Below are 71096 nucleotides of genomic sequence, written 5' to 3'. Positions count from 1 at the left end.
AGACTTGTATTAATGCCCCAAGTGTCTGCCAAGTGAAAATCTGCTGAGTCTCCAAGAGTGCAAACTGGGTGCTCTAATTTCTGCCTCCCTCAGCCTCCTTGCCAGAAAGGACACACTGCTCAGAGTCCCTCTTTTGTGGTGTTAGAGCTGAGACCCTCTGAGGGAGCATCCATAGATGTATAATTTCTGTTCTTCCCACATGTTTTAAAATCCACACTCCGAACCCTCGTGCGTTGTCCATTTCTGTCCGTCATTCACAACCAAGCGAAACGAAGGACTATGAATAATGGTAATGTAAAAATGTAACCTACAGCAATGCTGGGTGGGGAGCAGTATCTCTGACTGCACTTGGCTTGTGTTTATATGGGCTGCTATTAATAATAAACAAGAGTCTCTATTCCTTTGCCATATGATAAGCATCACGTTCGGTATATGGTTCCAAGATTTGGATCTGTCGTTGAAACCTCCGAAGCAATATATACGTGACTGGATCCAAACCATCTGAACTCTCAGAAATACAACTGCTCTGCAAAGTCCACTGCGGAGCCAGGTGCTGCTGCCGTGAGAGCAGCATTTACAGGCTCTCCAGAGGAAAGGGGTCGCACTGGGCCAGGGTGCTTTTCAGTACTCAGCTTTCCTTTGGTGATACTGTTAGACATGCAGAATATTTAAACGGGGTTTATGGCAACTGGCAAATCAACTGCCTTGAAATGATATGTATAACAAGGGAACTAAGGAAAGACTAAAAATATAATCCCTAATCTAAAGCATCTGACATGTTTTCTGGACAGTAGTTTGGTATTACCCAGATGTATGCTCTCAGAGCTGTCTATGCAAATCAAAACCATCCATCATACAGAAACAAGTTTTATTATTAAAGTTTTGCTTTTCTAGTCAAGCTTTAATTTCAGTTATTCCTGATTTCACACTCCTTAGCCTCTCCTTTTAAATTACATTCTGCTGCACGTCCATCACACTAAAGCTGTTGGAATCATGAACGCAAAAGAACACAAAGCTGATTCCTAAAGATGGAGATGAAAATCTTCAAACCCCTATGTTTCTAACAGAATGCATTCCTTAACCATTGCAACTTTTTAAATGTGTGACTTTATTAAAACAACGAGAATTAATGAGTATGAGTAGGGTGGTGCATATGTTGTCAGATCCCCAGGATGCTTGAGACCTACCACCACCTCAGCCCACAGCGCAGCTTGGACAGACTGCTTCTATAAGCCTTAGCGTCTCTGGTAATGCCAAAATACTGACCTTCCTGAGGTGAGCACTGGGATTTAGTAACCCGTGCACAAAAGCCCACCAACCTGGAAGAAGCCAATGTCAAGATTATCTTTACACAATAATTTCTTGTTTGTGCTAACATGTTGCCCTGGCTGGGGTCTCAGCCGGCCATGCCTGTGCTGCTAAGAGGTTTGGGGTCAAACTCCTGCCCCACAGGAGCACGGTGCACACCAGCTTGGGTCCCCACGGGTCAGCGCTGCTCTTCCACGGCCGGGCTGCCTGGGCAAACACCATCTGGAGCCCCCAGACAGCCAGAGAAAAGCCAGCAGTGAGGTAGTGCAGGCAAGCCAGGAGCAGGGCTGAGCTCAGTCCCCAGCCCCTTTCCCCGAGCAATGCAGGCACCCTCAGATGTGCCCTCGCCACGCAGGGCACGGGGCGGAGGGCAAGGCTGTCCTTCCCCAGCCACCCTGTTGCTTTGCTCCTGTGCGGGGAGACATCTGCATGCGTTAGAAAGCTCCACTGCAGCCTGAAATAGTCCCCAAAGGCTACCCATGGTTTAAAACTTGGAAGCAGCGTCTTGCTGGCTTTCTATGCCATGCGAGTAGTAAAAGTAGATGCTTCCAGGCTGTTTACTTAAAATTTTTCAGTTGCGCAGTTAACATTGATTCAACATATATTCAGCTGTGGCCCTGCTCATCTGATACCTTTAAAAGATTAGATTCATCTCAGAAAACCTTAAAGACTGTTGCGCTTGGCTGAAATCTGTATTTCTGTGATAGAAAACTGCCTCAATAGTACCTTCATCCTTTAAACAAATGATAATTACAACACCAACATTCTCTTTTAAAATAGCTATATCACTTCCATATCCACTTGTTTTGAATTCAAGATGCTGCTGAAGACTCCCTCTGGAAATTCTAGGTTAAAAAACCCCTTGCCATAAAGTCAAGAATATGATAAAAGCAGCTTTAAGCAGGTGTGTTGTGCGTGCAAGTACTTATTTGCAGTGCTGGTTTGGTGAGGGATGTTAGTGCCCAGGATCCTGACCCGACTGGCACTGGGGTGCCCATCCCTACCCCAACTGCAGAGAGCAGCGCATCCGCTGCGAGGGAGGACAGCCCCCGCATGGAGGTGACAGTGGCCACGGTGCCCTGTAAAGAGAAGAGTGAAATACCATTTGCTTGCTCCCCTCCCAAGTCCGGCAGGTCTTACTTGAGATTACCAAGCTTTGGCACAGAACTCATCGAAGGCCATTTTTTTAATATGAACAAATTGTGTAAGGAGAGAGAATAATTTTTATATATATATATATACACACACACCAGATAATACTATTATTAGAAAAAACATGCAGGTTTTCAGATTCAGATTCTCTTCAGAATTATGTTGTGGATGAGCTTTTCTAAATTTTTTTGCACGTGTGACTTATTAGGAGCACACCTCTTTTCAGGTAACCCTCATCATTACTGTCTGCCAGGAGCTTGCTATCTTTAGTGCTGTGGAGGAAATAGGAAGCAGCTGTAATTAACAGATCTGAATTTATACACCCACTGCAGAGTCCTCAAGGAGCTGGGATTTACTAGTGGTTAAAGGTGAGTGGTTGCTCCCTGGTTAATTAGTGTAAGTATTTGCAGCAATGCCTGATTTCTCACTTTTCTGACCTTGAGGAACTGAGCTGTTGACAGTAAGAGTTTATATAAATTAATTTTTTTTGCTTCTTAAATTTCATAATAATGAAGGGTCTATAATTATAACTAGTACTTTTAGAAAAGTATAGCCTTATGCAAGCTGAAGATGCTTCTGAACCTTTGTGGGTACCTTTGACTCTATTGGTGGTCCTCATCTGCAGTTAAGAAGTTAAGAAATATGGAGGGGTAAAGGATTAAGCAATGAAGTTATGTGAAGTTCTCTTAATAACTGATGACCTTGCAGTTCAGTATAGGACATTTCTTATAAGAGTAAGCGGGTACATATGGACTGATGACCACACCAGTGACCACGTGGTACATATGGACTGATGACCACATCAGACCACAGAATCTCATAAATACACACAACTTTCTTTTTGAGTACCTGGGGGAATGTATTTACTGGGTGCTGATACAGGAAGCGCTGGATAGTCCACCATATAGAGTAGAAATGGTTCTATCTTAATTTTTCAGTCAGTCCTAAAAATTCAAACTCAGCTTATTATTTCTAAGTCTTGCTCTGACAGTAACCATTCTGCCTGTGAGGTTTCATATTTGCTAAGGCATCTTCCCCCCCCCCCCCCGCCCCATTTTTATTTAATATTTAAGGAAGCTTATTAGCTTATTTTATGAGTGCATTTTATTTTTCATTTTGTGAAAATGTAACTAAAGTATGATGGACACAGATTTCTATTCTCAAAAGCCACTCAGAGCATTTCTTTCACACAGCACGGCAATTTGAGGCAAAATCTTGTTTTTGTAATGAAAATACAGTTACTACCCCAAGCAGGGTTGAATGGTGCAGCTATCCTGATAGGCTTCAGGGTAAGTGGATTCTTAACATTCACTCCAATCAATTCCTATGAATAGTTAAACAGAACTCAAGGTAGCTTTAAAATAGTGTGAAGTGTCATTTTTGCTGTGAAACCTTCTTCTGAATGAGAACCTGTTTCCTTCAGGACAGTAAGGGCAAGACTTCAGCCTGCTTTCCCCTCAGACTCCTTATTTGTAACATAACTATTTTAATTAACTTTTAATTTTATTTTCTCCTTTTGTTTAGAGCTAGCCACTGTAACTTAATATAGTATGGTTTTATTACTACCGCTAAATTTCCTCTGCCCAGTAATAAGTGGACAGGTGGTTAGCTACCATTTTATGAACAGTTAAACCATTTAGCACATCACCGCTAGTTTTGCATTAGCACCAACCCTGGGATTCATTACATGGTTCAGCAGTACAGAAACCTAATGCATTATGCCCCAGCAGGGTTCACCTCAGGCTGAATTCTGTCTGATTTTTGCTCTTGGTACGGACGCAAAAAGTCAACAGTCTCGAAAGAGGCACGGTTACACTAGACAGCTCGTCTCTGGACCATCTCTGTACACTTGCAATGAATCCAGTTGGTGAAAAGTGCTGAACTGACACCAAACCAGAGTCCTCCATCCACCCCACGAAGGTGCAGATGCAGCCTGGGTGTCTGATGCGCAGCCCTTGCTGGGAGGGTGTTTCCCATCCCAGACTGCTTTAGGGCAGGAGGGAAAAAAAAAGGAAGAAAAAAAGACAAGAAAACATTCATGTTCTCTTAATCATTCGCCCCACACACGCCAGTGAAGCTTCCAGCAGTTACTGCTAACCTCTGAGATGGTGTTTGTCATGTAGATACGCAGCCATTAGAAATATGAGAACCATCTGGTTCCTTTCTCCTTGGAGAGCAGACAGCTATCTGCCAAGGTGGGCTGAAGTCAGATGCATTATTTCAAGATAAAGGGCTTGTTTTCTTTCTGTAGTTTCTCTCAGCCACCCGAAATAACTGCATCTATTTATTTTTTCCCCTGCCGTTACTAAGTATAGCTATATGAGGGTCCCCCTTTTAGCCCTCTTTTCTATCTGTTTGCCCTTTGCGCCCCCTCCCTTCTCTTTCACCATTTCCATTTAATTCCAGCTCAGTTCAGTATTTTCCTCTGAGTAAGGCAGTGATATAGCTGCGTAGACAAATCTGTAGTAAAGATTAATCTTATCTGTGAACTGAATTTTAAAGGATATTTCATATATGTCTTTAAGAATGGCTGGGATTTTCAAAGAGAGTGCTGTATCTCAAAGGGGAAAAAAAGGCATAATTTTGAAAGACTGCTGTTTTCTCATAGAATTCTACCCCAAATAAAGAGGAGTTTTCTAAGAAACAAGACAACTGTTCAGGACAGTCCAGTTTTTAAAGAAGATGACTACATGGATAATCATATATGCAAATGTTGTCTGACAAACCAGTTTGACTTAACTTTTTCCAATGGGAGGTTTTGAAACTCCAGAATCCCCTTCGGGGCTGGGGCTGAAGCTGCCTCTCCCAAGGCTCCTTCGGCCCCCGCTGCTGTGCTCCTCTTTTCCCTGGCAGCCTGATTTTGGGAGATGCTCGGCCAAGGGTGCAGGGAGGGCTGTGAGACAGCAGCAACGTCCCCCGGCAGCCCGCTCTTTGGGGAAACTGCAAACTGCGCGATGCCAAACTTCCAAGAAATTTGTAAAAAAGAGAATTCTTTCTGGCAAGCAGAGAAACAACACTTTACAAGTTGGAAATATATGTATGGACGTTTGATTTCTTGCTGCTCAAACATACTTCGGGGCTTCATTTAGCCTGAGCTCAACTGCTGGTTGTTTATATAGGCTACTGGCTGTTTACATTAGGTCAATACACAGGATGGGCTGTTTATACCAGACCAGCAACAAATTCCACAGCACAGTCTGTGTCTACCACTGCTGCTCTTTTATATCTGCAGAGCTGGAAAGAAATAAAAAATCGGCTCTGGAAATAAACAAGCAACAAACCCTCCTATGTACGGAGTATTCCCTTGTGCCTGAGAAGCGACCAGCACCATAACTTTTTAATGGTCTGTTCAAAAATATACAGCACAGGGAATTAGCCCAGCTCAACATGAATGGCAAATGATGGGGAAGAGTTGAGAAGAAAGCGAACGGTCCGAGTTGATGTTTGTCTCCATCTACAGGGGACACAGAAGACCCGTTTGTAAGCACTTCTCGGTCTCTATTTCAGCTGCCAACAGGGGTTTGCAGCGCACTTAGCTCATGGTGTAGCTGGTTCCAGCTCCACAAATGCGAAGACTCCGATGCTTAATTTAATTCAAGTGTTTCTCTTCTAAATGACTTCAAGGGTTGCTCCGACAGAGCTATGTACCGAGCTCGGACCTCCCACCCTGGATGAGCAATGCTGTTCGCATCCTTCACGACACTGATAAACATTTGCAATGCTACTAAAAAGCTTCTTGGCCACAGATCAGTGGGTTCCTGTAAGGCTGTGGGAGAAGGGGGGTTTCTGTCCTGCTGCTCTCAGCAACCCCCTGCTGATCTGAGCTGCCAGGGTCCATCCCTATGGGATTAATCCCAAAACGAAGGATGTCTTGGGCCCCAACTCCCCACTGACCACCATGGTGTTCCTCCTCTGCTCCCGCACTGTCCCAGGAAGGGTGCTGCCAGTTGGAGGGAAGACAAAGGAGAAAGCCTGTTTTTAACTTGCTTATCTTGCTGGTCCCAGCAAACCCATCAAGAAAGGTGCTGACTGTCCTGATGCTGCTGGGGACCTTAGCCCTGTGCTGGGTGAGTGTGGATCCCGGGAGATCAGAAATATCTCATCATTTCTGGAAAATGCAAGCTTGATGCCTAAGCCTTCAGATCTATACATTTTTTGCGCACCTCAGCAGTTTTGTTTGCATTTGACATTTAACTCCAAATGCATTTTTACTTTCTTTCAATTCTGGGCCTGCAGCTGCCTGTGTGCTTTCCCAGCTGTGACCCTAGGGAGGAGTGCAATGAGAAAGGGCATAAGGTTGAGCAACACTCATCCAAAGGGGATTATTTCACCTACTGCTAGTCAGCTAAGCGAGCTGAAGCTAGTCAGCTCTGTGCCCTTAACAGCTGGTGAAGAGAAGAGGCATCTCCTGAGGGTGATTCTTGCAACTAGACACAGAAAAGGGCAAAAGCATCTGAGCAGTGTCTCATCCCACCTCATCTATGGACTATTGATTACAGAGAAAGCCTAGATGAGTAGCTTGCATTAGATATCTGACTTCAGTGACTAAGGTGAAGGCAGAGGAATCCCATCCCACCTCTCCCAGTCCTTTGCGAGTGCCCGTGTGCCTGCATGCACCAGCCTTACTGGGGCTACCAAGTAAGGTAGTAGCAAATGAGTCTTATGAGGACGCATGCAGAATTTGCAAGTCTTTCTTACTAATAAGCCCCATCAACCACTTCATGTGCCCGATCCTGCCACCATGGGAGGGTCATCTGGAAACTCCCCAGCCAAGCTCCCGTGTCTGACAGATCTAATTCCCCCGTGTCTCCCGCCTTGTTTTTTTTTACACTTTCAGATGTGCATTTCTATACCTGTGTCATGCAGGATCAAACATGAGGTATAATGTTAATGGTAGATTTTATTAATACATAAATTGTTCCAGGAGGGTGCAACTGGTTTAGCATAGCTTACTATTTCCGTCAGGAACTGGAAGCCTACTCGGGCTCCCCATGCTTGCCCTCAAGCCGAGAGGTGATTTAATGAACTGCCTCCTCTAAGGGTTGGCTTACACTTAATTCTGAACAAGAAATGACTGCCATGCTAGTTTTTCTGTTTTCCCTGCAATAATATCATCGGGGTGAATTTAATACAGTATCAAGGTTTTGACTGGGTTTTATGTTTCAAGTGAGCCTTTCTCCAACACCCCGTCGTTACAGTGCTGGGTCACAAGGCACCTCATTTGCCAGGTCTCTCCAAGTGCGGTATTTTTTTCTTTGCCTGTTCTTCTTGTGGCCATTGCTAATAGCCTGAAAACTCACCATCTTGTGTCTTTGAAATCTGCCAGTTAAATGATAAAAGAAAGTTGTTCATGAAATAGGCAATGTTGGACACATTCCTGACAGTTGCACAAGGAGGAACTGAAGCTCGCAAAGAAACAGAAGCTCTTAAATTTTGGCAGCATTCAGTAAACTGTCTCCCATTAATAAAGAACTGACATAATTTTCAACTTTTTACTCCTTTACCGATGCCTCTCACTTGGCAGTTGGCCTCATCCCAGCCAAGTCAGGAGTAAAAACTCCCAATGATTTCAGCTGGCCGAAGGGTCAGGAGGCTGAGGCTGGCTAGCTGGATGGCTGCGGTGCTCTCGGGGGAACAGCGGCCACCGAGAGAAGCCTCCGTGAGTAAAAAGGTTCAGTCTGATCTTCTTTAAAAAGCTTTTCTCTGCTTTTTAATCTCGGGAATGGATGCGATCCACGGGAATTTGCTTCCAGTGCTGCTTCGCAGACTCCCTTTGCTCATACTTCATGCTAAGGAAAACAACCCGCGTGGTACGTGGCAGCTCTATGGGTCAGGTTTGGGGAGGTGAAGAGCGTGCATACAGGCAAATCAATACTTGCCGGAGGGGATAAGGTAGCTGTACCTTTCTTTCCCTCTCCCCTAAATCGGCCCCCCTCAGCCCAGACACAGGCAGGCTCATGCATTGGGAAGCATTCACACCGGGGCCGCACCCATTTCTGAGCCCCCGCTGACTTAGAGAAGAAGAAATGAGCCCCTTGCAGCTTATATACCTATAGCCGGTGTAGAGCAGCACAGGCACACCTAAAAAAAAGGAAGAATAAAAATCCAGTGTTTAAGCCTCAAGCTGCAGCCCTGGTGACTTGCTGTTCGTGGTATTTTTTGTTCCAGTGGCTGAAGGCAGGTAGGAGCAGCACGCAGGCTCCAGGAGGGTGCCTGCTTTTCCTGAAACTCGGTGCCCGTCCCAGCAGCGTGGCACTTACTGGTACCAACCTCAGGGCATCTCTTCTGCGCTGTGCAGGTTGGGGCCTGCAGCTCGCACGCCGGCCTGTTGGTTCAGTGTAAATTTGGAGCAATTCAGGATTTGGAGCACTATAAGCTGAAGCAGAAATTTGCCCTTGGCAAACGCGCTACTGTTTGGTGGGGGTCTGCGCCTGCTTGTTTAATGTAACAACTGCACCGGTTTTCTAACAACAACTTTAAATGCCATTCATCAATAAATCCATTGGGCTGCTCGGCTTGTATTACATGCCACTGATTAACTACCATTAAATTAGCAGTTAGTGTAATCAGATATAAACATTCCTTTGTGGCTAAGCTGTTAAACTTTTTTCCCTTTTTACAATTGCGTGCAACACATGTCGGCTCGAGACAGGCTCAGTAATTTCACATTACTACAGCTAAATTATGTTTGTGGGCTCCAGAAACGCTTCTGGTGCTACCAGGCTCGTAAACACCTACCTGGCAGGGAAAAGCTACAACTTCTGCCCCAGAGCGTTCAGGGTTTAACAGGATTCGGCGTAGTACCGCGAGTGAATTTATTACATAAATGTGTGCGCGGGCTATGGACGAGCGATTGATAGGAGGAGTTCAGAATTTGATTTGCTGCCATTCGCTGCCGATTTTCACCCTGGGTCACGTTATTAATTGGTGTAAGTCAGCACCCAACTCGTTACAAGGGGACGTGAAAGAAAAGTAGGCATTTGCAGTTTAAAAGGAGAGGGATGTGACTCTGTGTGGCTTTCAGCTCCGGGAACTCCAGACTGTCGTAGTCAAAAGTGGATTTTGTTTTTTCAAAAGGAGACATTTCATAGGTATTGATTTGTAGAGCAGAACTAACTATATTTATTTTATACGTGGGTCTGCATCCTCTCCGCTGCTAGGCATTTTTGTAACTCTTTTAAAGACAGAAATGAGATACACAGCTGCAGTAATACTCATAAGCCATTTTCCTATATGCCTGTGCAATACAGCACACAATGAAATTGTAACTTGAAGTTGCTATCTCAGTGCCAATGTTAAATTGCAAAAAAGATAAAAACCAGCAAAAATGTTCCCATCACAGCCTTCCATTCCCTCACAACACAAGAAAATAACCAGAACTTGCAGCATACCCAGAAGGCAGATAAACTTATCTTTAGGCAAAAAAAGGCTATGGAACAGAATTTTTTTAATGTTGGGGTGATGTTTTGGGTTTTTTTGTCTGTATTAAATCTGATGATGTTTTTTATCATGTAGATGTCATTGTCTGGGCTTTTAGATGCTTATATGCTTTAGATTATGCTTGTACATAATTACAGGTGAAAATTTGCACCAACAGATATTGGTGTAAATAACTTGGGGGCTGGAAGTTGGACTACTAGATTCGCTGTTTTAAAAATTCAGTTTTGCCTCTTTAAAAGACCATAACATCCAAAACATGTAATTCAGGTTGCTGGGTTTTGCTGCGTGTTTTTTCATTTTAGTTGTACTGTTTGGAAATACTATATGGATGGTTACACTTTGATAATATGTTGTCACTTGCTCTCGTGGAAGCCTGTAGTTTCTCCAGCTACGTTCAGATGGCTTTCCTGAGCTGTCAGCCTTGAAGCGAGAGGGAAAGCGAGAGAATTCAGCTTAGTTGCATGTGTTGTCTTACATTATATTTGACGATTTGAGAAACATATGATACAAATGATTGGGTTTCCAAAACCTAATACTGGGCCACTCTCCAGATGTATTCTCCCTCACTCTGACTATGAGAAAGGGGAATTTATAGGGCTGCTCTTAACGTTTTCTTCAGGGGTGTAAACCTGTAGAAACTGGATTAGTGTGTTGACTCCCTCAATTAACTTTAATCTAATATCCTGCCTATTTAAATTAGTGTAAACATTGGTGTATAGGGTTAAGGGAAAGAGTTGAACTGAAAAAGATTTATTTAAGGATTAGCGTAGTAGCTAAATTAGAATTAAATCCAGGAAGTAAACATCCCAGCAATGCAAGTTGTGGGAAACAAGAGACCACAGCAAAGACCGGCGGTTTGAAACAATAATGTGCCACCATGGGAAGAGAAAGGAAGAAGGGGAGAAACAAGTAAATCAAGCATTACTGTACAAATAAGACTCTAAGCCTATTACCGCCACACAGGTTGTGGGGAAACTCCCAATTAAACGCAATGGAAAGAAACTTTTATCCTTTTCATCTTTCTTCTTGATTTGCTCGGTTGAATTGCATTGTGAAGCGAAATACCCACAGCAATTAGAATAAAAGGATAAATTTGTAGAAGAATCCCTCAAGGTATGGAAATTATCAAATTTGCTGGCATCAGATTTGCTACAACATCTAGCGAGGGTTTGTTAGAGCCTTTGGATGAGAAAACGAGCAAAAAAAAGCAGCTTGACTCTCTGTCAGGCAGCACTAGGAACCAAATTCACCTGGGACACAAATGCACGAAAGTTTTCTCAGACTTAGCAGAGATTTTATCTCTGTTCTGTCCAGCAATGCCACCGCACGTCATACGGGCTGTGGCAGTGCTACCTGCAAGCCAGCGCACAGCAAGCCAGGGCTTGCTCAGCAATACCACGCTGCCACAGAAACGCTGGTGCGGAGCCCAGCTCCAGGCGAGGCTTGCCCTGTCCCCACGCTCGCTGACAGCTTTAGGGCAACTGCAGGCTCGCTCCCCAGGCCTGAGAACCAGGCAGAGGTTGCTCCACCTCTATCTTTCTCCTGTACGAATAGGAAGGGTTAAGATCTGAGCATAATCCCAAATGAAGCACCTCGGACTCCAGGAGTCCTCTGTGTGCCGAAAGGAGATGACTGCACTCTCAGACTATGGAAAGCTGCCTTCCAGATTTCAACTAAAAGTACTAAGCCTGGCTCTCGGTATTTACTTAGTAATACCTTGGATAGAAACATGCCATCTACTGAATTATCACTTTTGGACCTGAATTTTTGTTGGCAATTTGCCTTCGAGGTATTAATCTGATCAAATCCTACTGAATCGGTGAAAAAAACCGACAAAAATTCACCCTGGGGTAATATGGCTGAAGGCTGCTCTGTGTGACTGATTTACGAATTAGATAAGGGCTTGTTCATTCAATAAATGCAGTTTTAACAGGTTTTCCTCCTATATACCCAACAGCCTCAGCAAATGTCAGATGTCCTCTTTTACTGTCAATCCTTATCGGCAGAAAAATTAGCCCCTCGCTACCGTGCTGCCAAAGAGAGCGGGGGTCCTGTGTTAAACTAGGCTTTACCCACCACGAGCCCACACAGCGCATCAGCGACAGGCCCCTGAGAAGCCCGACGAGGAGGAAGACCTGGAGCTGCGGGCGCCTGGCTGGCAGGGCAGCGCTGGCAGCACGTGTCGGGTAATCGCTTCCAGCAGAACGCACAGATTGCTTCCCAGCCACGTATATAACTCAATTTTTAAAATCATTTTGGCAGTTTCTTTGCGCTTTATACACCCAAAAGACTGAAATGATCCAGCCAGGTTATTCCAAAGGAAAATGTCTGAATTTCAGCTCCTGTGAGCTATTGTCTTGTAAAGGCAGGCAGCTTACCATTTCATCTTTCTGACTAAAGCAGCTTTTAACAAGCTCTTTCTTGGCAGAAGGTTTTGGACTTCACCATGGCTGAAATACATCATGTGTCTTAACAGCATGCTTTGCGTGAACTGCCACCTTGCTTGGCAGGGGATGCAAAGAAATACTGGTCCAGGGGTGACTTAACCCCTCGTAGTGTGTCTTCTGAGGGGTCGGCGGGGAGCGGGGAAGAGTCCAGCGTCACTCTTCATGCGATGTCTCCTTGCTGGACAAGGGAGATAGTTTACGAGGCTGTTACTTCACAGGACCAAAAAAAAAAAAAATCACTCCACAAATTAATTACTCTTGTTCTAATCCTCTTCTGTTCCCGTGCGCTGAGCATCCTGTCAGGCAAACCTTCTGCAGTCTGTTCTGGGTGGATGGGGATGGTAAATACGAATGCGACAGCTTAGTGTTCCTCATTCACCTTAAAAAAGCACAGCCACATCAGCAGTATTAAACATGCAGCAACAAGATCTCTGGGTTAAAGCTCAACCAAAGAGTTTGCTAATAAACCTCCCCTGTCCGTGTAATTCAAGTTTTCCCCCTGCCTGACACCTGTTCCGGCCGAGCTGCTTGGGTTTAGAGCTTCATGATATTTTTAATAATGTTGCTTGACTGGGCTCTGAGACGAGGGGTGCCCCGCCGCAGCTCAGGTGATGGCAGTGCTGTGTTGGGGCCAGGGGGCCGAGCACCCGCCCTCGGGGCTGGGAAACCCTCCTGCACCCCTGCTCTGCAGAGGCTGCGCTGCCCCAGCCTGATGCTGCCAGGCACCGACTGCCCTTGCGTCCCGCCACGCGTGCGCGACAGAAAGCAGCAGGTACGGAGGAGGCGGGGGATCGGGCATATGTCCATCCCTAATCACCATCTGCTTTAAGGTTTTGTTGCTCTTTTTCACGGTGCACGGTACCTCACTTTGGGAGTAGTGCCCCTGGGCCAGCAACTGATATCTTCTTCAAGCTAAGCAGATTTCTGTTTTTCTGACAACGTAGGAAGACTTGGGTCTTTTATGAGTCCTTTTATCAGATGCTGGGGAAGAGAGGTCTTACTATAAGCATGAAGTGGACCCGGTCTGTGTAGAAAGGGCAAAATCTGTCCATAGATCAACTTAGTGAAGTACCACAGCATAGAAATAATTTAACTTTGCTTAATTCTGTTACCTTGGTGTCCTAAAGAGTTACAAGAGGCCCCTTAGTTTCAAATGCAGTATAAAGAGAGAGTGGAGAGGCTATTTCAAGGCTAAGTCCCATATACCTGCCCCTGGAAATCAGATCTGAAGAGGTACCAGCTGGAGTATTAACCCTGAGATGTTCACTGGGCATGTTGGGCCAGTCTGGACCCATTTGTTGGCATCCTTCAAGAACATACATACCGGGAGTTTATATTATTTAGACTAACACGGTTTGCTGCCTCTACCAGTGCCTGCCATCTCACCAGCTTAGCAGTAGCTTGGCAAGGGGGAGCTTTTGCTTTACAGCAACAGAAGCCTTAAGCTAACCTGGCAGCACCAACCCTGCTCAGTGTTTGCTGGTATCGGTTCCCTGCGTGGCCACAGCGAGACTTGTGCTGGCCGGAGGGAGATGGTTTGGCAGCAGTGAGATGGGGTGGCTGGGGCAGGAGAAGGCAGTGCTCCTTCTGTGGCTGGGCTCGCCTGTGCTTATTTACAGTGCTTGAGAAAGTAGGGTCGTGATGCAGGACCGACGCAACTCAGTGGGGCTTTTCCCGTTGACATCAACAGATTTTTGGAGCAGGTCTTTAGACAGGATCAGTAGGGAAAAAGCCAATTTACTTGTGGTGTCTTACGGCCCATCACATTAATCCTGCGTATAAAAAAAAGATCACATCTGAGTAGTGGTTTCCTCCCCTTGCTTAAATAAATTCAACTGCTCGGCTTCTGAATTCCCCACCAGCGCTCCACATCGGCCGGCCCTGTTTGTGGAAAAGTCAGCCAGCACATTTCAGCCAGCGTGGGGTATAAACGTAGGAAGCCAATGCTGGGTCGGTTCTCCTTGTTCCTCTTACTGGCTATAGAGTTTCACAGCCTGGGATATTAGTAAATATTTATGTTTAATTACTTTCACTTAAGAAAAACAACCACAGTCAAGAAAACTACAGAGCAATTTAATGGGTTTTAACTTGCCACACTAAACCGCCTTCTCAAACATAATGAATTATATGAAGTCATCCTGTTTCAGACTCTCTTAAAGAGGTAATTTAATTCAAATAAGGTTGCATATTACTAGCTTCAGTGTCTGAAAACATTTATAGTGCCAGTAACTGTTCCATTGCCCTGGGTTATTCTGCAGCCTGAAAGACAATAACAAGCTAAGCTTAGAAAAGTGTGCTGTGGTTTGGTGTAACTGATAGATGAAATTGCTAGGTTCATCGCCTCAGGCGAGAAGCGCTGGGTGAGTGTGTTGGAGTCTCCTTTTACGTAAGACAGTCTGGGTTAAAACAAAAACAGGAAAGTAAATAAGGCATCAGCTGCTCAGCAGCATCATTTTTGAATCCTTTCCACAACAAAACAGCCTACAAAAGAACTTCGTGGGCTTCTTCCCTCTGGGTCCCAGCTACAATGCTGCCTTTCTTACGTACGGTGATTAGGTTCAGGAATACGTCCTTTGGTCCATTGTCGCAATATAATATAAAGACACTTCTCTTCTCTGGCACCACTGCAGAGCTCATATTCAGGGAGAAAATAAGGGGAATGTTGGGTTACCAGCACAACTCTTTTTTCCCTGGCAGTTAACTAATAGAAGGAACTAAAGAAAAACACCTGTACTCTTCCATCCAGAGATCCCCAACTGCTGAACTATGCGTAGGACTAGGAACATCCATCAGGATATTTTTTTCCTCGTGAGACAAACTGTTATCATCGGTTTGAGTTTGGCAGTTAAGAGCCAGAAGGTCTTGCCACATAGGCTGTAAAACTTTGCGAGGCTTTCAGTGTCCTTTAGATGGTTGTCCTTTAAAGTAATTGCATACTCTAAAGCTCCTTATGGGGCTTAAGGGCTTTATTTGCCTAGGACAATTGCACACCTTGTGAAAAAAGCTGTAATCCAAATCCCGAGCTTGGTTCTGCCAACTTTCCAGATGTTGATTGCTGAACTTGTGAAGGCTGTTAGATGTTGATTGCTAAGTATGTAACCTGCATGTACGTCTATCAACAAGTTAGACAGAAGATGCACAGGGAGAGCCCCTATATTCTTGATGTTTCTGCAAAGTTTGATACACAGCTCACATTTCACAGCTTTGCTCATCTGTTATGAGCACATGTAATGAATGCAAAACTGAGGAAAGATTACTGTTTTAGGAAGTGCCACAAGTGTAATAAACAGTCCACGCATAAAGACAATGCCATCATACTTTAACTGTTCACCATGACTAGCTGTGAAGGTAATACGCTTTGCCAGCTTTTGAACAGGACTGTGAGCCTAGACAGCATTCAGTGGAACTAGCTTTGATTTTAGAGCTTACGGGGTCCCAGTGAAATTACAGTACAAGGTTATTTGACACTATGTTTTCCAGTCATCTCCTAGTTCAGATACCTTTTCCGATCGATTAAAGTCTTACCTGAGAACACATTCATTCCCCTTGATTCATACTCCAGCCTTGAAGGAATTCCACGCATTTCAAGCCGACTGATTGAAGAGTGACCCACTGATCAGGACTTGTATGGGTAACAGTATCAGCTTTTGGATCGTTTCAAATCCTTGAAGATCACTTCACAGAATGGCAAAGGGTTTCTTTTCAATAACAGACTTGTAGGATAGGGATTGTCTCCTTCCCGGAGTCACACAGCATCTGGCTGTATGGAACCGTAAGCTTGCAGGCTCTGCAACCTACGTGACTGTATTAATTTGGCCTGATTGCAAGCTCTTCACTTCCATTCACATCCAGCTAGCTCTGACTGCTAATTAATTATGTGCTTTAAAGTTTTACTCTCATAATGCAAAAGTCACCCCTGGGAGAACGTTGCTGGACATGCTCGATGAATGTATGATCTCTTCTTTAAAATAAGCCACGTATAAAGTTGCTTAGGTGTTCTTACAGAAGACTTCTGATAGGATTAAAAGTGAACATAGAGCAATGGAAAAAAAAATATTCATTAGAAGGGATTACACTTAAATCTTCCAAGACGACTGATATTTTTTTCCTTTTAATTCAAACTTGAGTGAGCTGTTGAATGGAGCTGAGAGATTATTTCTTGTCAGGACCTATCAAAAAAACCTGAGATCACTAAGGCATTTGAGCATGTTGAGCATGAAATTTTCATTGCTCTCTATGCTGCATTTTAACTATGTATTGACTTCTAAGGGTACTTAGACATCTTCTAGGAGAACTAATTTCATTTAAGCTCATGGTCAGTAATCAGTCTGGAAGTGAAACCCTTAATTTTAATGCAGTAAGGGCATGTATACGTTAAATTTTATTGCTTTGTCTGAATTTAAAAGGGCAAAAGTAGGGCAATTTCAGGGCAGTGTAAAGTTGCAGGTGCCTGTACTTTACCGCTCACCTCTTAAGAAAGGAGAACTCAGCTTTTCAAACTTTTATATAAATTAATTTCAGTGCTGCATGTCACTGAAATAAAACGGAAAGGTTTCAGGAAGATTGGGATCAAGCTTTTGGACTATACCATTTATGTGTGAGGATCCTCTCACCTAAAGATACAGCATCTGTAAAGTGCACAACAGACTTGGCAGTGTACTACCATTACAATCAGTAACGACACAGATTTCATGAGTCCTGCAGCTTGCTACCCAAGCTTGATAAATGTAAAGATCTATTGAGCCAACTATAAATGCATTAAAGAAAGCAAATAATAAGAGTGCAACCAAAGCCAAGAATATTTCCGTTTTTTCAAAGGCTTCCAAACATTTTATATGCCGTAAGATCACATGCAGAGTCAAGGCATCACATTTCAAGTTAAAGTCAGACATTCAGCTGTAACTTCGACTGCATGGGTTGGAATCAAACACAATATTTTCACATTACTTGAGTTTAGACTTTCTTTGTGTTTTTATGTTCCTGTTCAAAAGAAAGGAAATCCCTGATACCAAGACAAGTAATCTGTGTTCTGAGCCAATAAATCCTTGGGGAATTTGAAGCAGGTAGATTGTAAGAGGCCCTTTTAGGAGTCTGAAAAGCAATGGGTGACATTAGATGGATCTTAATGAGAGTTGCAGGTGCTCAGCTTTTAGGACGAGGTCATTTCCCGTGTGTTGGCACAATGACAAAGATGGAAGATTGAATGGTTCTTCTAATTCACAAGTCAGTAATATATACTCCTTAACTGGAAATGGCTGAAAATATACCTTTGGAACGCTCTCGGTGCCCTAACACGTCTTAAACACTGCAGCCAAGTCTCAGCATCATTAAAATAACAGATGCAAATAAGAACCTGCTAGCCAGTAATCAACAACAGCTCCTTTCCCAACCCTTATCTTTTCGTTACGTGTTTAATAGAGATGTTCTGTGGCTTTGTTGCCATCCTGACTGCAGGAGGAAAAAAAAACCAAAAAACCCAACAAAAACAACCAGCAGTGGCAATGCATGCCTTTATATTTAATTTTAACAAGAAAATACGTGCAGGTGGAGACTGGAGAGGCTGAGATGTCTCTCTCAGCCTTCTGGGAAAGCACAATTTTGGCAACATGTCCAGCCGTGGGCCAGGCCTAAAACACCATCTAAAATCATCTAAACTTCCTTGCTTGTCTCTTGACCTCTGTTTGTAGTCACAGCTAAATGATTAAAAACAAATTGCCTTGAATAAACATGCAAATAAGACCAAGTATTTACATTTCGAATGGATCGTCATTAAGGTTTCAAGCTGTCAATAGGACCAGAACAGGAAAATGTTATTATTAGACCTGAAAGTCTTCAAGGGAAAGCGTGAGAAGAAAGGCTAATATCAGGGGACCAGTAATCTGTTCCTAGCCGGCTTTTAATTCTGCTTAGCAAACATGAATGATGTTGAGTGTTGAATGAAGAAGCAAGCTACAGAACCTGCACCATGCGTTTAAACTACAGCTGGCTGGAACACTATATGCCTGAAGGCAACATTTTTAAGTTCAAAGGTAAACATTTGGGTTTTTATGGAGAAAATTAGTTGTACAGCATATTTGATTTAGTATACTGCTACCCAGTCCAACTTTTAATTGAAACGTATTAAAAAAATAACCCTACTTCCACTGACAGTGTGCAGTTTCCTAGAGAGCCGCATGCTTGCTAATAAACATCAGTCCTCTGGGCCAGGTCTAGAAGACAGAGGTCAGAACTTCTATAACTTAATATTTTTCAGGGCACCCTAAAGACTTCCTCTGACCTACCCCATGTAAATTGTTTACAGCCTGCTCCAAAGAGGAACTCCCCGGCAGGACTTTGACCATGCCTGTAAACTGACAAAAAAACCTCTCCCTGGAAACTTCCCCTGGTGAACCTCGCTGTAATATTTTATTGTCTTCGATCCTAAGCGTATACCCAGGGATCCTTTCTGGTAAAAGCGCAGGCAATAAATAACGCTGAGCAAGGAGAGGTCTATACATTGAACCTTATCAAGGAGTGATGGTGGCATTCTGCAGTTCTTGCTGTTGGATTAAAGGGGTAAAGGGAGCTTTCTAATGCTGCTCCAAACGCCAGCACGTGCTGACCTGCAAAGCTGTCACATAGCATTTACATGCAATGTTGGACATTTTAGTACAGCCTGCTTAGATTTTATTTCTTATAATTGTGGGGCTTTTTTTGTTTAAGTAAACTTTTGAAAAGTGAGGAGAACCTATGCTGCACAATGAGGTATTGAGAACCATGTGTTCCATGGTACAGAAAGATATGTTATGATTCTTATCTTTGTGAGACTGTGAAAAAATAGTCCTTTGTCCTCAAACTCATTAAAAAGTTATTTAATAAAGAACTTGAAACCATTATCAATATTTACAAAAGAAATGCTTGAGAGCTGAGTTATGTGTTTTGAAATTCACAGAAGGCTCAGTGCATTGAAGCAACAATATACGTGATAGGAAGTATAGCTGACATTTTCCAAATATAAAAACCAGATGATGGAAGGTTTAATTTCTATGAATTGGAGCAGTAGCTGAGTGCCTACTAATCTCTCAGGAATATTTTCAGCCCATCGGGGTGCTCAAAGAATATAAAATTCCCAGCATTTCTGGAAAAGCAGTTGAGATCACCGTGATTTTGCTCGATTCAAAGGTGGCTCCAGTCTTTGACCTAGATTTGAGGACTAAAACGATTTTTAAGGGTTTTTTTTTCCTGAATAGCAGCATATTTTTTTAAAAATTCTCAGGATAAATAGAGCCAAATTATCAAGCAATATTTTATAAATAATAAAGGGCTTTTTTCCACAACTATACAGTCTTCCTACTTGCAAAACAACGCTGCTGACTTAATTGGCTGGTATCTATTATGCTTTAGGGAAAGGTGGGAATAAAAAGCCCCCTGCAAAGAGTAACCACATGTGACTGAGGGTACATCCACAAGGCATCTGCAAAATGCTGTGAGAAAAACACCTCCACAGAGAGATGCAGTCATTAACTGCCTCTCGAAGCACCTGAAATCTTCAGAACCTGAAAAATCCTCACAAATCCTTCCGAGCCTTAACCCTGAGGTGCCCAAGCCCCGTCGGCAGGTCAGTCTCCGCCAGCCGAGGCTGCGGGGTGCTCCCGTTCCCGCGGGGCACGTGCCGAGCCCTGCAGGTGTGAGCAGACGGGTTGGGCCTGACTCTGCAACCATCCTCGGGGCTCAGCCGGCCTCGCAGAGCACCGCTGGGCACCTGTAATAATTTCCGTAATAGTTTTTAATACACAGCCCATCATGAGTAGTCATGATGGAGGGAATCCTGTCTTGTACTCTCCTCCCAGGGTACTCCAGCAAGAGGCGATGAGGGATGAACTCTGGTCAGGCAGTCCAGGGACTCAGGTATGTCGGTCTCCTGGACGGCAGGTGACACTCCTAACCAGCAGGTTACGTGATGAGGTAGCAGTACAGAGCGTCAGTCTCTGCTCTTTCGCAGGAGCCACTTGCCCAGGGGTGTTTCAGGGTCTGAATCCCAAGTGCAGAGGCATCACCTTTCAGCCTTAAGCCTGGCACCTAGCTGTATACTGCACTCTGTACTTGCTGATGAGCTTAAGCAGCTCTTTTCTCAGCCTGACGGTGTTCCTGACCCCATCCCTAGGCTGTTCGCTCTCTTGGGATGCCCAGGTTCTTCTGGTGCATAACGGGAAGATAAAACTCCTGTGAGTGACACGGCACCATAAAGTTGGCTGTTGTAAAGCCGAGATGCCTCTTGTACATCGATAGCCACAAGAACCTTGGTCTAGTCTTGTTCGTACCAGTATCACTCAAAAATAAGAGATCAGTGCTGAAGCAGGTTAGGATCGGAATCAGGACCAAAAATACTAAGCACCATGTTAGGCAGTAATAACAACTACAGCCTAAGCATGAGCCCTGCACGAGTACAGCGATGCCCTATTGACCGTGTACTTACTATTACTGCAGGTATATTTATGTCTGAAAAATTTTCATCTAGGGTCCAACCACACACACACAAATATTCAATTAGCAAAAGTAGTTATGTGAGATGTTCATCCACATGATGTGTGAAAATCCTGAACTGTTTCTGAGTGCAGATCCTGAAGTGCTTTTAAACACTTGTATGGGTTTTTTTATACGTGATGCAGTGTTGACGCTGCGCTTTTTCACCAGGAGTGTACTTCACTGCCCATGCTGTCAGGGCTATATATTTCCTACACTATAGCAACAGTTGAATAAAAAATATTCAGGCAAAAGACAAAACCAAAAATCACATATTTTATTTTTCATTTTTAATCAGATTCCAGGGACTTTAAATCTATACTTTAGTAGGCTTGAAAATGGTCTAACTTGAATGAAGACGGCAACAGGGTCGCAGAATAGACGCAGCAACCAGTATCACTGCAGAAAGTGGGAGAGTGACCACCAAGTGCACTAGTTTTCCCAGAAGTTTCCAACTCAGTGAGTATGCAATCAACATTCTAAGGCTGAGCTTTAAGCAGTAGTTGGATGAGGTCTAATCCATACATCTGGAAACAGCCTGTGTATCACAGAGAATACGTGCAGAGGGGGCTGTTCTTGTATTTGTCCCATGTGTTTGCTTTTATTTGATTTTGTATTTGGGTGGGAAAGGGAAAGAGGAAATTCCCTGACATTTTCACATGCCTTTTTTTTTAAGTGACTCTGAGAAACAATTCAAACATCTTGTCTATTCAAACGAGAGGCTGTAAAGCGTCTTGACATCTTTCCTGGACACAGTCTTGGGTACTCTCATATAAAGTACCACATTGCCATCTCTAAGAATCACTGCTGCGGTTATCCTGGCAGCATCCTTGGAGGTAGATACCAAAGGCACAGGAATAAACTACAGATCCAGGTCTTTCTCTTTGTCATATCTTTGTGAAATGGCAGATAGCAAGAAATTGTCTTCTGAGTACAAAATACTCTGCTCTTGATCTTTTCCATTACTTTATGCTGCTGGAACAACTAAGATCAGACAACCTCCTTCTGTACCTCTCCAGTCTGGCCCTTGTATTTCTGTCCTGATTTTAATCCAAAATTATTTAGGCCCTCTAAAAAAATACTACTGCTGCGAAGGATTTTATGGCCTGGCAAAATATCTGCATCGGTATCTTCTACAACCACATATAAAAGCTCACAGCTCCTAAAGCTCTTCAAGACCACGGAAACAGAGGAATTAAAATAAAAACATTGCTGGTGATTAATTATGCCTGGATTAACAAAATGCCAGCCTTTGCTAATTCTTCTGGGAGCCAGGAGGAAAGGAATCAGCATTGCCCTGCTGGAAGTGGCTCGGGTTGCTGCAGCCGACCGCTGCAGCCCTCAAAAGCCCGGAGGAGGAGAAGGAGGCCAGGGCTGAGACAGTGCCATTTCCTCTGCTGGCAGGAGGAAGCAGCAGAAGGGATGAGCAGAGGGGCTTGCTGCTTGGAGGGAAAAGGGGGTGTGCTGGGAGAGGCAGGCTCAGTGGAAGATGGGAAAGACAAGAAGACTGCAAGCGGAGCCTGGCGAGATGAGCACTACAGACGCGGCCGGGGCAGCCGTACCTCCCACGGCAGCGGGACAGCAAGGCAGGCAGAGGGCAGCCACTTCCAGGGAAACGCCAGGGCTCTGCCTCCCCATTTTGAAGTCAAATACTTGAGTTTTAGTCTTTCTTGCTTTAATGCCGCAGCTGCCCGGGTTGTCCCAGGGTTGTCCCAAGCCACGGGTTGTCCCAGACTCCGGCCTATCCTGGCTCCTCAGAACAAGCTCCCAAAGCTTTTCTTTGGGTGGTACTTACGGAGAAAAGTGATGATGATAATGGTAAAACGTACCAATTTTAAACCATCAATCCCAAGCCATTCAGTGACCTCCACATTTGCATGACTGCGCACTATGCTCATGTAGTATCCTACTTACTGCAAATGTAACCGTGATGCTGCCTGAACATTTTGCTTCCCATAATAACTCAGTGATCCACGGCCAGAGAGAGAGAGTATCGTGCCTTAGGCTCAGCAGCAAATACAGCACGCACCCCTGGCCTGCAAAATCGCTCCTTTCCGACCTGATCCTTGGCAGAAGCCCTGGTTACACGTGCTGGCTGGTTAGACCCCACACTGCTGAAGCTGTTCCTTCACTTCTGAAGCAGGTCCTCATTTGATGTCAATTCATAAAGCTCCACAAACGAAGCCTGTTCACACCTGCAGCCCACCCCCCTGCACTGAAGTATTAGGTTATTGTTTATTAGGCTGAATGTGTATTATGGGCATGTGTGCATGGTTTTTTCACTTCAGATTATGAAAAAAAAAGTAAAAGTAAGAACCCCAAGAGTGCCCACAAGCCATGAAGAGCTTGGATCGAACTACAAACGCGGGGACAAGGCAAGGTGGTGTGATTCACCGAGAGGAAGGAGCCCTGGGTTGTCTCCTGGGTGCTGCAGGATTGGAGAGAAGTCACTTCCCATGTGCACGTGGAGTTCCCACTTCCCACCCGGGGTGTGACTCCTTCCAGTTCCCTTTGGGAACAGAGCCCTCTGTGAGCAGCACTGGCACCCCACCTACTACTCTGGGGTCCTGACACTGGGGACGTGGGGCGTTCCTAATGTAATATAAATCATCACATGAAAGAGGGGATTTAAAAACAATTTCTTTTGTGGCTGGTACTTCAAAATACTTTACAAGTCATATCAAGAGGATTTTTTAAAATCTTTCTTTATGAGTTGCTTTCTTTTCCAGAATAGTATCCTTGGAAATGACCCACTGGGTAAAAACAAAACAATAATAAATCCCTGTGAAAAACAGCCGTTTGAATTTCCATGAATGTCATTACCTTCAAAAGCCATGGCAGCCTGTGCTGTGTTTGGGTGGCTCTGTGGAGAAGATGGAACAGTTGGAACAGAGGACTGGCAGCAATGAGATTACACAAAGATACCATCAAATGTCATCCAGACTGCTGGTAAGTACATTTCTCCACGTATCAGGCTGAAATACAGAGCTTGCAATGTGAATTCAGGCCTGCGCCAGGCCATGATGCTGCAGTTCACATCAACAAGGTCTAGCAAGACACAGCCACACCGCAAGTGAAATCAGTGGGAAGAAAAAGCTACAGAGTAAACAACTCACCTAAACAACTCACCCAAACGCTCAGTGGCAATAAGCTCAGGCAGCTGCCTGTGCCCTTACCCCATTACAACCTAGAAGATGTGTCTACTATTTGCATACAGATATTTGCACCCCAGCTGTGCTGGCAGGTTTTGTTTTTCCAGGTGCCAGGCAGCACCCAGGAGCTTACATTCTTAGACTAAGAGGGCTTGAGGCTTGCTGCAGTGTCACTCTCATCAGACCAAACACGTAATTTTTGAAATGCCTCTGAGAGGGGACCTAGAGCCTTTGGCATGTCCTCAGGGAAGAATCAGCCATGGGAACTCACAGCAGCTTTCTTAAACAATTACTGGAGGAGTTTGCGGGGCTATTATTCACAGACTGGTAGAGGGGCCTGCCGTATGGGAGCTCAGTCTTTCCTCCTGGCATAACGAACTAGGGGAGCTGGGCAACAACCAGGAGGAGTGAAGAAGTACTTGAGATGCTTGGAAACATCTGCCTGTCCTCAGCTTACGTGCCCTCACCTTTGTAGAGATGTGGGACAGGCCCTGTCCCTTTGTCAGTCCCCGCGTGCCAGGAGGAGCGGGAGCACTGCCGTAGGTCTTGAAGGCACTTTCCAAGCTGCCCTCATACTTCTGCACATGGTCCTGCCATTTTATTAAATTCTTCTGAAGTTGCTCCTGACCTAAGCTAAGTACTTTTCTATTGACATCAACTTTTGCCACTTCACTATTCACCCTCAGGTTATTAATAAAGCATTAAACAATATTGGTCTGAGTCCTGCTCTCTAGGGCACCTCGTTATTAATCTCTTTCCCTACTAGAATTGGCCATTTATTCCATACCCATTTATAACCAGATTTTAATCCATGACAGGACTTTACCTCTCACTTTGTGGTTACCAAGTTTCCTTAACAGTTTCTTGTATGGGTGTTTATCAAAAGGCTTTTGAATGTCCAAACAAATTATATCCTCTGGTTGTTCTTTACCCACTATTTTATTAACTCTTAAAAGTGTAAAAGGTCTGACTAGCAAGATTTATTCTTATAGCAGCTATGTTACTTTTTTCCTTTGCTTGAGACTTGATATTTCCCTGCAGATTGTCAAATATTTAGAGCAGCGACTCTCTGAATCTTGTGGCTTGAAGCAGCACCAGATGTCAATGTTTAATTAAAAATAAAAGCGAATGTAATATACTGCTGACTTTCTCAACTACTTCCTTGTAATGAAGTTAAGCTAACAATGTAAAATTTCCATGAGCTCGCCTGTCTGTGTAAATATTTACAAGGTCTTTATCGCTGCAGTACCAGATTTCCACACACATTAATGGAGTTATCCTTGTAACACCTCTCTGATACAGGGAAGCTTTAATCCCAACTGCCTGAAGAATCAGGGCACACTGACATCTGGCACATAAAAACCAAACTGCTGTGCTTTGAGAATACAGGTTAGGAGATAAAACACCTTCTCCCACTTACAGATGCTGTATTCACAAAAAATGCAAGAATCATCACAATTCACAAATGTAATCAAAAAGGCACAGTACTCCAGCATCTCTTCCCAAGGTCTCTAAACCGCAAGTTCGTTTTTCCCTTTGGAAAAATGCAGAGCACCACAGGTAGGGTCCAAGCTTTTCCTTTTTTGCAGACTGTCTGCAGGTTTTTGCTGGCTCTGCTAGTGACCATTTATTTTGGACTTACACCACACATCCAGTGTTTCATTATGCATTTTTGCTCCAGCCAGAACTAATACAATTGGCTGCATCTCAGCCTGCTTCAAATATACAAGGGAGTGGGTTTCCTGAGAGAAAAGGAAGAAACATCGTCAAAAAAACAGATCTTGTTTAAACTAAAAAGCACTACAAAGATTTTGCCATGTAAGAGAACTTACAAAAGGCTACAAAATACACACGTGCAAAGGCCCACCGCTGGCCCCACATCCCTGAGGCAAGAGAGGCTTTCCACCCTGCCCTGAAAGCTGACGAGACCTTGGCAAAGCAGGGAATGACGGAGAGGTTGGACACGGAGGAGCCCTCAGCAAAAAGGCATGCAGGACATGGACTCGCGTTTTCAAGGGACTTCTGGCCTCACGGCTGAGGCTGGGCCTTCCAAAAAAAGCTCTCCTTCCACATAAGCAGCCAGAACAGGTGGCCAGGAATTCAAAAGGTTATTGAAGTCCTCTCAAAAAAAATTAACTCCTAAGTGTCACAGGGGAGTGATGTAAGTGCAGAACATCAAGAAGATGCTAGAAGAACAAACTTCCCCCAGCAGAGGCTCTGAAAGATTCCAGCTCCCACAAACATATTTCCAGTTGTGGTTTTTAAGTGAGATCTTGAAGCTACCCTCGCTTGAAAATGTGGGACTTCTTTTTTTGGGGCCTGGAGTCAAAATCCCTTGAGACTAACAGTGAGACTCGCTTGAAGATGCCTGCTTGTGGGTGTAAAAACAGGGATAGTTGAGCTTAGCTTGGCAAAGTTCGCTGACTCCACACACCAGCGATGCCCATGCAGCCGGGCTGGGAGCACAGAGGGGGACAGGAGCACGGGCGCTTGGGATTGCTCCTGGCCGGGTTTGGATGCAGACTGTCCCCAAACCTCTCTTTCCCGTCACCCATTCCTGAAACACAAGCTTTGCCTCCAGGACGGCCATGGCTCCTGCAGCAACAAAATGATTTCCCCAAGGAGCAGCCAATATATTGCCACGATCTTAATCTTATTTAGCGTGGTAGCATGGTTTTAATTTTTCCATGTTTGATCCCTCAGCTTTAGGAATATTGATAGAAATAGGGACTGTGAAGATCAAATAAAGAGCAGCCTGTTGCATATGAAAAAGTACCCCTCAGTCCTCGCTCTCCGCGGTGATTCAGCTTTTCCAACTGCGCTGCCGAGATAAAAGGCTCGCATGCGAGCAGAAGTGTTAGCAAGGTCGGTAATGCTTCAGCGCAGCGTCTTGCAAGAGCCTCGCTGCGGGAGCAGATGCCGCCTACTCCCAAACCTCCCTCGGCGGCGGGGCGGCAGGGGGTGCGGTGGGGACGCAGAAGAGGCTGTCCCCCCTTTCCGCGCCGGCGCGGGCTCTTCGCCGCTCGCCGCGGCCGGCTGTCCGCTCCGGTCGGTAGCTCTGCTTATGCACCCGGGTTGGTTTCTCCGGCAGCGCGGTTTAAGGAGGCTGGCAGCCCCTCCTCGCCCAGCCGGGCAGGCCAGGGCAGAGACGGGCCGGGTCGCCCGGCTGCGCTCCCGCGGGCCGCCCGCCCGCCTCGCCCCGGCACCGCCGCCCTAATCAGTGGCAGGCCCCGGGCGCGGGGTAATTAGAACCATGGAAGGGGCTTTCTGTCTTTTGAAATCTGTCTCCCAACATCAAAGTGCTCCGCGCAAGTCGTCCTCCAGAGGTCGGCTCCCATATCTAAATGAGTGATGTATTTCATGGTATCTGTCGGGAGGGCTGTAATGAAGAAAACCGGCTTTGAGATGGGTCATGATGTGAAAAACAGGTGGCCCACTTTAATAGCTCGCGGAGCATCTGTTTTGCAGTCTGGTTGTGTTCCCGTAAACTGCGCAAACACGGCGGGCCGGCGGCGGGCGCGCAGCCTCCGCGGGCGCGCAGCCTCCGCGGCGCCAGGCGCTGCCCGGCCCGAAGCGGCGCGTTTCTGGGGAGAGGCCGAGGGAAAGGCAGAAGAAGGGCGGCTCTGGGCTGCTCCCCGGCCCTTTGGGCTGCTCCCCTTAAATCACTGCCTCCTCACGGTGACAAGCAAAGAGCCCGCCCCCGCCATTTCGCTGCCCACCCTCTCCTTCCCCTCCTGCACGACGAGCGGGCACTGCCTCCGCCTCGCGGAGGGCTACCCCCCCCCGCCCCCAAAGCATCCAGGGGTGCAGGTGCCCTGCGAGGTACCCGGCAATGCAAGCTTCCCCCTCCCTCCGCGCTGGCACTGCCAGGGGCCCTCAGCCGCTCCCCCGGGGCTGCCTGCACCCCCCGGGGCACCATCCCCTTTCGCGGCGGGCATGGCCCCTCGGAGGAGCCGGCTCCCTCCTCCGAGAGGCTGCCGGCCTCGGGTCGCCCCCGGTTTGGCCTGTAAGAAATATTCCGCTGAGATCACACCGCTTGTGGTAACGTTTCCAGAGCCTCCTCCTTTCTCGGCTTGCACAACCGCTCCGACTTTATCCTGACTCTATCTGTGCAGTAATAGAAAGTGTTGGCTAACATCGACCAAGCCATAAATCCAGACGAGCGTGCACGTTTCAAGTGCTCACGGGCAAAGCGCCCTGATTTCTCCGGAGGGCGCGCAGGACGGCGGGCTGCGCGCCTGCTGCGCGCCTGCTGCGCGGCGGCTGCGCTTGGCTCGGGAGGCGCGCACCGGCGAAGCCCTCCGCGGTGACTTGGTCTGCAATGTGCCATTTAAGATGACCGGGTGGATAATACTGCACGGTGCCTCCTCGGGAGCCCTCTGCCCTGCCCGGGGGACGTCCGGTACATTCGGATCTCCAAACTGGCCGCGGGAAGGCAATCCGAGCCTCCCGCCGCCGGCGGGGGTCGGGGGGATCCCACTCAAAACGGGGAGGGCTGCAGGTGTCCCCACAGCTTTGGAAACGCATTTCATATCATTATGAACCCGCTTACTTTGCAAAAAATTATCCCGGCCTGCAACCCTGTCCTCCTTCTCTACACCCGTGAAACGCCACTGAGCGCAGCAGGAACAGGGGCCGGCTCGGGAAATCGGCAACGAAGTTGCCCTGGCCTGGCTGAAAGGTAAAAAACCCGCTGCTCCCGCTAGGTAAGAGCAGAAACGACTGGGGGAGGGGAGGAAGACCCTCCCCCAAATCCCCCCAAAACTCAACCACCCCCCAAAAAAAAAAAAAAGAAAAAAAACCCAAAACAAACACCAATCCGCCGGGATACAGCAAGCATAAAAGCCCGGCTGCCCAACACCCACGGCGAGCTTCCCTCCCACCCCCGGCCGTGGTCCTCCGCAGCCGCGGGGAGGGCAGGTGGCACTGCCCGGGCGGGCGGAGCGGGTACCGCGGAGCAGCGCGCAGCGGGGCTGCGGGGGCTGGGCGGCACGCCACGCCACGCCACGCCCGGGAGCCTGCTGCCCCGCCGGGCACGGCCCCCTGGTGTTCTTTCTATTTTAATTGGTGATTCCGCGCCCCCCGTTATTTTTATGTGGTGCTTAGTGCCGGGCTCCGGGAGTCCCTCCGGGAAGGGGCGCCCGGTCCGGCCTGTCGCGGGCGGGCAGCTGCCCGCGCCTCTGCCCGCCCCGTGTGCGGGGCCGCGGGTGGGCCGTGCCGCCGGCGACTGCGGAGGGCTCTCGGGAGGCAGCGACAGAAAGGCGAGGCTGCTGCGAGAGGCGGTGGATCTCCCACATCCCCTCCGCAGGCTGCCTCCGCCCGCCTCCGCCCGGCCTCGCCGCTGCCTCCGGCCCCCGAGCGCTTCCCCGCGAGTCCGGGCGCCGGGAGCGGGCGGGCGGCGGCCGGGAGCTGAGCCTCCCCGAGCTCCGCTTTCTGTCGGCTCTGGAGGAAACGCTGGCGACCACAGCACGCTGGCTCCGGAGAGCCGCCGCCGATTTCTTTTTCTTTCTTCGCCCCCCCCCCCCCCATGTCCGATGTGTATTACCTAAATGGCTCGTCCCTTTCCCTTCTTAGCAATGATTTCCCGCTTCCATTGTAGTGAACTTTGCCTCGCCTGACTCTTTACGGCTTTTCTCTTGTTGATGGGCTTTCCTTTGTGGAAGTTTCGCGGGCTGATTGTATTCGTTAATTAGTTGCTAACAGCATCGTAATGTGGGCTTGATGGATAACCATGTCATTAGCGCTCACCCCTGCAATTCCCATTTCCAGCAGGGCAGGGGCTACTCCATGCCGAGACCGTGATTTGTGGCTGTAGTCTCGTGTGCGTGACACGCACCCCGAGCCCATCTCCCCGCTCCCCGGCCCAGCCCTCCTCCGCGCCCGCGTTGTGCCGGGAAAAGGCACGGGAAGCCCCCTCCTTTCTGTGGGTACGGGGGTGCTTGTGTCCCCGCCGCGGCTGCCAGGGACGGAGACGGGGCCGGGGCACCCCGCACACACCGCTGCCGGCGCGCCTTTCCCGCGCCGCGCGGACACGCGTGGGAAGGACACAGCCCCGCGGCTCCCGCCTCGCCCGCCGGCAGCGCCCGGGGCCCGCCCAGCCCGGCAGCCCCGGCGGCGGCGCCCCCAGCACCGGGCGCCCGTCGGGGGGGTCCGCCCGCTCCGCCCCGCCCCGCCCCGCTCCGCCCCGCCCCGCGCCTTCCCCGCCGGGGGGCTCGGCCGAGCCTGGGAGATGTAGTCCCGGCTCCCGGGCTCGCCGGAGGCCGGCGGGGCTTCCGCGGGGGACTACGTTTCCCAGGCCCCCCTGCTGCTCGGCCGGGCCGCGGGAAGGGCCGGGCTGTCAATCACTGCGCGTCGGCGGGGGCAGCGAGCCGGGGATCCCCCCCGCCCCCCCCGCGTCCCGCTAATAATAAGTGCTTCAGAGGCTTAAAAGCAGGGAGGCAAGTGTCATGCGGGCGCGCCGTAAGGGGCTGAGCTCCGGCTGAGCGCCCGGGTCCGCTCTGCCGCCGGCACAGCCCGGAGGAAAAAAAAAGGGGGGAAACCAGAAAAAAAGAAAAGCCTCGGCGCTGGTTCCCGGGCAAGGGGCGAGAGGAGAGAAGCCCGAAAGGCTGGACGAGCCGGCAGCGAAGTGGCGATGAGGCGCAGGAAGACGGCGGTGGCGGCCGGCTGCTGCCTCGCCTTCCTCCTGGGCACCCTGCTCAACCTCCTCTTCATCCCCGGCTCCGAGCACCCGCCGCCCCGCGACGGGGCGCCCCCCTCCCCGCCCGGCGCCCCCCTCTACCCGCCGGAGGAGGAGGGCGGCGGCGGCGGCCGGGCCGCCCTGGCGCGGCAGATCCGCGAGCGCTACGAGGAGGTGCTGCGCTACCGGCAGCACCGGGCGGCGGCGGCGGCGGCGGGGCGGCGGCCGCTGCGGCCGCGGGAGCGGCGCCTGATGGACCTGGCGCCGCCGCGCACCTCGGCGGAGCAGCCGCGGCCGCCGGGGCCGCGGGGCCGAGCGGCGGCGGGGCCGCGGGCCGGCGCCTCGGCCGAGCTCTCGCTGGAGCCGCCGCTGCTGGGCTGCCGCGACATCCGCAATGTCAGCGGCGTGCAGTACTTGGGCTCGGGGTACACCAAGGCGGTCTACAAGGCGGTCCTCAACCGCACGCTGGCCGTGGCGCTGAAGGCGGTGGATTTCGGCGGGCACGACATCGCCCACTGCGTGCGGCAGTTCTCCGCCCTGGGGGACTGCTACCGCCTGGCCGCCTACAAGATCGTCAAGGAGATGATCCTGCTGCAGCGGCTGCGCCACGCCAACGTCCTGCAGGTACGCGGGTCCTGCGCGGGCGGCCGCGGAGCCCCGCCGAGGCGGGTGGGTTGCGCCGCTTTCTTGGCCCCGCCGCGGGCAACCTGTCGGCGCTTCTGCCGCCGGCCCGAGCGTGAGCGGGGGGCGGGCCGGGGCCGTGCCGCGGAGCCCCCCGAGAGTGCCCCCCCTGCGTGGGGAGCCGCGGCCCCGTCGGGAGGCGCGGTGGGGGCCGGCGGCGCAGACGCGGAGGTCCCTGCGGGCACGGCGGCCCCTCGCCTCCCCTGCCCATCGCGGGTCCGCGGGGAAGGCGGGAGGCGCGTCGATGGGCGCTCTCCGCCGGCAGCCGCGCACCGGCAGCGGTGCTCAGCCCCCGCCGACAAGTGCTTCGCCCCGGCGGGGCGCGCCGGGCCCGGGGGCGAGGCAAGGCCGAGGAAAGGTGCGGGATGCGGCGCAGCCCCCCCGCCGCCTGGCGCGGGGCTCCCCTCCCCGGCGTCCTCCCGCCACGGCCGGCCTCGCTCTTCTGCTCGCTCTTCCTCGTAAATACTACCGAGGTGAGGAAGGGGGGCGAGGGAGAGGGCTGAGGAAGGGCTCGGCGACGAAAAAGCGCTCCCCGAGTGTAGGAGGTAAAGGCCGTCTGGCGTGCAAGCGCCGCTTGCTCCGGGCACCCCTGGAGAGAAGGAGGCGGAGGGGGCCCCCCGGGCCGCGCCTGCCGTGGCTCTCGGGTACGGGGCACCCTGCGCTGGGTACTGGCGGGCCTGGCACACGGAGCAGCCCGCGGAGCAGCCGAGCGCGGCAGGGCGAGTGTTAGTCCTGTTAGTCAGCGCGCCGGCACCGCGGCACTTGCCAGAAGGGCTGCATAGTAGGGCTGTTACGCATCAGCATGAATCTCAACGGGTCCATTTGGATGTAAATGCCGGTATGGAAATTCCTATTGCGTTTCGCATAGCGTGAGCGTTGCAGGAGAATAAAAAATGAACGTTAGACCAGACGGTCTCACAGTAGGTGCTTTTTGAACTGAATCGAGTAAAGGAGTTTTGTGTTTCTTCAGCAGCAGCAGCAGGAGTACCAGCTCCCCCACGAGAACTTCAGATCCCAACGATCAAAGCTCTCGAGTTTCATATACCGTTCAAAGAAAGGGTAGTCATGATTTATCCACGACAAGAAAGCAGATATTAAAATCCCTTCCTTCCTTCCTTCCTTCCTTCCTTCCTTCCTATTTCCATATTCTTTCCTCAGCGGTGCCAGGTCTAACTATAATACATAAGGAGAACAACATGTAGCAAGTTACAAAGAGCTGTGCTCCTAGTAAGGCTGTTACTTGCTCCTCTGTTGCTGCGATGAATTCTTGTTGGGAAACCCATGCTTGGGTGCAGCCATCGGTACTGATTGAGTTGACAGCAGGAAATACACCCTACAGTTGTAAACGCGGAGGAGATTTTTTTTTCTTCCCCAAGATTGTTTTTCTTGCTCAGTGGACGCAAGCTGGCCAGGTCGAGCTTGAAGCCAGTGTTTTTAAACTTGCGGGTCATTTCGGTCAGCGCTAGTGTTTCTTCCCCGTGTTACTCGTGTAGGTTTCTGCTCTGGAAAGATGACGTTGGAAGAATGGAAGGGGGCTGCGTTGCCTGTGAAGGGCCCCCAGCAGCCGCCGTGGTGTTTCTGCGTGTGTGGGCAGCGGGCCTGCTGGCAGCGGGCTGGCAGCATGGGCTGCCCTGCTGAAGCTGCCTGGAGCATCGCTCCCCCTGCAGTGAACCTCGGAGGAGCCGCAGGAATTCACTCCTGCCTTTCGTGATGTCAGGTGGGCTCTGGAGAGGGGAGCGAAGGTGAGATGCGGGGTCTCCCTTGGCAAGGAGGGCTGGGGCTGGAGCAGCTGGAGGATGAGCAGGCGCTTCCAGAAGTGCTGGGAGGAGAAACACGCCCAGCCTCTGTGCTGGGAAAATGCTCTCACGGGCAAAAATCCCGCGTGTTAATTAGGGCCTCATATTTACATGCCACCCAATTTAAAAATAGATTACGCTTAAATCAGAAACATGTTTTCCTTTTCGTTCTGATTTTGTCATCATGTTTCCTTTTGTCTGCCCTCTGTCTCCATCAGCCCCTGGCAGAGCTGCCTGGCTGAGGTCAGAGGAGCCCTGAGCTCCCGTCCAGCAGCGGCCTTTTTGTGCAACGTATTTCATTCTAGGGACGCACGGGGCGAGGTTACTGCGGCGTGAGTGAGGGATAAACATTTGATAAGACATTCCCTTGAAAGGAGACTATAAAAATCGACCTGACGGGCTTTATCTAGGCATGGTTGGGGCAGCCGTGTGGGCCAGGAATAGGTCGCTGGTGTCACGCTGGAGTCGTAAAACCAGTGCAGAAAATGGGCACCAGCGAGCGACGTGAAATTTATTGAGTATGTCTCTGTTAAAATCTCAAAGGGGACAGGATGCGCCGACCTCAAGACTGATTTTTAGCTTGCTTTCAGCGGAAGCCAGCCCAGGGCTTAGAAATCACTGTCCAGGGTTTGCGGCCGAGGGAGAGGAGATCAGTTCAAAATCTCCTCTCCTCTGGCTTTTGACAGGCGCTTCAGCTTCCACTGGAGCAGTGGGACCCATACTGCCGACCGATGCCACAGGCAGCACGCAACATCTACTGGGCCAGCAAAGGCCGGGAGCTTTTCTGCCTTCCCTCCTTACCTCTGTTTTGCTCCTTCCCCCCCGGCGGCTCCCGGCATAGCCCGGTAGGAGCCGGCTGCTATAAATAGCTGGAAGGCCGTGCCAGCCTCCTGCCGCCCTGCCGCGCCAGGGGCGGGCAGGGCAGGGCCGTGGGCAGCCCCGGCTGGGGGCAGGAAGGGGGGAGCCGGGAGGGTTTCGGGCACGGAGCGATGCTTTTCCCTCCGCGCCGCGGCGGGAGCGAGCGCCGGCCCGCGCTGCCACCTGCCCCCGGCTGGAGCCGGCGGGATCCCCGCAGCCGCCCGCCCGGGGCTGGCGGCGAACCGGGGCTGGCTTGAGGCAAGCGGGAGGTCTTCCTCCGCCTACCCCCGCCGCGGCGGGGCGGGAAGCGTCCCCCGCACCCGGCGAGCCGTCCCCGCAGGCCGCCGGGCCGCCGTGGGCAGGGGAGCGGCGCGGCGGGGGCAGCCGCCCTCCCCCGGGCTGCCCTGTCCTCCTCTGCGCCCGGCCGCGCTGGAGCATCCCCGGCCCCGGTCAGGGGCTATTCGGGGTGAATGCGTTCATGAGTTTCTTTTGCTGGAAATAAAGTTTCGTGTCGGTTCAGTCCTAGGAAAGGGGGTTTTCCTGTAAATCTCTGGCAGCTGACAGCCTGAAGTGTAGTTTGTAAGATAACAGGCTTGTTCTATACTGTCTCAGCAGTTCCCATTCTGGCCTGTCTCTTGTCAAAATCAGCTTTTTCTTTTTCTTTTTCTTTTTTTTTTCCCCCCAGCCATCCTTTTAAAAGACTTGATTATTGTACAATATATGATAGAGGGGAAAAGAGCTCTTTCCAGAAAGTACCACTGCCTTCAGACAACATGTTGACATATCTACCGTGCCCTCCGCCTGGGGAAGGAGCCAGATGTGTCAGCTTCGGCAGATGTGGCGAATCAAGTCTATCAAAAGAAACGTGGAAAACTGGCAAGAGGGAGAGTGGATTCGCATTAGCCAACACTGAGGCGAAGGCAGCTTGCCTTCCTATTTTTATTTCCATGCTCTGCCTATCATTGTATGCCCGCCGAAGTGCTGGGCCATGCTCTGCCCATCGCTTGTATGCCCGCTGAAGTGCCAGCACTGGGCCATCGCCCCCCTTGCCCCCGCAGTCTGAGGCAGCCTCCGGCCCGCTGCAGCTCGCCGGGGCTGCCCGAGGCTCCCTGGCACGGCAGCCGCTGGGAAGGGCAGGTGCAGACTGCACTGGAAATGTATTTGCTTTGGAGTGGGGAAGAGAGGGGTAGTTCATTAAAGTTGATTTTATAATGAAGGGCACTGGGGAAGAGGGGGAACTGGGTCACTGATTTATTGTAACAGAGGATTTAGCGGCCCGCTAATTGCTTTGCAGTCGCTCTGTGTCAAATGTGGTGCCTGATCTCTTCCTTTCCCTCCGTGCTGCGGTTTCTTTTCTTGCAAAGTTCAAATGCTGCTGTCTGAATCCTGGCTTTCTGTGCATTTTAGTGGGGCAGATGATTTAGTGTGCTTTAATTCCTCCCTGCCCATATTTGAGGAAGAAAAGAAAATCAAACCATTTGCAGTTAATTTCAAACAATGAGCGCAATTGTAAAGACACAAAGGCAACGTTTGATTTACTGTAATAATGTAATTATAGCCCTGGAGTATCAGAATTAAGGGTGTTGCCATTCATGGGCATAAGCGGTTCTTTGGAGGAATTCTTTCTTCCTTTGCATTACTGAAGCTGAAGAGAGGGGAGGGAAGATTTGAAAGTGCAGACGTTCGGAAAAGTGCAAGCTTATTTCTGTGACAGCTATTTATCAGCACTTCTAGTGTGAGTTCACAATGATTCATTTAAGAAGGAGCTACCGCTTTCTTAAAAACAAAAACAAAAGCTCAAGAAAAAGGGTTGTCTTTGTCTGAAGCCAGTGGAAGACACCAACTGCTAACAGAACCACTGGTTTGCTGTCTGCCCAGACAAGGCCGTTTCATTTGGCTTATTTAGCTTTAGTGTAAAGTTAAAACATGCAGATGAAATACTGAGATAGCATCAACGATAAAAAAGTCACCACCCAAGTTACGATGTCAAAGCAGTTTCTGCATGAATTGGTTCAGTTAGCTCTAGTATATTTGTTGCTGATTTGTTTCAAACGGTCACGATTACAGTGAGAATATTTATCACTTAGAAAATTCATTGAATAAAATAGTACTGAAAATAATACATCACTTGCTGTTGACAAGTTCAGTACACTTAAGATGTGCTAGCCGGTCACGATATTTTTAAATACCTATTTTTAAATGAGGTTTTCTTTTCTTTACATGTGATAATTAGCAGACATTTTACCCTGATGGTTTCCCTATACATATGCATAGCTGGCAGGATGGGGCAGTTTCAATTTTAATGTGAGAATTAAAATAGTAAAGCTTTGTATACGGTTTGCTTATTCCAAGTGGAAGTAGACAGTCTTTCCAAGTCTGAAGGAAGTCAATATACAATTAATTTCCAGTGCAAATACATTTGCATAGGAAGTGTATGGATTCTTGAAGGTCTGGTCCTTCCCCATCCTTCTTGCTTGAATCCACTCTTGTTTTCATAGAGAGGAGGGGGAAAAGGGACGTCAAGCCATGGTGGAAACAGCTACTTGGGGATCTTTTCCCTGTTGCCAGCGGGTGGGCATTGAATCCCCTTTGTGGTGGCAGTGGTGAGGATTCCCAGCAACAAACCTTGTTCTGCAGTTGGGCTGCAGTTGGACCATGACAGCTTTGGGAATGGCATGCCCGAGAAGAGTGCTGTGACTGCTGATACCAGCTGCTGGGTGACTACATGGAGAATTTGTCATTCTGAATTTTGGATGGAGCAGCAGAGGTTCACAGCTCTTGGGAGGAAACCTTTCAAAACCAAGCGCCTAATGAGAATTAACCTTCCAGGCTGGGGCTGGGGCTGGGGCTGGGGCTGGCTGGGGTCTGACCATACTCTCCACATGCCGTCATCAGCAGGGGATTGCTGCAAGTAGGAGGGTGGGTTTAGATGGGGAATTTTTTCTAATGCTTTTCTAAAGTAGCTCAACTGAGCTACTTTTTGGGACAGGTTGGCTAAAGATGAATGAGGCCACCACACACGGTGCAAGACCAGGCTGACACCATCCGTTTAACTGGCATTAGGATCAGAGGAACTTCAGGTCATGGGCAGATGAGCCTGCCGAATCCTGGTGAGTCGGCAGGAGAGGTTCGCACCGCTCACTCGCCGCCTCCTTCCTCTGGTAAAGCTGCCACCACCGCTGCCCGGCGAGCAGAGATGGAGCTGTGTCTTTGTCCCGGTCACTCCACCTCACTGCTTGACGTTGCCGTAGGTGGATCTTGCAGGAGATGAGGCGTCTAAGTCACCTGAGCATCCTTCAAAATTGGTGGTGGTGGTGGTCAATACAGGGTGTCAGCACTGGACATTTACGTGGGTGGAGAGAAAAAAGCAGGCAGTGCCACCTACTGATAGCTCGGTGGAGACAGCTCGCTGCTGCGAACAGATGTCCTCACAGCCCCAAGGAGCTCGGGGTGGAGTGGAGAAGGGCAGAGAGAGCAGACAGATGCGGTTTGGCGAGGAAAGAAGAATTATACAAAGTGCTTCTTTATTGTGAGACTGCTTCCCAAAAGGCCCAGATGTTATCCTGCACTTTTAAGAGTGAAGAAAGGATCTGTTAACAAGAACTCCAGAGCTGCTGGAAGTGCAGAGCTGATACAATTGCAAACCAACTCTAATCGTTCGTGTCACTGGAAGGCAAGCTGTACGTCGCCAAATAACAGTTTTTCCCATTGAATTGCATGGGATGGCAGAGGGTGTTCAACTTGCAAAGCTGTTGGCAGGAGCAGCTTTCCATAAGGCACGTGCCATCACATAAGTTAAAAGGTCTACATCGCCCGTTCTTTTGAAAGCAGCATTCATAAAACTAATCCCAATAATTTGTTGAATGATTTCTATGATTGCTTCTCAGTTTTATGTGCCATGTAAATCATTCCAGAAGACTCTGGTTTGAATTTCTGCCTCCTTTATGGGAGCTGATGACTTGCAACCTCATCCAGTTTCCTTCAGGGGAGCCCAGCACTGCTCCTTCTGTGCAGAGGCTCGGGGAGATCTCTGGTCACCACGGGATGCTGTGAATACGGTCAAGTTCTCCCTTGCTGCTTGCCTTTTTTCATAGGAGTGACAGTGAGTGAACAAGGCCACTCCACCCTGTGAATATCCTGGCCTGGAAATTAATTATGATCAGGGCAGAATTGCAAGGGAAAGCAGATGTTTTTTAGAATTTCTCTTTTTCACTTCCCCCCCCCCCCCCCCTAAATGTAGGGTAGCGAGGTAAACCTCTTCTTGCTGGTATCCAGTGATAGGATGCGTGGGAATGGCTGAAAGCTGTGCCAGGGGAGGTTTAGACTGGACATTAGGAAGCATTTATTTACCGAGAGGGTGGCCAAACACTGGAACAGGCTTCCTAGAGAGGTGGTCGATGCCCCAAGCCTATCAGTGTTTGAGACATTTGGACAATGCCCTTACTAACATGCTTTAACTTCTGATCAGCTCTGAAGTGGTCAGGCGGTTGGACTAGATGATCGTTGTAAGTCCCTTCCAACTGAAATTATTCTATTCCATTCCATTCCATTCTATTCCATTCCATTCCATTCCATTGCACTCTATTGTATCCTATCCTTGCAATGGATGGCTGTGGCCCTTTTGTACATGCTCTGTCTTCTCGTTGCAGCCATATTTTGGGAAGGGCTGGTAGAGCTGTGGTGGTTAGCCAAGGAGGCGGGAGATGACCCCTGGAAGGGCACACCAGGGCTGGCAGAGCTCTGCTCCTCTGGCCCTCTGCTTGCCGCGCAGACGCAGACAGCGTTGGTGGACTCGGGCATGAGCTGGCCCACGCTTAGAAGTGTTGCAGCCCTGGTTTATGAAGTGTCTGTGTCAGACATACAGGCTGGTTTTTTTAAAGGTCTTTTTCATGCATTTTTGTGCCAACATGGTCATCTGATGGTTCAGGTTGGTGCCTTGTGGCATCTGAGTCCCATTGCAATTTTTCATTTCTGTGATGGCCATGAAAAACTTGACTAGTTCTCACAGGCACTATGCTAATACTAATATTGACTCTAGACTAATTTTAAAGGAGTTATTTTTTGTCACACTCAGCTGAACCACTCAGTTTAGCTAGTAGACACCAAACATGGATATTTTATATTGTTTTAGGCCGAATTTGGAACAACATAGTTTGGAAAGAGTTGCTTTTTTCTTGGACTATGTAGCTGCAGATGGACTCCAAGCTTATTTTAAAGCTTGCCATGATAAAGTACGCAGTGATACGGCTCAGATACCTAAGAAAGAAGAATTTTACAGATGGGTCTAATGAATCCAAGTTAAGCTTTTCTGAACATGGGATGCACAGAGTTTCATAGTGCAAAGTCACATCATAACGAAGGGTTAAACTTGTGGTGCAGTGGAACTGAACGCAGTCCTGTGGATGGAGGTCAGGGGAGCTTCTGGTCTGGCTATTTACAAGATAATGAACTGTGCCTCTAGTGATAGCAGCCCGTTTCCATTGAAATCATGGTTGTATGAGTGATCTATTTGTCTTCACTGGAAGGCTTTACAAGAGTAGGCTACTTGTGTGACTAAATATTTGCAGGGTTGGGCCTTGAGCTTGTGCAGTGCAATGCAAATCCGAAGTGCTGTAAATGTTTTTAAGTAGAAGAATTTTCCACTTCAGAGTGTAAGGAAAGCAGGGAGGGTAAAAGGGAGATAACGTTACTAAATCATAAGATTATAGCCAACATAATATGTGTCAGAACAGCAGGTCTATATGGCTATATATACACACACGTACATATAAAATATATGGAGGTATCTGTGGACCTCTGTGGATATACCGACAGATATGGTTAGATATACATATGTGCGTGTTTCTAAATAATACATTCCAATTTTTCTATTAATGAACTTTCATGTCTAGTAACAGTGCCAGGTATGAGATTCTTGTACCTTCTAGCTCTTCTGGAGTTTAGTGCTAATCGCAATAATGCATTTATAAATAAAAGCCTAGGCAGAGCTGTGAATTTAGAGGTTAATATTTGAATTTCCCACAGCTTGCTCTCGGTTCCAGTGTCCAGCAGCAGAGGAAATCCTGCCTCACAGCTGTCAGCGTGCAGTTTTGGTCCCGCTCTGAAAAGGTTCTGCGTGGTGCTGGGGGTGCCCTGTATGAAAGTCTTTTTCCAATGAAGCTCAGCACTTGGCAGGGCTTGACTGCTAGATTTCAGTGAGGAAAATCAATTAACTTCTTGTGCATCATCTGTGTATATCCTGTAGCAGGAAGGCCGATGTTGGATCGATCTTTATTAAGTTTGGGCCTTTCAGGGAACCCATCCTTTTTCCAGGGAGATGCATGTTACAGGTTTGCAAATGCTTTTGGGCTGAGTAGGTGTGGCAATATATAAAAACATTTTAATATATATTTATATACATTTCAAACATATTAAAATATAGATACAAATATTATGTGTATATATTGTATATAAACACACATATACTTATGTCATATATACACAAATATATATATATGTGCTTCTGTATATATGTGTGTATATTTATATATGTATATACCATCAGATGTGTGTATATTTATATATGTATATACCATCAGCAATGAAGGGAAATATTTAAAACCCGAGGGGTGACTAGATCTTAGAATGACATGAATGTCTCAAATCATGTATGGGTAAATCATAGCTGTATCAGGCAGTGCTGTACGTTCCTGCTCTCACAGGGACTGTCCCAGTGCTCCAGGAATGAGAGGTGAACCCAGGGACTGGGTCCATAAAAAAATCTTACATTCACTTTGATAGCGATAAAGTAGCAAGAGCTTCTGAAATGTGCTGTTCTGGTTTTGACACGTAGCAGCTCAAACGGCTCATCAAATGGCTAGCAATGCCAGCAGGAGCTTTTTGTTTCCCCTGGGCACCAAGTCACTACAAAATACAGTCTTGGCACAACCAGTTCTGATTAAGCAAGCCTGTGTCCGTGTATTTTTGAAATTAAAGGCTGTGGCAAGTGCTGACTACTGTTGCTTTTCATAAAAGTGAGATTTTCTTTAATTGCACTTTTCTATTGTGGGCAGCAGTTAGGCCTTACTGTAGTTAGTCTGGGCAAGTCCAAATTAAAAGAGAAGAGAATTAGGTTTCTAGAAATTACTTCTGGTGTAATGCAGTTGAGTGTGTCACTTATATTACGGCTGGAAATAGTGTTCTCGAAGTTCCTGTTCCTGGAGTCATGGAAATCCCATGCTCATTAAAGAAAAAAGGGAGAAATGTCCAGCTTTTGTGGTTGTAGAGAAAAATCTAAAAATGGTGAACATTAAGGGTAAAACCTAGCAAGGCAAAGGAAAAGATTCACAGTGCATTGTCATTTTTAGGGAAATCGCATGGTCTTTGCAGGGGAGTTTTGCCCTCCCGTACCGGAGCAGCAGTTCTGCCGCAGCCGGGCAGAGCCGAGCCGAGCCGGCTGGGGAAGGTGGCCGGAGCCCCCGTTGGGGAAGGTGGCCGGAGCCCCCGTTGGGGAAGGTGGCCGGTCCTACTGTTCCCGACTGAGCAAGCTCTATAAATGAAATGTAACACTTTGGTGGAGGTTCTGGCTTGACATTTATTTTTCTGAAAATCCAGCTAGGGTGCCTACGCTAATGCAGGAGGGCCCGTTGTTTGCACAGACTTACCCTGCTGATGACAGCTTAATAAGCTCCTTTATTTTGTGTTTTTATTCAGTCAGCTTGTCAGCTTTTGTGTAGGGACTGACCTCTGCTTTCGCCCTCCCCCTCGCCCCAGCCTCTCTGAAAGGGGCACCTCTGTCCCCATAATTTGTAGTAAAAGGGAATTATAAAGGGAGGTGAACTGGCCAGCTGTAGGGACATGGGCTCCTACAAAGCAATATAACTTTCGCGGGGGCTGACCCTGTGTGCCCAGCGTGCCTGAAGACCATTGAAGTCAGGGGGAGTCTTGGGTGCGTAAAGATGCAGGACCGAGCCTTTACGACTGAGAAAATCCAAACAGTGAGGGGAGGATTCGGTAAACAGGGCTACTCGAAATGAATTATGGCAGATGATGTGAGAACAGGTCAACATTTCATATCTGGCATACGTTTTTCCAAACAGACAGAAAGGCATCCCAGTATTGTGACTGTTTGCTATCAGATTCTACACAAAAATATATTGGGGTGGCATTTAAATGCAGTGACTCGAGATAGCAAAAAGATGTGGGATTGTATTTCTTTCCATTCATTTAATTGGAACCATGCTGAAAAGGCATATGAAAACCATCACTCTTGAATATATCTAAAGTGTAGCTTTGCGACGCTGAGAATGATGTCCAACCTAATAGAATTTCAGATAGAGGAGATACTTTGGCTCATCTTTTGCTTCCAACTATATTCAGTTTCCCTGTGTGGTTATTTTTCTTGTTATTGGATGCATCCAGCTATCTGTTTCTTACTTCACCGTCTGGGAATACAAACCATTTTGTCTCATTTCAGACCTTAAAGTGGATTGGACAAAAACAAAAGGAAGGGAAAAAAAAGTATTCTGGGTAGTACCTCTGTACTTGTTTCTGTGTCTTAATAAGTCAGCTTCTTAAACGAAAGGCCTAAGAATTACTGTCTTGGAATATTTTGCATCTATATATACTCAGTATTTTGTAACATCTGTATGCTGGGTGGTGGTTCATCAGGAGGGGATGAATGTGACCATTTTAGATGCTTAACTGGCTGTTGGGACTTGCCCAGTTTGCAATCATGGTAATTGCACATACAAATATGGCCATGTAATTACACATGCATTTTTGCATTTAGTTTCAGAAGTTTGTTTAGAAAAGTATAAATGCGGCCCAATAAATCCTTTATATCTCAGACTGCTGTGCTTTTATAACTCTGTATAATTATGTAATAACACTGCATCTGGAGAGGTTTCACTTAAGTAAAAGCAATAAAGAGCTCAGGTTAGATTATATATTTCTTGAGTTAGACCTACGCTAACTTGCTCAGTACTGTGTTTTTCAGCTTGTAAGATTGATTAAGTTCAGCAGTACTCGTGCAAGAAAATTTTCTTGTGGGAGTAAAGAGCAATTTAATATGAAACCAAAACTGGATCAGGCCATTTAAGCTTCCACAATGACTGAAGTGATTAAATGGGTATTAATACAGTAAAATATACACGGAATACCCAGATGCTTGGGCAGTGAAGACTTTTGCTGAGGTACAAATTGGATACTGAAATGCAAGAATTACTTACAAGCAAAGTTCCAGCTCTCTGAGAACAAGTCTAGATAATTATTGTTACTATTGGCATTCATGGATTGAGATAAAATAGACACAAATAGATACTGTAATTCATTTCCACTTATGTGTTTATATGCACATAAATAGATAAGACTAATTTCTCAATATTTTGTGTGTACGGATATGTATGTATTATGTTTTTATAATCAAATGAATGTATAATTGTTGTTTGTCTTCCATATTTCTATTCCTGGAATGGTTTTCACAAAGATTGAGAATGTCTAATGAAGACTGATATCTTTTTTGTATTCAGTGTTACTGTGAACCAACAGTTATTGCGATTGCTGTCATTTCCCAGTCTGGATTGCTTGCTAATTCCCCTTATGGCTTTTTCCCCAATGGAGAGTATTACTGTGCTAAAGACAAGCACTGAACTCTGCAGATGATACAGAAACAGACGTTAGATTTTGACACTCAGAAGTGAGGGTTTTCAAACCTGCCGAGCTTCATCCTGCCTTCTTAGTGTGCCCCCACACAAGAGAGACGTGAAATACCTACTCAGAACTGCAGAATCCAGCTTGTCTCTGAGAAAAGATATATGTTGTATTAAATATTTTCATTTAATTTCATTTTTTGTTAGCTCAGAAGGCTTAAACAGAATTGTGCTGATGTGATCCCCTAAGATAGTTTCCAGCACACGAAGATTTAACTCCTGTCAATAAGCTGCAGAAAAATGGTGTCGCAGATGATAAGGAACAAACCCAAGTCTGGTCTGAATGGCTCTAGATTAAGAAATGATTGCTGTTGCAGTCTTTGTCTTGGTTGGGGCAGTAAAGAGAAAGGTCCCTTTTCCTCTTTCAAATGTTTGTATCGGCATCTATCACAAATTCTCTCTTGTACACGGATGCCAAAATCTTTTCAGCATATTTTAAAACAAAATCTTCTAGCTCTTTTTCTGTTTAGGTTAATGTCTGTGTTTAAGCAGCTGTTTTGAAATACAGCACCATTTTTACACCAAAAAGAAAAATTGTTTACTTCTTTTAAATTTTTTTGGCACCCTTTTTTCCTTTAAATGTAGACAGCTACAGCCATAGCTAGCAGAACGGTTCATAACAAATCCCGTATTTGCTGACTTTAGCCTGGTCTTTGCTTTTCTGTCTGGGAGGGTCCCAAGCCGTAAGAATGTGCTTGATACTCGAATCTGCTCGCAGCAGTTGTGTTCAGCCTCACCCCGCTCCCTCCGGCGATGGCACTCGCTAGTCGGGCTCTCCGCTTTCCTGGTGAATTAGTCTCGGTCCTCGTTCTGGTCTGTATGAGCCTGGCTGCTTCTGCAGGGCCATATCCGAGTCCCCTCAGCTCGGAGGAGACCCACATCACCTTCCCTGAGCTTTTGAAAAGTAAAAGAGGTTTGAAAAGTCAAATTCCTCAGGACAAGGCAGGAGAGGAATAGCAGCAGGGCATTTTTTAATGCTGCATTTTCACACAGACCCTTTTCTGTATGGTTTATTTGACTGGGAGCAGAGATTACATTTAATTTTATTTCATGTGCATGCTATTCTGGCTGGAAAGTTGCAGTCAGATCCTTATCAGGCTCATTTAACTGCCTCTCTGCCAGGGCTTGGCAGGGAGTTTGTAAAAGCCTGTCCCCCAGCCCTGTCAGACGTTGTCCCACTCCATATAAAGCAAGACATCTCTTCTCCACAGTCTTTAAATATTCTTGTGCAATTATTTGTGCAAGTGAAAATTAATCATTCAAATGGCGTTGGAAAGCAAGTACAAGAAGGAGCTGGAACGTGGCCTAAATTGCCATTTAAATGCTTTTAAATTGAAGAAGCTACTGGCAGATAATATTTTGGAGTATTTGCCATTCTTTAACGATACTGCACACAAAAGGCCATCAAGTATAGCAAGAGGCAATTTCTGACTGGGAAAGGATAAGTTTTGGCATTTCAGTTGTGTTTCAAGCTACTGTGTCATTGAAATACACATTGCCATTCAATGCACAAACAGTAATCCTAAGGGAAAGGTCATTAAAAGCTATTTTGCGATGTCTTTTAAGCAGAAAATAGTCTTATTTGGCCAAGTATTGCATAGGCTAAACTACTTTTCCTCAGATAGAATTCTGTTTCTGCATTCATGCATTCATGGATGTTTTAATTTTTTTTTTTCCTCTTAAGCATTCATTGAGATAAGATCCTGTACAGAGGGGTATGCAGGAGGCACTTCCCTGGCCCTGTGCTGTATGCTGCCCACAAGAGAGTCTGCTAGCTAATTTGGAGTTTCAGGGGAGCGTCACTCAGATGAGAGGATACAAAAGCTATTGGGGGGGACTTCAAGGCAATACAATGTGTAGAGCTCAGAGCCTTGTGAGAGATGCTCGCTTTGCACCTCATCCACGGAGAAACGTAAAAGCCTGCCAAGATATGTTAGACTGATATTGCCTGGTTGTGATTTTTTTCAGCTCTATGGCTATTGTTACCAAGATAGCAATGACATCCCAGACACGCTGACGACCATCACTGAACTAGGCTCGCCTTTAGAGATGATTCAGCTTCTACAGACTTCCTGGGAAGACAGATTTCGAGTGAGTAACAACTGTTTTAAAAGGACTTTTAAGAGAGCGATGAATATAAAATAACATCGAGCATGAAGCAGGGGTTATGTACTATGCAGTGCAATTCACGTTTATTAAATGTTTGCTTTGCTTATGGTTACATCTTGGATTAGAAACAACATTTAGCACTCCCTTTCTGCAGTGTTTAAGATATTGTGCTATTTTGTCTATCGATGTTATCTAATTGTAGCTGGCTATATGCTTTTTACTTGGTATCTTCAAACATTTCTTACTTGTTAAAGCTTGAGGCCCAGGATTTTTGGCGTTGAGCATTGTGCTCTGCAACTGGGATTTAAACAATAGAAGGATGTTACATTTCTCTCCTGATCCTTATCATAGGTTGGCTTTATAATTGTTTTCCACTGCTTCCTGCTCTGTTGGTCTTTTACTGGGGGAAGAGTGAAATAAATGTACACAGATCTCAAACCCGGGTTGTCTACCGCGTTGGCAATTTACCAGGAGCACGAAGGTCCCACTTAATTTGTCCAAAATGAAGCCAGACTGCAGCAATGCTTTGATCAAGACAGCGCTGTCTCGCTCAGTGTATATTGGGATGTGTCGTCGGCTGAGGTTAACTCCCTAAGACGTTGCAAGGCAGCAGCACTCTTCATCTACAACACTTTGGATTCCATGGCTACCTCTGTACCAGAAAACTAAAAGTGCACCTGACTGATCTCGGAGACGAACCAGCAAGGTGCAGCCCACGTCTGTGCTGTTGCATTCTTGGCCTCTCTGAAGGCTGGGTGGCTGCACACAGGGTGCCCGTGGGAGATGGTCCCTGGGCTGTGCTGCCTTCTGCATCGCCTCTGGGGACCGTGCAGGAGAGCAGCCCTGGTCCTGGTCAGACCGGGGCCGGAGACCGTGCTAGCAAGCGTGCGTGTGGGATTAAGTTTCTGTGCCCAGGAACGTTCCCTGGCAGAGTTTATTTTACTAATATAGATGGAGCAAGTGTGTTCCCTGCACTAAGCTTTGCTGCTTTCTCCTGAAAGAAGTATGGTCTTAGTAAGTGGTAGAGGTACTCCTCACGGCTCCTGAAACACAGGACCTGTCTTCGGCTCATCTGATCCAGGGAATGCAAATAATGGACTGTGACGGCAACTACGTACAAAGTAAATGACCAAGAGAGATGTTAGATTGCGGGTAATAAACAGGGAAGTTTCCTTCCAGCATGGATATTTCTGAGTGAGCAGCTGCAAAGGGAGATGAAGGAGAGCTAGGTGAAGGTGCTGAGCTGATTCACAGAAGTGGAATTACAGATGAGATGTTCCTGTGACCACTGTAATGACGTCTTAGGTAATGTCATGCTCATTAGTTTGTCTAGGATGCTACTAACACAGAGAAGGAGGAAACAAAACCATATCTTCCCGATACGTGAGACTTAGTTGTGGTCCAGTCCCGAAAACGGCTGCATAAATACTGGACCTTATTCCTACAAATAATTTCCTTGTGTGGAAGGACTCGGCAGTAACCTTGCTCCCCAGGTCAGCACCTCTGCGCTCAGCAGAGGCGTGTGATGCTGAGCAAAGCCTTCATCTGTGTGCTTAAAGCTGGTCGGGCGTTTGCAGTCCCAGCAAACCCGGGCGTTTGCAGTCCCAGCCTGGCAGCAGGCACACAGGGCAGCAGCCCCTCGGGGCTCAGCCCGGTCACAGAGGCTGCCAGTGCAGGGGCAGGGGCTTTTTGGCGTTTGAGAAAAGGCAATCATTTCAGAATTATTGGGAAATAGTTTTGAGAAACAGTTCTGAGAAAAGGCAAAATTTGTGGTTTTATTCAAGCTGAATTCTGGGTTGATTGGCAATTGAAGATACGTGTATTATAGGTTCATTTGGGCACTATATACAACATACTGCCGGATGGCACATACATGAATCCTGTGTCCTTCCAGAGCGAGGAAAGGGTGGTCAGGTCTGGTGTCCCATGACCAGGCCTGTGTTCATCTACACCTACAGGCATCTCCTTGTGAACTGTGGTATCCTGTAAGTAGGATAAAAATGTTCTAGTCTGGTCAAGCAGGAGAATGATTATAGAAGTGTGAGACAGTCCTAATGTCCCACAGGTGAAGGGTCTGTGAGGGTTAACTTCAGACATGCTCAGCTTTCTTACGAAGGACGCAGTTAGGTGCTCTCCTGAGTATACCGTTTATGCTTAACAGAAAACAAAAGTTATATATATAAACAATAAAAAGCTTGCTAGACTGAATAAGACCTGTTATTAATTTAATACATAGAATAAAAATTCCAGTGTTTAACTGTGTTCATATTAATGCTACGCTTGCATTTGTATGTTACATAGTGGACTCTAAAGGAATGCATGAATTGAAAACAGGACTTTGGTAAGGGGGCCGAGTTCAATGTTCATTGAGTTTGCTGTCTAGTGGTAGTTACTCGGGTTTCTAATGTGCAATTGAAGAGTGCAGCATCAGCACAGAGCTCCCACCCCAGCCTCCAAGTGGCACGTGAGGGTCCACCAAGGTAGACCCAGCAAGGTAGACAGATATATATGCTGACCCTGAGGCACAGCGAAGAGTTATGGAGGAGCCGTGGAACTCCTCTTTCTGGGAATTTGCTTCCTTCTTTCCTGGAAAAAGGCAAACATAAGAGGAATCAGTGGAAAAAATTATAAAAGCAGTCAAAAGGCAGGATCGGTATGGAGGCAATACAGACACCGTCTGCAGCTGGAGCTCCAGGCGCGGGCGCAGGGCGGTCCGGCCAAAACTTCCAGACCTGGAGTTTGTAAAAGAGCAGAATCAGGCGGCGTGGTCAAGGCCTGTGCGTAATGTGTTATTAAAAGTTAATGCTTTTATTTCTATTAAAAGTAAGAATAGCAACAATGAGCCCTGCTTCAAGAGTAGTGTGGGAAAGCACTGGTAAAGAAGCTTATTTTTGTTTCAAGTCTCTAAGGCTTTTACAATCAACTATGTTAATCCTCTGAAAAAGACCTTAGTTGCAATGTTCAGTTTTGAGGATAAGTTATGCTTATATTAAGTCATATACTTATGAATATATCTTCAGCTAAAGTGGTTTCATTTTTATACTTTGTACTGAGAAAATGACGCAAGGTACCCACGTTTTTGCATTTCAGATATGTCTCAGCTTAGTTCGGCTTCTGCATTATTTGGCTCATTCTCCTCTTGGCTCCGTGACATTACTGGATTTTCGTCCTCGGCAGTTTGTGATCGTGGATGGGGAACTGAAGGTGACGGACCTCGATGATGCTAGCATTGAGGAGAGCTCTTGCACCAGTAACAGCGACTGCTTTATGGAATTCCCTGCGAGGAACTTCACCCTGCCCTGTTCAGTTGAGGGACGGTGTCAGAGTATGAATGAAAAGAGGAATCTCTACAATGCCTACAGGTACATGATCGGATAAGGTAAAAGAGAATTAAGAGTGGACCAAAAGTCTCCAGCATCCTCTATAGTTACTCACATCAACAAGTACGTATTGTCTCAGAACCATTACCCGAGACTAAGCGAAGCCATGAATAATTGTTTCGTTTGTGAAAATACGTAGCACTTAAAACTTTGGAAATGTTTTGCATACTTTGAGTGTGATTCACCACTTTTAGTCTAATTTTATGTTGGTTTCATTCCACTGAATTCCTCACACAGGTAGAGATTTTCATAGGAGTGAAACAGAGGTGCCTGTGGAGATGGGGGGCCATTAGCTCCATGGTGAGATGATTCAGGCAGCTCTTCTTGGGTGTGAGTTAAGAAGGGTCATCTCATGTTCTCCACCACTGGCTGAGCAAAGGGCTGGCTTCAGAGGCAGAGTCAGAGCTCAGCTGTCATCCCGCGCTCTGCCTCACCGGAGCCTGCCTTGGCAGGGTGATCACAGTCCCCGGTGCAGCCACGGGGCCACCGAGACCCTCGTTGCTGATGATCTGGGGCGTAATCCCAAACCTTTGAAAGCAAGGGGTGCTCCCTTGTGCCCCCCTCCCCTCTGCCCGCAGCCCCTGGTCTCTGTGGGCAGGTGCTGGGGGACTCGCTCCTGCTGCTGCTCCTGCTCCACGGCAGCGCCGTGCCGGCGACGTGGGACGCGGAGGTGACGGGTCACGCCAGACCAGTCGGCCATGCTGAAGAAAAGCGTTCAGCTGACGTGTCCGTCTTCCGAATTCAATTTTAAGGGCTGCTCCAAATTTACAGCGGAGTCCTTCTGGGCGATGGCTTTGTGTTTGGGGTCTCGGCTCTCCCCCGTCAGCCGTTGCCCCCCCGGGAGGGCTGGGCCGGGATGCTGGGAGAGCTGTCGCTGCTTTTTGGGGAGCCGGTAGACGACGCTCGGTGCCACGCTCCTCCTGCCGCCGCTCTCCGGCTGGCGGGGCAGGCGGCCGCCTTGTCTTATCCAGATAGGAGGATGGAGGATCTCAAAGCAATGCCATAGTGGTGTCCTCATTTCTTAGACTTCCCTTTCAAGTATCGTGCCATTCACTGCCTGCCAGACCACAGCGAGGAGAGTCTTCTGCTTTGGTCCCAGGGCGCTCGCCAGCATGTGTGTTGCATTAGCTGACCACACTGAAATGGGCTGCACCACATGACAGCCATCTGCAGTTGTGCAGCGCAGATTTTAGTGTGTCCTGCAAAATTTTCCGTTTCCGTTTGCTTTGCTTAAGGATCCTGCTTAGCTTGCTAGCTTTTGGTTAAGACCGTTTTACTGGTCTGGCTAAGAAACCTTTAATAGGCACCCATCCATCTTGGTCGTAAGTGGGGATATGTCTGCGGAGTGGTGGGTTTGCGGCAGGTTACTGGTCTCGCTAAAGGAAGCGGTCTTCTTCTATTACAGTTCTTAATATTGCCCTTGAACCGCGCACCAGTGTGTAACGCACGCACAGTGCGCCAGTGTTTTCAGCCCCTGCCTTTGCTTAATTCGATAGAGACAGTGGGTTTTTGTTCAACAGCAGATTCATGCTATAGTAGGCTGCGACCACCCATGCTAGGGCATTAGCAACAAACTGTGCGCTTCTCTTGGAAGGCTAAATCTTCAGTTCATTCGGTATAGGCTACTAAATTTCATATTTTCATGGATGCGCTCTGTTGCTGTAGGGGTAGAGGTTGCCCTCGGGAAAGGGTTGCTGGTGCTGTTAGGTAGAAGTCAAAAGCAGCGATATGTCAAACAGTGCATAAACCCCTTGTAATTTTGAAATACAGCAGGCCCTAGCCTTGAAAGCATAACTAGCCTATCTAGCTGGTTTCTTTATGAGGTAAATAATTAAAGGAGAGAAGACATTTTAGAAAAAACTCTACTGTGCAAGAACTGTCCCATCTTGACTTTCAGATGGTTACCTTCTGTCACAAATGTGTCTCTATGGGTTTTCCTCCCAATGTTTGGAGGAACAATTTTCAAAGCACTGGTCGGTTTTAAAAGTAAGGATAATTAATATTTTGAACTATTAACCAATGGCTGAGACTAATTCTCCATCACTGACAATTCTTAAATTAAGATCAGATAGTTCTCAAAAAGAAAAAAGAAAGGAAAAAAAAGGCTGTAGGAAGACCTGTAAAAGGATCTGACAATCTGTGTTATGCAGATCACAAGGGATGCCACTGGCCCTGCAATCGATGAATAACAAATGTTCCTGCAATTAAGTTTTGCAGGCGCCAGTGTCTCTACATGTCAGATTTCACATGTGGGTGTTTGTATTAGAACAAGTCATATATTTCTGGAGCCACGCGAAAACAATAACCTCCTTGACTCGCATCCATCCAGCGTTTAGCAAAGTAAATGACAGCTACTGAATTTTTGCAAAGAACTATTCACAATCAGTCGGACTCTGCTTTATAGGTAATCTCTAAGCAAAAAAAGTGAGGTAAAATTTACCAGACAGATTATTCATTACAAATGTTATGCTGCTCTTTAGATTTCTGTATGTATTTACGTTGGCTGTTTCATACTCATCACTAAGAAAACCTACCTGGGGATAATCCCACTTGGGAAAATCATAGATACTATTTTTGTAAGGGATGAAAAAGGGAGTTAAAATCTCAAGGAAATATTCATTGTGTAAGTGGAATATGTCAGCTCAATAATACCTGTGTCTATGATCAATTTTTGCTATCAGTAACTTAATTTTTTAATTTGTGCTTTTGTGAGATGTCTGCTAGTCTCCCTCCTGAGCGTGAGTCCCTGGAGGTTTCAGTTTGACAATGTGGTCTCTGTATATGAAAAAGCATTTACTTTGCTTTGCAGGTTAGATGTAAAGCAGGGCAGTTTCCCAGTTGTGTTCCTGTTCTGCTCATTACCTAATATTTATGCCTGATAGTTCTGTTTATATTGTCAGATCCTGAACTGTCCACTTTCATCTTAGGTTGCTATGGCCTGACACCAACCTCAAGAGTTTGCAGTGGGTGGTAATATTGGCAGAGTAATAGAAATTTAAAGGAACAATGTGAAAATTAAGTGCACTTCAAGTGATGGTAAAGGTGTATTGTTTTTTCTTTTTGTAATGGAGAATATACATCCATCGATGAATATCTACATGAATGCATCTTGAATTTAGGTAAATGATGAGAACAGAGAAGACATTCTGAATTGCAGTGGCAATTAAAACAATAGAAGGCGGCTTTCTCCTGGCAATTCATTTGAAAGTCTAAGAAAACTGTAGAAAAGAAAATAATAGTCAATTATTTGAAACGAGCAGAAATTTGATTTATGCACTTTCAAGGTTTGAAAAAAAAGCCCAAGACTTCTGCGTTGATGGCATCCTTTTAGTTTGTTAAAGTACAGAGCTTTGCAAATAGTCACAATCCACAGGGCTTCATAGCAAATTTCTGTATTAATGGAACATTTACAGGTAGTTACAAGGCAGCCTTGTATATAACAGCGTGCCCCAGGTATGCCAGACAGCTGCGTGAATAGTCTCAGCTATATATTTATTTGACTATAGAATATGATTATATTTCCTGAATAGGTCAGTGGCTTATAAGCAATAGGAATTTTATTCCTTATGTTGTTCAGTAGTTACCAGACACTTGTGAACTCTTTTTTTAAATTTTTCAATATGGGTTACTTTTCCATTGCAGGTTTTTTTTTACGTACCTTCTTCCGCACAGTGCTCCATCCTCGCTGAGACCATTACTGGATAAGATAGTCAATGCAACAGGTAATCACAATAAGCATGGTAATGCCAAAGTATTTCCTTTTTTAGTGTGACTGTCACATTTGGGATGTGGGAGATGCTGCTTTTATGTTCACTGCAAGAGTTCACTGGGGTGAACTCCATCAGAATGCAATTCCTTGTGGGATCTGGAGGACCCCCTGTCTCTGACAAGGGGAATTTTAATGATAAAACCAGGATATTTCCCCACTGCCAATGGTACCAGTGGTGCTTCTATACCTCAGAAGCCAGAGGCAAGTGACATTACCATAGATCTTTACTAATTACCAAAGTAGTGCCTTTGGGACAAGAGTAGTTGCATGTGCCTGTAAATCTGATTTGAGGGTTTTTGGTGCATTGTTCTAGGGGCTTTATACCTTGTACCGTGTGTATTCAACGGGGAAGTTAATGATGCTGGGCTATAGCTAATTAACAAGCAAAGCCTTTGGAGTTCCCTATATTGGCTAAAGTTTGTCCCTCGTGGGGAGCTCACCGCAGTGTTTTCTGCCCACAGGCCTGGGGTTCCCAGCTGGACGAGCCAGCTCATGAAACCCAATTTGCAGCAACTCATGGACCTCATGTCCACATCACAACGCTGTTGTAGAACAGGGCACCGCTGGGCTCTGATGCTTAGGGCTTTATGTGAATGCAGCCTCATTTTGTCCTGTGCAGGTTGCTTCTCATCTAACTCATTCTTTTTCTGTGCTTTTAAAGGAGAACTTCACTGGGGAATAGATGAGACGGCTGCTCAGCTAGAGAGAGTTTTGAATCTGTATAAGAGTGGAGAGTACCTACAGAACACGACTCGGATGCCGAAAGCTGGTATAGTAGTCTTTCTCGAAACTTAAAATCAGAAAGCCTTCTTTGTCTTTTATTTGAGGTTTGAAAGGGCAAACATGCAGAAAATGGGGCTTGATGGCCCTTGACATCATGCACACAGTAATCTGTTGTCTGCTTTTTGCTTCCTGGGTGCCTTCTGAAGCCCTTCTCGCTAAATGAGGAAGCTGGACATCCAGAGGTGTGAGCAGGCTGTAATGGGGATAAGGAAATCCAACACAGCGTTGCTCTCCATAGCAGATCCACGGAAAAATGTTTTTCATCACATCCACACACTTCTCTGCTGTTGGAATATCAGAACCTCCCCAAACACGAGTCAGGGGGAATCTAACCAAGATGCCATAACCCTCCGTGGATTTCCTGGGACTTACAGGAATTTCTTGCTACATAAGCACTTGTAGATTGGAAGAATAAAATTTTTGCTTGCTTTGCAAGAGAAAAATAATGTGTCCCTCAGCTTCTGCTAGCAATAGAATAAAAAAGACAAAAAAGGACAGGGTGAAAACGAAGCTGCATAATAGTATCTTTTTCATAAAATCTCTGCAGCACCACAGGTATGTAAAATGCTATTCAGGCAGCTATGATATGGAAGGATGCATATTCTTCCCGGAAGGATAGCTTGTGGAATTACACACGTCAAAGAAGATTATGTATGATGGAAATAACTGTTAAGTCTTAACAACTGAAAAAGCTGTTTTGCAAATTATTTTTGTGTACGTACAATATTCATGTCAAACTGTCAACATAATTGACTGCAAGTTGATAGGAAAATTATGGCTTTACTGTAAAAGCTCAGTAAAGAGGGAAAGATGGGCTCTAAATGAAGATGAATGTTGGCACAGGGGGTTTGAAAAGTTCAGTGAAGCATTTGCTCTGTGAAAGAGACACAGGAGCCAAATTCATTCCTGTCGTAGCGCTGTTAACCTCAAAGGGCCATGACACCAAGGATGAATTTGACCCACTTATCAGAATAATTCAGTATTTATTTTGTTGTAAAATTGGCAGGAAAATTGTTGCAGGTGTTCATTTAACTCTCTAATTTTCAGCTTTTCATCACAATCTGTGCTGAGTGAGGCCTGTCAACACAGCAAAATTATTTTCAGCAGTACAATCAATAGTACAAACACGTCCTTTGTTGAAGAAGTGCCAGGGGGGCTGAAGTTTTTCTGTGATGCTGGTTGATTCCAGATTTGACTGCCGTATCAGGACAAGATGAAGTTTTGAATTTTAGACGGCTGTCATGTTTATAAAGGATCTTGGGGATTGAAGCTTAGGACAGTGGTAGTAAATGTAACAGTGCAGGTTTCTACTAATATGGAGCAGAGCTCCATGTATATTTGGCTACTGTAATAATTACGTATTTTTGTGTTAGGTTAATTCCTTAGAGTCCTGGATAATACAGTGCAGAATCCGCTACCTGTGCCCACAGTTAGTGACGCCCTTCTGTGGAAGGAGCCCTTTTTATTTGTAGGACACTGCACTCTACAGCGTGAGCAAAGATGCTTTGTGTAACATGTTTGGCCAGTCCACATTAAAGACCGTGAGTGTAATATTGAATTCCTTGATACGAAAATGTTCTCAACCAATGGCAAGCCTCAGGAATCAGATATCTTAGTGGAAATTACATTTAGATGAGATGTGTTTTCAGACTGAGCTGCCATGCCTTTAAGATGTGCAGGCCTCTTTCTTGTTTGTTCTAAGGCTACTTTGACCAAACAGAAAAGGGGTTGTAATTTATTTCTATTTTAAGGCTTCCTTTCCTTGCCAGAAAAGTATGAAAAAGTTATATCGTGAGGGTGAAAATATGCCTACCTACTCATTCATATCACTTTTATTCTGAACACGTTCCTTCCTCAACCACTATTTGATTGATAATACCGTGCTAGAATTAATTTTTAATATTCTCAGTCCGGAGATTATGGAATTAGAAATTATTAATGAGAAATTATCCAGAGATTATGGAATGATAAATTCTCCTGCGGTACGGTGAAGCTGCAGGATAGGGTGACAGTGGTGCTGGAAAGGACTGGTGTCTGAGTGATCAACCTCTTCCCGCTGGCAGGACGTTCGCAGCTGAGCTGGCGTCCTGACCAGCGAAACCAGGGCCGAAATGCGGAGCAGACTGAATAATTTGTGTAACTCCTGGTGGGTGGTGGAGGAAGAGATGGGTGTGAAAAGGGACAACTGTGATACTTTCCCAAGCTGTCAGCCGAGGTCTTGCTTTGGCCCTATTTGAGGTCTAGGAGGATGCCGTGTTACTCTCTGAAAGCAAAGAAAAAATATTTTTAAGATTCTCGGATTTTTTTAAAACTTTTCTGCCTTGCTCTACAGCATGATGAAAGTTCACGGAGAGTGTTTTCCAACCCAGTGCTAGGTTAAGATAAAACTAGAGATGATAGTTTGGTTCTCAGGCCAGATTGGAGTTAATCAGAGCTTTGCATTCGTACGCCGTTGTGCCAAGATCGGGCGGACACAAGTTTGCATCGATTTTGCTCCAGATGATGGAAGTCTCGCAAGGTGACTGGCTCCCAAGATTTCCACTCTCTCAAGCAGTAGAAATGACAAGAATTAACAATGCCGGTCTAAGGCCTTTCCGGTGTATGATCTATTTTGAAATCCTGAAAGCAGAACTGGAGGAGAATTCAGATCCAAGAATCGGAAGATTTTGGTTTGGTTTGGTTTTTTGGGAAACTAAACCACAGAAGGTTCAGGTAACGGTGCTTCAGAATTTTAGGTCTCAATGCTTTGAATTATCCGTTGTCTTGGATAGAGCATTGTAAATTCGTACTAGGAAAGAAGAGATCATGATCTCGGGCAAGTGATCTAAGGTCGTAACTAAAACATAAACTTTGAGGAAACAGTCTGTTATCTATCTGAACCTATGTTTTTGAAAGGAAGACCTCCTCCTATGAACACCATGAAGTGAGAAAGGTGATATTGATAATCAGTAGGGAAGTGACATGAAGAAAGTTCTTGTCAACCCTAGTGTTCCCATAAATAAAGTTTAACAAGATGACATAGTCGTATTACAGAAGGTCTTGGATATTAAGCTTTCACTGTGCTTCAGTTGTAAAAGATTTTATAGTGCTGTAAATTATATTATGCTCTGGACTTTGCTTTAGTATCTTAGAAACAGAGTAGAGGCACGGGAGACATTCGATAGCTATGTATGTGTTCTGTAATCATAAATCACATTACTGTTAATGTTGATACAGGAACATTACAGTGTTTAAAACAACACCACGAGCAAATACTTTTATATTCCATTGGCTGTTGGTCTCTCTTGCTGGAATCGAGAAGAAAGTGAATTAAAACAGGAACCATGTATTTTTTCTGACATGTGTTATCTAAAAATTATTAAATCGTTCCATTAATTATCCAGATTAAGACGACTATAAAAAAAATCTACTGATGTTCATCAGTAAAGTCCTGCCCCAGTATCAACATTTTTATTACTTCAGTCAAGTGACGCTGATTTGTACCAACTGGGTGTCTGCCCTTGAGCTAAGCCCCAGCCCTTCAGTTAACTCCAAATTTACTCAGAAATGCGTGAAATCAGCTAACACTGGTAAATCCGATAGCTTTGTTATTCATTAAAGCTAATAGATGACCCATTATTAGGCCTGAGGGTGTGCAAGCCCACAGAAAGGCATAATTAGCTGCCACTGTTGGTTGAAAGTACCTTCTCGATGCTAAAAAAGCTGGAAGGCTGGACACGAAGCAAAGACACTGCATGTTTTCCTTTGTCTGAAGACAATTTGGCAGGATTATGCTGTATGTAAACATTTACAGTACAACAGCGTTTTGAAAAAATATTCTGCAGGGTCACTATAGCAACCTGCTTAGGAAATGGTAAATCCACCCAAGAATTATTGAAATCAAGGCGGGGGGAGTGTTTGCGCACATGTGTATGTGCAAGAGAGAGATTTTGCAAGGTTGCTGGAATACTGTTTGAGGCAGTTTGTGTATCCTACGGCAGGCCACAACGCGAAGGCTAAAAGTATGCTGCTGAAGGTGCTTGAAGGCTCAGCCAGGAACATACTGCAGCCCAGTCCTCGCAGCCTGGATTCCTGCTTTTTCTGGCACTTGTGCGTTTGGTGGTTCTTTCCCAGGGACGTCAAGGCTGCTTTGTGGCCAGCTGAGGGGGAAAGGTGCCCGGGGCTGCAAGCACGGGCAGAAAGCCTCCCTCTACGCCCTGCCTTGCGCACAGGGCTTTCGCATCAGCAGCCGGGCAATCCCAGCACGCAGAGGAATGCGGGAGCAGGTTCCTTTGCACCCATATACGGTGGGGCTGTATAGGGACCAGTTGGTTGTTGCTCAGGCGTATCTCCACCGTTGTGCAAACCGTATGCTCTCTTCACTGAGCAACGTGTTCCGCTGTCGCTAAACTTCTCTAGGTCCAATTTGGCAGCGTACAGCAGAATGCTTTCTGCTGATGGGTTAGGTCCTCAGCTCCTTTCAACAACACTAAAGAAGCCACTGAGTGTCTTTTACAAATCCTGTAGGCATCTGTCTTTAAGCTTAAATACCCCGCACACGTGACCCTCGGCACCTTTTGGCTCACCCATCATCAGCATCATTGTTTTTATGAGCGAGTGGGCCAGATGCAGTTTACAAACATCCGTGGCACTAGTTTGGGCTAGTTGCCTTCAGCAAATCGGTGTGCACTGCAGAGGCGTCCGTGGGTGCAGAGCAGCTCCGCAGCCTGGGGAGCGGCCCTGGGACATGGGGCACGAGGCAGGAAAAACGCTCCAGCTGTGTCATGTTAACGGGAATAAAATGTAAGGGAACATGTCGTTCTTCTCCTTATTTATTTGTGTTTCGGTGACAGCTTGCATACCGATTTAAATATGGCTCTACTGTAAGCACAATAGAAGCATATGAAAAGAGGCAAGCCTTACTTCGCTTCCAGCCTGCATGCGGGAAACAGCCAAAGGACGGAAATACTCACCAGAGAAGAAGGGCTATCTCCCGGTCTGACGGCAAACCCGTGTTCTGCCAGGCCTGTCTGTCCTTCCAAACAGTTGGGATTCGTCAGAAATGATTGAAAGCAGAGACGCGCGGGATACGCCTAGCGTGTCATTTTCTCAGACGTACTAAAAAATAGCTTTCCGTAGCGCAACTGTGCATACGGCTTTGCAAGGCTCGTTGTCAGAAGCATGCTTCAATGTGAGGTATTGAAGCATGAGGAAAATTTCAGCATAAAATGAAGTGTACTAAACACATAAGTGTATTATTGTCTGTTTAGGATCTGATTCTGTTCTCCATAAGCTCCCTGGGAGTCGGTGGGGACTGTTTGTAGAGCAAAACACTGCTCAGTGCCACTTTTTGCTGAGATTGGCAAGATCAGGCTCTTTCTGCTTACTTGTAAGCAAAGCAATTAAAAGCAAATCCAGAGTCGACTGCCAGTGTTCCTCTCGAGAGTGGAGGAAAGAGGAGGGAGGAAAAGGAGCAACATGATTTCTCTCTCAAGGATGAACATTACTGCGTCTGTGTCGTTGACCCATGGTGTATTGGCAGGTGATAACTAGAAAAAAGAACTGGGCAAATTTCCAACGAGTAGCTGTAGTTGGTAGTAAAAATGCAATCTGGCTGCTGTGGCTGAAATAAATGGTCATTAGGACTGATTAAAGTCAGATTTAGGGTGATTCAAACAAGCTAAAAGGGGGAAACCACAGGCGGTTTCACATAGTTTATTATATACTTGTGGAGTTATTTATACGATTCAGTCTAGTACAGTGAAAATGAGTATGTTTATAGATTGTAGTCAGCTTTGGGACAACGTAGGTTGTTTTGATGGGATTTTTTGATGGGATTTTTTGATGGGAAAAATTTAGAAGAAGGTTTTAGAGCATTGACTTTCTTTTGTAGCTCTTGCCCTGGTCAGTGATGCTGCAGGTTGCTTTTAAAGATGCCTCTCTTACCTGTCAGGAGAAGATGCTTGCTTGGAAAATCGCTGTGGCTGCTGTGGGGGCTGGCTAGCACTGTGAGAAACTTCTAAGAAGATTTTGGTGTGATTGAAACAGCATACTTTGATGGACCAGAGCAAATTTGTAAAAATATTTTAAAACTATTAAAAATATCACAAAACAAAACTTTTGAGGATTGCCCAGATTCAGCATAGCAAGATAGTATTAAGTTTCAAAATGTTGACGGGGCAGGAAAGGTGTTTCCTAGTAGGATTTATTTGTGTAACTGTGAGCAGCGAATCAGCTCCCATACATTAAGCTGGAGTAAATCTGTCGTAAGGACATCAAGATCAGGCTTACTGCCTTACTTTTATTTGCTTCAATTTTCATAAAATCAGTAGATGGAGAAAAGCATTCTTTTTCCGTTGTGATACGGGCAGGAGCATCTTGCATTTCCCTGATGTGTTGCTTGCCATTACCTTGATAGACTTTATGTACTCTGTGTCAAGCTACGTGTATGTACACAAAAGTGTAAATTTATGGCTGCATTTATAGTATTAGGCAAGTATTTATTGGTTTTAAACACCATTAGTCTGGAAATCGACCAGAACTTTGACCTTTTTATGATGTGATTTACTGCCGTGAGCCTTCAAATTCCATGGACTCCATTTAAGCAAGTTTCAGGTCTTGGCAGGACAAAAACCTGAGCTGGAGCTGTCTTTAAACCAGTGGAGTATTGCTTAATTGAGCAAGTAACTGCACTGTAGTGACCAAGATGATCATTTAAAGGCGTAGGGGAAGCCCAGCTCTCCTGCGGGCTGGGGCTAATGTCATTGCCAGGGCGCATCTTGATGGAGGGGCATCCTTCAGGAGCATCCTTCTAGTTCACGTGAGAGGAGTGCATTTCTTCACAACTTCACAAATAAGGGCTAAGGGGTCAACTCCCTAATTTGTCGTTGTGTAAACAAGAGATTCCAGGGATATTTGCCTTCGCCATGCAAACGGGGAAGCAGCTACCTTGCTCTGCTCAAGATAAAGTGAGTTTTGGAGAGAAATGCGGTTTCCTCAGACTTTCCTCAGGCTTGGTTGGTGTTGCAATGAATTTCTGATCAATTCTGACTGTAATAGTTTAAGAGGAGATCCTGTGTTGGCTTCCCGGAGTGGTGGGGAGAGCCTGGCTGGTTTGGGAGCGTGAGCCAGGGTGCGGGGCCATCGCGTGCCCCGTTCCCTGCTCCTCGTGGCCGCCTTCCCATCGGGATGCTCCCAGGGGAAGGCGCTCCTGGGCAGCCATCCCTGCTGCCTGCCACGCAAGCGGGGAGAGGGGCGGCCTTCCTGCCTTTCCCCCTCGCTGCATGCCAGAATCACAGAATCGTATAGGTTGGAAAAGACCTTTAAGATCATCGAGTCCAACCGTAAACCTAACACTACCAAGACCACCACTATACCATGTCCCTAAGCACCTCATCCAAACGTCTTTTAAATACCTCCAGGGATGGCGACTCAACCACTTCCCTGGGCAGCCTGTTCCAATGCTTGATAACCCTTTCGGTGAAGTAAAATTTTCTAATATCCAGTCTAAACCTCCCCTGGCACAACTTGAGGCCATTTCCTCTCGTCCTATGGCTTGTTACCTGGGAGAAGAGACCAACCCCCACCTTGCTACAACCTCCTTTCAGGTAGTTGTAGAGAGCGATAAGGTCTCCCCTCAGCCTCCTTTTCTCCAGGCAAGCAGTGTAGGCAGGAGGCTCAGTTCCCAAACTGCAGGCATTCAGGGGTCTGTGCCAGTTCCGGGGAGCTGCCAGGAGCTGCCTTTGTGGAGCCTGTGTGACTCTGTGGTTTCACTTAGACTCCAGTGGCTGTATTTTCACCCATCTGGCGCTTGATGATCTCCCACCCAAGGAAAAATTCTCTCCGCATGTGGGTAGCACTGCTGTGTACCTGTTATGCTACCCTATTCCCATGAGTTGTTGCAGATGGTGGTGGCTTCCCTCGTGCAGGAACCAGCGGGGAGTGGCAAGGAGAGTAGGGACAGCCACGGGGCTCGGCTGCGTGGTGAGACCACCCTAAGTACCGGCGTGGAGGTTTCCATCCTCTCTTGCACCCACAAGCCAGGACCTCGCCATCACCATCGCAGTTATTGCTGGCCCAACTCTGTTGATTAATGTGTCCAAGCTGCCCAAATGATTTACCAGGCTCAGTCACCTTGAAAAAGTCAGTGGAAAGGGAGAACTTTATCTCCTACCTCTGACAGAGCCTCAGGTCACGTAAATCACTGCTGCTCTTTTGAAATCTGTTTACATCAGCCGAGAGCCTAACCCCTGACAGCTGTACCGGGAACAGCGTTGAGAAGAAAGTAAGTGCTATAGGAGTATTAAGAGGCATATCTGTGCGCAGAAGAGTTTAAAAATTGAACGATAATTTAAAATAAAGGTCTTCCAGATGGGCTCCTGCCTTGCATGGAGAAAAATACATGATGTGATGTGGGGCTGCTCTGCTTAGTGCCCTGACGGCATGCCAAGAGATGCTGCAGCTCCCTCCCAGCCCCGGCGCGGAGCCCGGCAGGCTCCGAGAGCGCCTGCGGGAAGGGCCGGGGCATGGTCCCTGCCGACACGGAGAATCAGGCAGATGCTTCATCTGCTGCTGCTGCAGCAAGTGCCATCATTCTGTGAATGTCCTCTGTGGCACGGGCTTTGGTGCAGTGCAGTGTTAGGTGGCACTTCGGTAGCCGTGCAGAGAAAAGTTGTGAATAGTCACGTTTTAGATCCAGGCAACATGGCACGCACACTGATACAGAGAGTTGTATATGGCGCTGACAATGGTGAATTGATTTTTTTTGCATCTCATTGGCACACACCATTTTACTGACCTTTACAAATCAATACTCAGCAGTTACCATACAGAGATAAGAGAATATTACTCAGTTACATTCAGTTATTGTTACACTGTACAGTTGATACAGAAATGAAAAAAAAAAAGGGACTTTACCTATCCAGCCAGTAGCAGTTTGATTTATGCTCTGACTTTTCTTCAGAAGAAGTGTATCTATATTTTTGATGGAGAAACGACCATTTATAATGTGAAACTACATTTTGATTTGTTTATTTTTCTTCATGCGCATGAGTCTGCATTTTCTGAACTAATGAAAACTTTTTTTCCTTTGATTTAAGTGGGACATGATCAGCTCTGATCTTGCTTCTTGTTCGTGAGTGTTTCTTATGATACTTTTAATGAGCCAGGCTTAAAAAAAGAGTGCATTTACTGCATTTGTTTCCCACTATTTCAGACTGTGTGGTGTGAACGAGCATTTGTGGATGTGTACTTCTTTTCCCAGTTGAAATACTGGCAGTTTAGAGTAGTAGATGTACTCGCCTCCAACTCGGTGGTGTTTGTACAATGTGCTGCCTGAAATATTAGCAGGCTGAATCTGCAATGTCAGGCAGAAAATGCCTGAACCAAAGTGACTTAAGAATAGGCTGTGAGTCAGGGCTGGCAGCTCTGGTTTCCATAATAGATACAATTAGAAGAAATATAGAATGTTATTTATTTTTTTGAATAGGATGTGGGGGGGAGAGACAGGGGGGAACCGTCAATTTGTGCGTCTGGAGGCTAAATAGAAATGTTTATAAATGATTAGTTGAATTTGCTGATGCATTCATTAGCGAAACCCCCGTCAGCGGCTGGGAAAGTGAGAGGAGCTGTGAACAGAGAACAAGAGGCAGCTCATAAAGGCAAGTGAGACTGAACGGCAGCCAAGGGAGAGGAGTAATCGGCCGGGCAGCGCGGAGGCGCTGGGCGAGGACCACGCCGACAAGCTCCCGCTACTTTTTTTTCTTCCTTCTCTTCGGAGGCCCTTTTGTGCTAATCCGAGCAAGCAAAAAAAGTTTGCTTAATTAAAAGCCTGTCTTTTCTTCCTTCTCTAAAGGGGCCGGAGGAAAATAGCATGCTCTTCTGAGGGAGAGGGAGGGCTGGGAACGCCTGGTCGGGTCTCACCCCGACAATCCCGCTCACTGTTAAGAAGTAGGACAGTGAGTCAGTTCATTCAAGTGGATGCTGTTTATTCAATGGGACATTCTTCCTGTAAAACTCCTAATAAAACCAAAGCCTCGCCTACGCGGTGGGGAAGGGGAAAGGGTTTTGTGCACAGACTGTTTATTTACAGACGCTTTCTGGAAAAAAAGGTGAGAAGAAGAAAGGAGGAAAGGAAAAGGCAAGTAAGGTGCAGAGCTATAAACACGTTTGGGAGTAAACCGAGGCTGGTACAGTCTAGCCTGTCACCTTTTCCGTCATATAGCCCGCTCCGAAGCTGTTATAATAAGCCTTGCCTGTTAAAAACAAGCGGTTTGCTGGAGCTTTCAAAATGATTGCTTTGCTGTGGTTATTTGCAGAGTACAGACGGGTGCCTGAAGCTTTTATTCCTGATGAGAACTACAGATGCTGGCCATCTTACCATCATAAGGGCTGCCTCCTCTCCGTGTTTGACGTCAACGAAGCCATTGAGATCTGTGACAGCTACTCCCAGTGCAAAGCTTTCGTCTTAACTAACCAGACGACTTGGACAGGTAGGTTGTGGATGCTGCTGAGCAGAAACAGCATCCGAGCCACATATTCGGGCAGCAGCTAGAAGTTTCTGGTTTGATTTTTGGTGGGGCTTCTCTTTGCCCGCTGTCGGCAGAGCAGGAACCTGTGGGCAGGCTCAAAGGAGCTGGCACCAGAGGGCCACAGCACAGGGACCCTTGGTCTCCAAACTGTGCGGTCTGAAATTTTATTTTAAAACACAGCAGCAGAAACAACAACAAAAGCCTGTGACCTGTTTCCGCAGTTAAATGTGCAGGACATGGTCCGACATCTGGATTTAAATAAATCTTTCCAATCCATATGGTGGTTGCGGTTTGACAAAAAACCAAACAGGTTCTCCCATGCATCTAGCTGGGACTTCCCAGCTGGTGTCAGAGATGCCCTGCCGCTGGTGGGAACACTGTGCTTCTAGCAGTAGGGCTGTGGCTAAAGGACAGCGAGGAGGGAGGCTTTAAAACCAGGTAGAAGTAGAACTTCCAGGGGAAAATCCCATTTGCTACCACAACTCATTTTCTTGTCTAACAGAATAGACTCATTGAAAAGAGAAATACATTTTCCAAAAGGTCTGTGGGCCTGGCAGTCCCCACGTGGTTCCCCTGAAGGCAGGCAGTCGGTGCCGATCGACATCAAGTGGAGAATTGGCCCCGGCTCACCCCTTCTGCACCACTTGTGCCTATTTCAGGCAACTCCAGAGCAATCTGAGAAACAAAAATGTTACAAGTCTCTGCTAAAAATCTCCGATAGCTGCAGCTCCGGAGTGGCCGAGGGGTTCAAAGAGACAAATGCCACAGCTGGCTCCCAACCCTGCACCCCTTCCCTGCATGCAAGGGGAGCTGCGTGCCCGCCGTGCCAGCTCAGCTGGCAGTGTTCCCCTGGGCAAACTGCAACCCTTGAAGGGTAAAGAAAAAAGACATGTTTCTGTGTATAAGGTGCAATGGACCAAATCCGTGTTCTTTCGTAATCTTCCCCTGAGATAACCCCCCCCTGAAGTCAGGGTGAGTTTTTCTTCTGTGTGTTGTCTCCACACATACAGGGCTATTTCCCTGCCTGTCATTGCCATTTTCTGCTAGGGCCAGGTCGGCTGCCCTGCTCCTGTCTTGGAGGGGAAGGGTGGCTGATGCTAGCCACACCTTGGGAAAGCTGATTGAAGTCCCTGCTCTGCCACAGACTTCAGTGTGGCAAGTTATTTAGGCTCTGAGGCGCAGCTTTCTGTCTGTACATCTGCAGTCACAACATGTCTTAACCTTAAAGTCAAAATCTACCCTGTGTGCGGTTGGGTGCTTTAGTTGTGCTTAGCTGAGCAGCATAAATGCACACCAAAGCCAGGCTTATATACATGCCTAGCAGGTCCCCAGCTCTGAAAGCATCACAAACTAGGAGAAACTTTAGACAGCTCATACGTTTCAGAGTGTTTTAGGCAGTATACTGCTACGGCTTTCTGCATTTCTTGTGCTTCTGAGAGGTTTGAACAGAGACTTCCATGGAACCTAGAAAAAACTAATTTATATTAAGCTTGCCTGTGGCTAAGTGGTGACTACTAGGTCACCGTGTCAGACTATTTATAGTCCGACTATTGAAGTTAATTAATCTACTAAAAAAGTAATTATTATGGCACAGAGAAATTCAGAGGAAGTTTAGAGCGGCTCCTGTCTCAGATGATAATAGTAAAAGCAAATGAGACATATTAGCAATATTTCTAGTTGTATTTGTCATTCCCTTTACCTTGTTGCTCCTGATGCACAAGCACCCGAGTCCCTGAAATCTGCAGCATGGCAATTGGCTCAGTAGTTGAGGCATCCCGTTTGCTGTGTGATACTTTTTAAGAAAATAGTGTTATGGGAGCCCCCTAGAGAGGCAGGCTGGGAGTAAAGAGCATTTGATTTTCTGAAGTGCAGAGAGAGGGAAGGCAGAGGTTGAATAGCTGTGGAAAATCTCTCTGTGGCCCCTGCTCCGAGGAAGGGCAGTGACAGCGCGGGTCCGTGGGACGGCAGGTACTCATCGAGAGGCAGGGATGTGAGTCAGATGCCAGGTCTGTAAGCGCGGGGAGATAGAAGAACTGTGCTGCGGCTCCCACAAACACCGCCGAGTGAAACCTCACCAAATTCAGCCCCCGCTGCCCTGGGATGTCTGTGTGGCAGGTGCCTTACACTGCCCAGGCTGTTAGCACGGGCTGGTGCTTTTTGTACGAGGAGTAGAAACCTTGTTCCAGCTTGTTTACAACCCAGCGCTATGACGTGATGAGCAAGAGCTATTTCAGAGAAAGTCCTGTTTAACGTACATTGCACTGTGATCAGTTTTGCAAAGATTCAAGCACGCAAAGGTGATTCTGCTCCTGTACAATCAAATGAATGCCCTGAACCCAAGCCTGTTTTTATCAGTGGGAGAGTCTTTAAATACGTTATTTTAAAGGCCATGTGAAATTTGTGTTAAAATCTTCAGACTTCTTCTTCATTTACTGTGTTAGCTGTGTGCAGCCGTATCTTGACCATAATTAGATAAGAGTAAACCTACTGAAGGCAGGGGAGATTCAATTTTAGGCGAAAGCATTTCGGTTTTATACCAGGTGAAGTTAAGAAAGAGTTCACTCTCGGGTTGCCGGAAGAATGCATAGGTTGAAGAAGAATATGAAATGTCAATATTTTAAAGTTTGCAGCCTTTCGCTCATCGCTTCTAAATAATGTTTTCTTCCTCTCCCCCCCTTTTTCCTGTTCGGTGCAGGTCGGCAGCTTGTCTTCTTCAAGATGGCCTCAAATCATATCATGCCTGATCCTGACAAGATAACATATGTGAAGGTTACAGACTGACACCTAAAGTGGCTCAGTCTGACGCGTGAGTGACGAGAGCTGTTTGGGTATAAATATAGGCAGCTGTTAGGTATAAGGCGGCTGTGGCCGGAGAGATAATTGCACTATTACTCATTCTAATCTATAGAGTGCTGAACAAAACTTTAAAGAAATAACCTGCATGACCAGGATGAATGTGCAATAAAACAACATTTTGAAAATGTGATTTTTTTAAAAACACAAAGCAAAATACAAGATATGATACACTGTTAGGGTATAATTTTGGTTGTAAATCAGCTGGCAGCTCTGGCTTTTCTAACCAAGGTTAGCATAATGTTTCTGACCTGTGCATGTGTGCACAGGGATGGAAGTTGATCATTTCTACGGGAAGTCTGTATCCTCCGTGCTGATATTTATTTGGGCACGTACAATCATAACAGAGTAACTGAAGCATATCAGTTTGTAAGCGGAATAGCAGACGTTTCTGAAGACAATCAGCATTTGTGTTAAAGCTATCAAATATGCAATGCCGACGTATTTGTCAAAAGGAAGGAATTGGTTGTGTTTAGAATTGCAAGACTGTAGCTGATTTTCATTTTTGCTTCCAATGTTATCATAAAGTTTCATTTTTAATGTAAAAGCGCCATTTTGTAGGTCTAGCAAATCACATAAGCATATGAATAGTCCCACTGAAAGGGTAGGGACTTACCCAAGTGCCGAGTGCTTTGCTGAATAGGGATAGGCCTAAGCATATGCTTACAATTAAGCCTGTGCTTAAGACTTTTGTTGAATCGAGTTTGAATTGTTCAGGAAGCCACATCTTTGACAGACTGGCAAAGCAATCCAGCTGGTGGATCAGTACTAGTTTAATGACTATCTTGCAGTTATTCGTATTTTTTATCATCAAACCCTTGGTTTTCTAAGGCACCGCTTGCTAATTCTTAGAGTGAATGAAGTAAATGACCTTAATAATGGCAAATGAATGCTAGCCTTAATTCTATATAAAATGCGATTTACAGGCATGGTGTGTCTAGAGAATTTGCTTTCAGTGAAAGCAATAAAGTAAATGCTAAAGTGACCAATGTCATACTGTTTTGTAGTTTGTACAGTCAGGAAAAAGAATGTGCTTTTGTTTCTCAAATTGTTTATTTTTGTAAAAAAAAAATAAAAGATAAATACAGTTTCTTTCCTACTCGATTTTTTTGTGTTGCAAATAAACGCCTACGTCCAGTGAGGACTTAGACATAATGTATTGTATGTAAACTTAAGCCTGCGATATTTTTTCCAGGAAAGAACTGAGGTTGTTCCAGTGGCTCCCAGCAAGGGGTGTGTTTCTGGGGGTACGCAGTGGCTTTGCCTATGCGGTTGCCTGTCACAAAGCCAGTGACCATTAGAAGACAAGGCTTGAGCAGTCTTTCTTTCTCTGTAGTGTGAGTCACATCAGTACCAGTCTTTTAACATTTGGAAGGGATGAGGATGAGAGCAGAACCTGAAGGAATTACACATCGGGCTAAATGGTGGGTTTTCTTACCGGGCTTTACCAAGGAGGGTCTGAGAAGGAGAGCAGGAGAGCCAGGGAAGCTGGGCAGAAGCGCTCGTAGCCCGCGTGACTACGCAGGAGAGATGATGACACCGTCGGCAGTGGGTCTCGTCTCACCGCGGTTTCTCTGAGGTCACCGATACCCTAACGACTTCTGGCAATTGACTGAAATGACATGCTGTAAGGGCTGTAACTCGCAAATTATCAGACTCCCAGCCGTAATAGCTCAGCTGATTGTGTCGCCGTGCACTTAGGAACCCATCAATCATGCTGCGGTAATAAACAAACACTACAGATTCTTTTAAAATTGCTACATAAATCATGCCAACACATACTGCACAGTTCATTGAAGTGATATGGGTTGTTGGCACTGAGGTGCTGGTATGTATTTTGAAAGTCTTTAACCTCCTGTGATTGCCTTACCATTAAGCACCGTACACCGCTCCAAAAATACTCAGTGTTTAAAAACAATGTGAATGGGTAAATTCTCTAGTGGCATTCCTAGGTAAAAAACACCAACATTTAAAAGGGGGAAAAAAAGATATCTGGGGTAATTCTTTAATGTTGTAGGCAGGTAACTTAGGATAATTTCATTCCATCACTTTCCGCACACCGGAAAAAAATGCCTCACTCAAGTCAGGAATTGTTTATCCCTGGAATTAAATAAACTTGCCAAACCAATTTACATCAGCTTTTGCAAACAGAGATCAAGTAAGCAAGAAAGAAAAGTCACCATGAGCCAAGAAGCTGGATTCTAAATTTCAGTGGTAATCAGCTTTATACAGGCAGTTTTATAACTTTTTGAGAGTAAGGCTTTCCAATGGAAATGCTGATTAAAATCTTAATAAGAGAGGTGTGATACTACAACAAGTGAATTTAATAGCTGTAATAAGCACTGGCAAAAGTCTGACATTATGGGGAGAAAGTGTCTTTGGCAGCAGTGGGTCTGATTCAGCAAAGTGCCTCCCTGGCGCTTGTGACATGGAGACCCCTGAGAAGCCACAGAGGAGGAAGAGGAGGAGGAGGAAGCAAGGCACAAAGTGAGCTGGCAGGTGTGGGCCAGTCAGCCTGGGAGCTGCTCCACGTTTTCTGTGGAAAAGGCATTTCTACCTGTTTTTTTGACCCTAACATTTTGACTGCTTTTTACATTTCCTGGCTTCCTCAAGCCACAAGGTAGAAATGTGAAAGAAGACACCCACAGGGCGTTAAATGACTGACGTCTGCATGCGGGCATGCACGTGTGTGTATGTGTATACGTATTTATGTATGTGTCAGGCTGAACAGGGAGAGCTTATTTCCTCAGTGAAAAACCAATTGGCTGTGCACAAAATGAAGTGCTAAACAGGATGTTGAGTTCATCTGGAGAAGTGAGAGCTGCGTGAAGCAGTGGGTGCTGCTGCGGCTCTGCGAGGGGCTGTGCTGAGCGTTCGGTCCCATCCAGGGCCACGATGCCCGGGCCAGGCTGCGGCTCAGAGAGCCTCCAAGAGCTGCCCTCTGTCTCCATGACGGTTTGGTGAAGGGGTGACACCGGCCCCACCACTGGGAACAGACTCCAGGCAATGAAGCAGGGGCTGCTCAGCATCACTTCTGCCCCAACGTCCCGAGGGATGTGGTGGAGACATGCTGAAAGCTTTGGTCTTTGCTTAGACCAAAATAAAAATGTGTTCTTCTGTGTTTCTGTATCTTGTCTGAGCCTACAGTTTTCTCTCTGGTCATTTTTCAAAGCTTTCTCCCCAGCTTCAATGCGTCTTTTTAAGTGGAAAGCTGAGGTCTCATGTATTCAGCTCCAGAAACAGGTTGTTACAACTGGCATCACATCTAAGAGATATCTGTGGTGAAATTAGTGATATCACCACGAGCATTCATCACCCTGAGAGAAAGCCTGAAAACAAGTGGGCCGTCTTGCCAGCTGAGGATCTCGGGTAAGTTTGTATAGAGAGCAAAGCGGGTTGGATGGGCAGTGAGAACTGGTGAAGAATCTCAGAGAGATGTTCTTCCAACAGGAGATAAAGGAGTTTAGTGTAAGTACAACTATTCCTAACATCCTTTGCCCTGCCTTGCCGTGCTTCACTGAGGCGTTTTGCTTAGTACTTCTGCCAGCCATGACCACCGAGTTTCCCGTAAGATTTGTGAGAAGGATGGCAGAGTGGGGTGCAGGGAGGACAGCAGTTTGGAGTGAAGGCAGGTCTTCCTGTTGCCAGTTACTGTATGTGGTATGGTAATAACTCCTGGGGGCCACTGTCCTGGAGCAGGACCTGACCATGGCAGGTGCACCGTGAAGACCTTGTCCCTGCCTCTGAAATTCACCTTACCAACTTGTACCACAGCTCATGAGAAGTCAATGCAGCCTTGTGTTCGTACCAGGTGAGCAAAGGCGTAGACTTAGCGACTAATCAGCGAGTCACAGACAAGCAGCCTGAAAAACATAGCTACCTACGTGGGCTCTCTCTGCTACGGTTATGGAGAGCAGAGCCCCAGCAGCTCCCCGCGGGACTGTCCTGCACTGCTCCTCTCCCACAGCCCGCTGTAACCTGGGCACATGTGGG

At 46.7% G+C, this 71096-nt stretch overlaps 1 protein-coding gene across 6 annotated transcripts; it reads left to right on the top strand.

Moving 5' to 3' along the window:
• The first annotated feature begins 30250 nt into the window (after positions 1-30250).
• On the top strand, positions 30251-68191 carry PKDCC (protein kinase domain containing, cytoplasmic). 6 transcript variants are annotated; one of them, XM_072856818.1, is made up of 7 exons: positions 30262-31301; positions 45670-45792; positions 48901-49172; positions 52833-52912; positions 53621-53728; positions 64038-64211; positions 66946-68191. In XM_072856818.1, the coding sequence occupies exons 1-7, from the start codon at positions 30633-30635 to the stop codon at positions 67029-67031; spliced, it is 1512 nt and encodes a 503-aa protein (XP_072712919.1). In that variant the 5' UTR covers positions 30262-30632; the 3' UTR covers positions 67032-68191. The 6 variants fall into 6 exon arrangements, with proteins under 6 accessions (XP_072712917.1, XP_072712920.1, XP_072712923.1 ...); XM_072856816.1 differs by lacking the exons at positions 64038-64211; positions 66946-68191 and adding an exon at positions 57723-58529 and having other exon boundaries at positions 30251-31301; XM_072856819.1 differs by lacking the exons at positions 64038-64211; positions 66946-68191 and adding an exon at positions 59615-60714 and having other exon boundaries at positions 30258-31301.
• Positions 68192-71096: the final 2905 nt, after the last annotated feature.

Source organism: Ciconia boyciana, chromosome 3 (assembly GCF_034638445.1).
Source record: "Ciconia boyciana chromosome 3, ASM3463844v1, whole genome shotgun sequence".
Lineage (NCBI taxonomy): Eukaryota > Metazoa > Chordata > Aves > Ciconiiformes > Ciconiidae > Ciconia > Ciconia boyciana.
Note: the sequence above shows the minus strand (reverse complement) of the source record. Positions and strands in the feature narration are given on the sequence as shown.

Coding starts and splice junctions, on each gene's coding strand:
- PKDCC (XM_072856816.1), top strand. CDS start 30,633: ATGAGGCGCAGGAAGACGGCGGTGGCGGCCGGCTGCTGCCTCGCCTTC. Junction 52,913..53,620: donor TAAGATAGTCAATGCAACAG/GTAATCACAATA, acceptor GTGCTTTTAAAG/GAGAACTTCACTGGGGAATA. Junction 53,729..57,722: donor GACTCGGATGCCGAAAGCTG/GTATAGTAGTCT, acceptor ATCCTACGGCAG/GCCACAACGCGAAGGCTAAA.